At 42.1% G+C, this 72,089-nt stretch overlaps 2 protein-coding genes and 1 long non-coding RNA gene across 3 annotated transcripts; all 3 read left to right on the top strand.

Annotated features, from left to right (window-relative positions):
* Window positions 1-6,336: 6,336 nt before the first annotated feature.
* LOC311098620 (forkhead box protein F2-like) lies at window positions 6,337-8,665 on the top strand (the record flags this gene model as incomplete). Its single annotated transcript, XM_084139151.1, has 2 exons — window positions 6,337-7,333; window positions 8,490-8,665. 2 exons carry the CDS (start codon window positions 6,337-6,339, stop codon window positions 8,663-8,665), a joined length of 1,173 nt encoding a protein of 390 aa, XP_083995277.1.
* A 24,646-nt stretch (window positions 8,666-33,311) lies between these two features.
* Window positions 33,312-34,742, top strand: LOC311150612 (forkhead box C1-A; the record flags this gene model as incomplete). The annotated part of the gene is made up of 1 exon (XM_084188097.1): window positions 33,312-34,742. One exon carries the CDS (start codon window positions 33,312-33,314, stop codon window positions 34,740-34,742), a length of 1,431 nt encoding a protein of 476 aa, XP_084044223.1.
* Window positions 34,743-51,726: 16,984 nt separating this feature from the next.
* LOC311150858 lies at window positions 51,727-59,444 on the top strand. Its single transcript, XR_014615147.1, has 3 exons — window positions 51,727-51,871; window positions 52,046-52,101; window positions 58,211-59,444. It is a non-coding gene; the product is annotated as an uncharacterized lncRNA (long non-coding RNA).
* The last annotated feature ends 12,645 nt before the right edge of the window (window positions 59,445-72,089 follow it).

The raw sequence follows: 72,089 nt of genomic DNA, 5'->3' as shown, positions 1-72,089 counted from the left end.
ATGACAAAGCAAAAATAGGTTTTTAGAAATATTTGCTAATTTATAAAAAATAAAAAATAAACGGAAATGGTACATTTACATAAGTATTCAGACCCTTTACTCAGTACTTTGTTGAAGCACTTTTGGCAGCGATAACAGCATCAAGTCTTCTTGGGTATGACGCTACAAGCTTGGCACACCTGTGTTTGGGGAGTTTCTCCCATTCTTCTCTGCAGATCCTCTCAAGCTCTGTCAGGTTGGATGGGGAGCATTGCAGCACAGCTCTTTTCAGGTCTCTCCAGAGATGTTCGATCGGGTTCAAGTCCGGGCTCTGGCTAGGCCACTCAAGGACATTCCGAGACTTGTCCCGAATCCACTCCTGCGTTGTCTTGGCTGTGTGCTTAGGGTTGTTGTCTTGTTGGAAGGTGAAGCTTCGCCCCACTCTGAGGTCCTGAATGCTCTGGAGCAGGTTTTCATCAAGGATCTCTCTGAACTTTGCTCCGTTCATATTTCCCTCGATCCTGACTAGTCTTCCAGTCCCTGCCACTGAAAAAAATGCCCACAGCATGATGCTGCCACCACCATGCTTCACCATAGGGATGGTGCCAGGTTTCCTCCAGACGTGACGCTTGGCATTCAGGCCAAAGAGTTCAATCTTGGTTTCATCAGACCAGAGAATGTTATTTATCATGGTCTGAGAGTCTTTAGGTGCCTTTAGGCAAACGCAAAGGGGGCAGTCATCAAATCAAATCAAATATGATTTGCCACATGTGCCGAATACAACAGTGAAACGCTTAATTATAAGCCCTTAACCAACAATGTAGTTTTTAAGAAGAAAAAAAAAGTGTTAAGTAAAAAATAGATAAATAAAAAATAGCTAATAATTAAAGAGCAGCAGTAAAATAAAATAACATTAGGGAGACTATATACAGGGGTACCGGTACAGAGTCAATGTGAGGGGGAACTGGTTAGTCGGGGTAATTGAGGTAATATGTACATGTGGGTATAGTTAAAATGACTATGCATAAATAATAAACAGAGTAGCAGCAGCATGAAAGAGGGGGTTGGGATGGGGTGGGGGGGGCAATGCAAATAGTCCGGGTAACCATGATTAGCTGTTTAGGAGTCTTATGGCTTGGGGGTAGAAGCTGTTAAGAAGCCTTTTGGACCTAGACTTGGCGCTCCGGTACTGCTTGCCGTGCGGTAGCAGAGTGAACAGTCTATGACTAGGGTGGCTGAAGTCTTTGACAATTTTTAGGGCCTTCCTCTGACACTGCCTGGTATAGAGGTCCTGGATGGCAGGAAGCTTGGCCCCAGGAACACCTACGTGAGAATGCTATTCATTGACTACAGCTCAGCATTCAACACCATAGTGCCCTCGAAGCTCATCACTAAGCTAAGGATCCTGGGACTAAACACCTCCCTCTGCAACTGGATCCTGGACTTCCTGACGGGCCACCCCCAGGTGGTAAGGGTAGGTAACAACACATCTGCCACACTGATCCTCAACACGGGGGCCCCTCAGGGGTGCGTGCTCAGTCCTCTCCTGTACTCCCTGTTCACCCATGACTGCATGGCCAGGCACGACTCCAACACCATCATTAAGTTTGCCGACGACACAACAGTGGTAGGCCTGATCACCGACAACGATGAGACAGCCTATATGGAGGAGGTCAGAGACCTGGCCGTGTGGTGCCAGGATAACAACCTCTCCCTCAACGTGACCAAGACGAAGGAGATGATTGTGGACTACAGGAAAAAAAAGAGGACTGAGCACGCCCCCATTCTCATCGACGGGGCTGTAGTGGAACAGGTTGAGAGCTTCAAGTTCCTTGGTGTCCACATCACCAACAAACTATCATGGTCCAAACACACCAAGACAGTCGTGAAGAGGGCACGACAAAGCCTATTCCCCCTCAGGAGACTGAAAAGATTCGGCATGGGTCCTCAGATCCTCAAAAAATTATACAGCTGCACCATCGAGAGCATCCTGACTGGTTGCATCACCGCCTGGTATGGCAACTGCTTGGCCTCCGACCGCAAGGCACTACAGAGGGTAGTGCGTACGGCCCAGTACATCACTGGGGCCAAGCTTCCTGCCATCCAGGACCTCTATACCAGGCGGTGTCAGAGGAAGGCCCTCAAAATTGTCAAAGACTCCAGCCACCCTAGTCATAGACTTTTCTCTCTGCTACCGCACGGCAAGCGGTACCGGAGTGCCAAGTCTATGTCCAAAAGACTTCTCAACAGCTTCTACCCCCAAGCCATAAGACTCCTGAACAGCTAATCATGGCTACCCGGACTATTTGCACTGCCCCCCCACCCCATCTTTTTACGCTGCTGCTACTCTGTTAATTATTTATGCATAGTCACTTTAACTCTACCCACATGTACATATTACTTCAACTACCTCAACTAGCCGGTGCCCCCGCACATTGACTCTGCACCGGTACCCCCCCTGTATATATAGCCTCCCTACTGTTATTTTATTTTACTTCTGCTCTTTTTTTCTCAACACTTTTTTGTTGTTGTTTTATTTTACTTTTTTATTAAAAATAAATGCACTGTTGGTTAAGGGCTGTAAGTAAGCATTTCAATGTAATGTCTGCACCTGTTGTATTCGGCGCATGTGGCCAATAAAATTTGATTTGATTTGATTTGATCGCTAACCAAACAGCAGTGCATGCTTTAAAGGGGAATAAAAGGGTAACTACACTCAAAAATGTAAGTTTCTTAGATTTTTCCCAGACCTCAAAAGTGGTCCCCTGATGTGTTTTAAGCATTGTTGTGAACACAGAAAATCAAATTTTGTGGTTTCTCTATTAAAAAAGTGTGAAAGAACTGTGGGAAAATCCGAAAGAACTAGGGGAAAATCCGAAACCTCGTAAAACAAAACCAAGAAAATTGAATTTGTGAAAGAAAAAAAAAAGGCTTAGGCAAAATATAAAAACGGATTTTAAAATGCCGTACTAATGTTTTTTGCTATGCATTACTGCACTTTAGAGCATGTGTCATCCTGCAGCACAACATTTTGGGGAAAGTTAAGGTCAGGTCCAATATTGGCTATGCACCCAAGAGGGAAAGAGGTTGGGCCATCCTATAAATGTTTTAGAGTAATATATATGCCATTTAGCAGACACTTTTATCCAAATTGACTTACAGTAATGCCTGCATACATTTTTACATATTGGTGGTCCCTGGAATTGAACTCACTATCCTGGTGTTGCGATGCTCTACCAAGATGTGTGACAAGGTTATACATGATTTGTGAAGCCTCAATTTACTATGATTTATAGAGCATTTATTAAGCGGTGCTTATGCCACCCTTTATAAAGCACAGGTTTATGTCATATTTGAAATAGTGGGTTATGTCACATTTGACATTGGTGGTTATGTCACACAGTTATTCCACATTTATGAACCCTTTATAGAGCATGGCATAAGGTTATATATGATTTGTGACACATTTATGTAGTGTTTATGAAGTCTTTATGAAGGCTTTATGAAGCCTTTATAAGATGCAGGTCATTTAATGCAGGACCCATGATCCAATAGCATTAGTTATATGCATTCAAATGTTTCACATACATTATTCTAGATTTAACCTAACATTGTTATCAATATCACAGTAGGCCACTTCATATTTAGGCCTACTGCGATACAATAATCGTTAATAACTATCATTATTTTCAAAAAATAACTTGGTATACTACTACTACTACTATTACTACTAATACTAATAATAACAACAACAATAATAACACATTCAGCCATAATTTTTTTTATATAAATTATGGTTATCATTATTAGTGTGGCACATATGTAATTATGAATTGGTCCCTGTGTTGGGGCAGAAAAACGCCAAAGTTGTATTTATTTTTCTGTGTCCGAGAAGCTTGCTGTGAGCCGATACATACATTCAGTATTTATATTTTCTCTCTGAAACTACAAATAGCCGTCTCCTCAAATCGAGACACGTGAGCAGGGGAGAGAGAATCACGAAATAGACTTTATAAGTGGATTTCAGTCCACATTAGAAGCTAAACAACTCTGTTCGATTTTTACCAAGACGTTATGGTAGTATCTCTCATTCTGTGCGCAATATTTTCAAATCCTTCCAAGTATTCTTCTGTGGCTGAGACGAAAAGTTCCTTGAACCAGCTGTGCATCCTGAACGCAGCGGGGTTATTATTGCCGGAAATTCTGAGGAGATTATGTTCTCTACCTTTGTTTTTGTAATGAAAAATGATCTTATCTCCACATGTTTGGTTAGGAGTTTGAACTTGTCATTTATAACTGTTGCATCAAAGCTATTGGCTTAAAATACCTTACTGTTATTACACATTCAACGGAAAGGAAAAATTGGTAACACCGTGTCTCCAAATAGCTTCAATTTCGTCATTAAATCTTTGACTTCATCATTTTTGTTATTTTCCCTGTATTGCCTTATAGGAATAAATTAAATGCGGAGTTGGGTTAAATTCTATTGCAGTTAAACCCAAAAGTGTCGTCTATACATGTTTCCTCGATGATTTTTTATTTATTTGATTGCCTGAACTGACTTGAATTGAAATGGAACTTATCCTGATTACATTAAATGGGAGAGGCTACACTTGCTACCAGTTATCGTTTAACCTGCTTTTGTTTTCCCAAACATAATCTCCTTACAATCATTACGCATGCATTATGAATGCATTACGCATGACACAATGTTCCCCAGCATATGGGCATCATCGGCATGCATGATTTCTTATTTTACATTATAAGAAGTAGGCCTAGGCTCATTTGTTTAGCTTCTAAATAATAACAAACTCAAAACGACAGAACAATAACAATAAAATAACATCACAATCAGCATCATTAGGGCACTATAAATATGGAAAGATTTACATATATCGCTAAGACCTCATTTGGATCTGTGCAATTAATTCAGCTCTCGAGGGATATGATCCAGGCTAGAGCCGGTAAACTGACACTCGCGCGATGTGTGTGGTATACTGGCAGCGCCCGATGGAAAAAGCATGCTTCCACTCATGTGGACGCATTTGGGCTCCCGTGTGGCGCAGTGGTTTAAGGCACTGCATCTCAGTGCTTGAGGAGTCACTACATACCCCCTGGTTCGATTCCAGGCTGTATCACAACCAGCCGTGATTGGAAGTCCCATAGGGCGGCGCACAATTGGCCGTCGTCCGAGTTTGGCCGGTGTAGGCCGTCATTGTAATTAAGAATTCGTTCTTTACTGACTTGCCTAGTTAAATAAAGGTAAATGTCAAAGTCCTATCCCGAACAGCCCTCAACAAATTAACGTGACAACTAAGGACTATTATTTCTCCATTAGCTTTGCAAGACAAAACCACAAGCTCTAAGAAGCTCTGACTGTTCTGAAAAATGTAGTTATCTGCTCTTCATGGCTTTTTTTCCATCCTCAAGTACATCATAGGTCCAATGTGCCATCATTCAAGCACAACCTATTTTGAATAAGGACAACAGAGAGCATGATGGATGAACACAATAATTAAAGCATTTTAATGCTATTACAGTACATTACATTTTAATACTATTACATATATATATATATATATTGTATAACTATATATAAACTAAACTTGAATTCGACTAAATAGAATAGGCCTACATTGTGTTTATGTCTCACTGGTATATAAGCAAGCGGTGTCATGGTTAATTTGGAACCATTGCCTTCATCGCTTGGCTGTTGCACTGTTGACTGCAGTGTCTAAATAAGTTTGATAAATGGTGTAATTGCGTGTATTAGAGTTGTGAGGAGCTGCGAGGAGCGGGTGGGAGGAGGTCTCTGTTAGTACTCTACTCTGCGCTGTGTTATGTGTGGCTCTTGCTAGAATGATGTCTGGACCGGGGCCAGATCTGGCAGGGGTTGGGTCTCGAGTTCCTGGCGATTTCTTGGAGGGATTTAGCCGGGATCTATAGGGCAGAGAGAGAGATTGAAGAATTGATAGGTGGTCGAGTTTTGTTTGGCCGAGTGGATATAAGCAAGAAAGTCGAAGAGCTTTATGTTTCCCCTCTTAAAGAATTATTGCCAGCGATGGCCACAGTGATACGGAGGAGGAGCAGCGGCCACACCGATACACAGCTGCTGTTCCTGATTAGAACAGCAATAAAGGTGCAGTGAATCGCCACGGGACACTAACCTCTTCGATTATCGCATTTGGAAACCTATTTTTAGAATGTCTGAAGGAGTTCTGCTGAGTAATTGACTGAAGAGGATTTGGTGTAGCCTACTGCTCTCATTAGACATTTCAGGTCAGTGCAAGAAGAGTCGGGCAAGGAATTGGTCATAGTCTACACTTGTCCCTCTGTGTCTCTAAAGTGGGCGCAAACATGACGACTGAGAGCTCACAGCAACATCTGGAGCCGTCTCATCCTCTGAGATGCAGCCCAGCAGCCGGTGTGATGCACGGCACACTGATGAGCGCACAGCCAGTGGCGGAGAGCTCACCAAATGCATCAACCAAAGGGAAAAAGGGAAACTCTGGCTTGAGGCGACCTGAGAAGCCGCCCTATTCATACATCGCCCTTATTGTGATGGCTATCCAAAGCTCCCCGACAAAGACGCTTACTCTGGCAGAAATATATCAGTTCCTTCAGGCCCGTTTCCCGTTCTTTATGGGGTCTTACCAGGGCTGGAAAAACTCAGTGAGGCACAACCTGTCTCTAAACGAATGCTTCATCAAACTGCCCAAGGGCCTCGGCAGACCAGGGAAGGGCCACTACTGGACCATAGACCCGGGCAGCGAGTTTATGTTCGAGGAGGGATCCTTCCGTCGCAGACCTCGCGGATTCCGTAGGAAATGCCAAGCTCTGAAACCCATGTATCGAATGATGAATGGCATCGGTTTTGGTGCGTCAATAATGCCCCAAAACTTCGATTTCCAGAACCCCTCCGCGTCCTTGGCATGTCATGCCAACGGTTACAACCTGGACGTGATGGGGAACACGGTGCCAGGGAGCTACGACGGGCTGGGTGGAGGGCATCATGTCCCTCATATGTCGCCAAGCCCCGGGTCCACCTACATGGCGGCCTGTCAGGTGTCGTCTAATGGAGACTACTGCCCGGACAGCAGTAGTAGCCCTTTGCACTCTTCCCCGGCGACGATGGCAGCGGGCACTTTGGACTGTCATTCTCCCTACGCCAGTGCTTCTCCCTACGCCACTGCCCCCTCACACTGGGCATCACCTGGTATGTCTCCATATATCAAGCAGCAATCCCTGGCCTCAAACAGTCCCACATCCTCCGCATTGCACTCCAGCATGTCCCCTTACTCTCTGGAGCAAAGCTATCTCCATCACAACGGAAGAGACTCATCTGACATTTCAGGTAGGCTTTACTTTCCTAACAATATAGGCAAACACAATCTTTAATTAGGCACAATATAAGGCCAATTATAAAATATACAACCCATCAATAAATCGTCCACTCTGATGGATAGTTTGTATTAAATAGTGCGTATTTATATTAGCTATTTTATTTGTAAGTAGTCGAGATGGGCAACTGCAAATTACAAATCAGATGGAAGAGGGCATTGGGCCTAGTTAGGCAACACGGACATTGCTCTGCTTGTCCACTTGTGACCAAAAGACAAAACTATGAAAATATGACGAAAAAAAGAAACAATAATGTCATATTGATAACAATATTAAAGCAAATGCTATTGCCAAGATTAACAGAATCATTCCCAATGAAGTTGAACATGTAGCCTAGATTTTATTTTCAAGGCCTTATTGAAAATGATAATATGACAACACCCAATTATGTGTATAATAATATACAATAATATGTCAGTGATGTCAACACTGAATAATGTTTTACTTATCTATAACAAATTGTTTATTGTGACCATTGTGAAGATAGAACTGCCTGTGACCTTTGTACGCAATGGTCTCCAAAAGGTAATAGTTATTGAACAACACGTAAATGGTATAACAATAATATTACTGAATTAAATAAATAGGTTCAACAGAAATACCACTGCTGTTTCTGAAATAGTTATAGATTTTACAGTTATTAGGCTAAAGCAGCATTAGCCCAATATTTTCAGGCGCGGATTAAATAGAAGGCAAATTCAGGACTAAATAGAGAGCAAAGTATTTATGGCAAATATTTAAAATGTAATGAAAATAGAACGACACTTTTCTAGGAGAACATTCAAAACATTTTGAAATGCTAGCCTTATATTTACAAATAGGTCTAGTATTTTCACATTGTAAAAGTGATGTTACATAAATTCGTTTTTTTCGTGATCATGTAAACTCTAAATGATATGCATGCAGTTGTTTAAGGAAAAATGTAGCCTACCATTTTAGAAAAATAATTTGAGTATATTCCATTTGGATAAATACAACGTCCAAATAGTGGCATCTATAGTCCTACATACACGCGCCATAGAGTGCATTCATTGTGTGTATTATAATACGTTGGTATAGTATTTACAAGGTTTGTGTTTGACTGTCACGTCTCTTCCATCTGTTTGCAGTGGGATTATCTCGATACTCAAGCCATTCATCGCCAGTGTGTGACAGGAAAGATTTTGTTTTGAACTTTAACGGAATCTCTTCCTTTCACCCGGCGACTGCCAGTGGATCTTACTACCACCAGCTACATCACCATCACCAGAGCGTATATCAGGACGTCAAGCCATGCATCATGTGAAATAAACGTAATAAGACCATTGCCATCTTGGATGAAGATCACGTCAACTACACTATATACAAGCTATACGCTTATACCATTTGTCCGGTAAAAATATTTCTGATGAATTAGGGGAATGTAGGCTACATACAAAACGTCAGTCACTCTATTTGTCTGTGAGAAGGTCTGTGCCATGACACCTTTCCGGAGAAATGAAAAACGACTGAGTGCATGAAGTAAAAATTGAAAAAATGCATGTATTGCCATTGTCCAACACATTATAAAGGACTGCTCAGAGACAGCTCTTCCATGCCATGATGTATTCAGGAGTAATTGTATCGTTTAATATTGTAGGTTAGTGTTTGAGTACAAGTTATCGACACGGATAAAATGCAATATCCAACCATATTAAATGTGTTTACTGAAAAATACATGCACATTCACCCCGAGTTATCATCACCTATTTGCACTTAAATCTAGACCCCAGAGTTTTTAATTAAAGATTTCGCTGTAGGCTACAGCAACCAATAAATATATGTATATTTTAAAACTGTTTGGGTTAGTTCTTATTCAAGGTTAAATGTATACAGCGAGGGAGTTCTTTTGGGCCTACAATTTCCCAAGATCGAGTTTGAGACCATATGACCTCTTTATGACAAATTAGGTGTTTTGGTATGTTGTTTTTGTTACTGCAAACCTTAATATAAATGTTATTAACACAAATTATTATTGTTATAGCATACTATTTGAATTCAATAAATGCACTGCTGACAAATAAATTACAAATACATTAGTACATCTAATGTATTATTCAGCATTTACAAATGCAAAGCAATTACATGGTAATTACACGGTCCCGTGTAGCTCAGTTGGTAGAGCATGGCGCTTACAACGCCAGGGTTGTGTGTTCGATTCCCGCGGGGGGCCAGTATGAAAATGTATGCACTCACTAACTGTAAGTCGCTCTGGATAAGAGCGTCTGCTAAATGACTTAAATGTAACGAACAAGCATGAATGTTTGAATAAATTATCAATCAGTAGCCTTGCGAACCATGAAAACTAGATGGAAATTTAAATCAGAAATGTAAAGTTTCATTGAGAATGGGAAACCTGGTGAATTGGGTAAAACACGAGTAATGCCTCAAGAGCCAAGCAAACCCACATCCCTAAAATCTGTCCTCTTCTTTCAAAAAGTCGAGCTAAAATTATGATTATAGGCAGCACACCTCCTCCATACTACATACAACTGAAACCTATTTCTAGTTTAACATCGACACATTTAGAAACACTGCGTTTGAAAACGAACCTCTCCTCACACTAGAGATATTAAGATGAAATAGCTCATCTGGATGTTGTGCGCTTTCTTGCCGATCTTCCAACAAACATATAACTTGTACTCTACAGTGTTAATTGAACGATTTAGTGGTCCTCTGTAGCTCAGCTGGTAGAGCACGGCGCTTGTAACGTCAAGGTAGTGGGTTCGATCGCCGGGACCACCCATACACAAAAATGTATGCACGCATGACTGTAAGTCGCTTTGGATAAAAGCGTCTGCTAAATGGCATATTATTATTTAGTGACAATTAATTAATTAGAATATCTAACATGTTCATACTAATATTAACATGTTGTTACAGAATTGTTACAGGAAACATTTGACAAATAATCATAAGAGCATTAGCCTACATTTGAAATAACCCGTTGGTGAAATCTATACTTTCAAAATGCAGCATCCATAGGTCTACTATTCAAACATTTACATTACATTTTAGTCAATTAGCAGACGCTCTTATCCAGAGAGACTTACAGGAGCAATTAGGGTTAAGTGCCTTGCTCAAGGGCAAATCGACAGATTTTTCACCTAGTCGGCTCGGGGATTAGAACCAGCGACCTTTCGGTTACTGGCACAACGCTATTAACCACTAAGCTACCTGCCGCCCCAAAAAATATTGTTTCTTCTCTAAATCCTGATTTATAAATCAGATTCTGTGGGCAGATAAGTTTTAGATATCACTTGGCTTGATTTATTTTATACAGTAATAAACGTGTAGACTACACGTTTGGATGAAATTGAGGCATAGAGTAGAGAAAAGAGAGAAAGAAAAATAAATAAAAGGTGGAGAAGCATACATGGTTGGCCATTGTGAAATGAAAAATAGCTAAAAGGCATCAATTGTTTTGCCTGAAATCTGTATAAGTGAAAACAATAGTGAAACAGAAGGTTACTCAAGTTTGGATTTGAGGCTATTAGTTGTGCATACAAGTTGCTCACAAGTCCCTCTTTTGCAATGATGTAACGATGCCACCACCTAGTGGTACTGGCTTACCCTACACCTACCATTGACAGAGAAATGGTGAGGAGGATATACACTGCTCAAAAAAATAAAGGGAACACTTAAACAACACAATGTAACTCCAAGTCAATCACACTTCTGTGAAATCAAACTGTCCACTTCGGAAGCAACACTGATTGACAATACATTTCATATGCTGTTGTGCAAATGGAATAGACAACAGGTGGAAATTATAGGCAATAAGCAAGACACCCCCAATAAAGGACTGGTTTTGCAGGTGGTGACCACAGACCACTTCTCAGTTCCTATGCTTCCTGGCTGATGTTTTGGTCACTTTTGAATGCTGGCGGTGCTTTCACTCTAGTGGTAGCATGAGACGGAGTCTACAACCCACACAAGTGGCTCAGGTAGTGCAGCTCATCCAGGATGGCACATCAATGCGAGCTGTGGCCAGAAGGTTTGCTGTGTCTGTCAGCGTAGAGTCCAGAGCATGGAGGCACTACCAGGAGACAGGCCAGTACATCAAGGCAGCAGCTACTATTCCTGGGGTCCAACAACATTAAGGCAGTTATTTACACTTCAGTACACATCTTACAAAAATGAGTGGTGATGAAGTAAATCTCTCCTCCACTTTGATCCATGAGTGATTTACATGCTAGCTCTCCATGTACATTTAAGGGCCAGCCGTGCTGCCCTGTTCCGAGGTTCCTCTTTGTGGCACCTGACCACACGACTGAACAGTAGTCCAGGTGTGACAAAACTAGAGCCTGTAGGACCTGCCTTGTTGATAGTGTTGTTAAAAAGGCAGTGCAGCGCTTTATTATCGACAGACTTCTCCCCATCTTAGCTACTGTTGTATCAACATGTTTTGACCATGACAGTTTACAATCCAGCATTACTCCAAGCAGTTTAGTCACCTCAACTTGCTGGAGAAGCTTCCATTAAAGAACACTCTCTGTGCTCTGTTAGACAGGTAACTCTTTATCTACAATATAGCAGGGGGTGTAAAGCCATAACACATACAGTATGTTTTTCCATCAGTAGACTATGATCGATAATGTCAAAAGCTGCACTGAGGTCTAACAAAACACCTCCCACAATATTTTTATCATACATTTCTCTCAGCCAATAATCAGTCATTTGGGTGAGTGCCGAGCTTGTTTAATGTCCGTCCAAATAAGCGTGCTGAAAGTCTGTAAAAATAGCATTGTATCTGGTCAAACACCATTTTTTCCAAAAGTTTACTAAGGGTTGGTAACAGGGGGATATATGGGGGATTGGAAATGATGCAGAAAATTACATTGACTACAATCTCTCTGCAATATTAAAGCTGATCTACCCCCTAAAAAAATAAGTAGCGGAATTACTTTTGCTTCCGTCCAGGCCTGAGGGCACACACTTTCTAGTAAGCTTATATTGAAGATTTGGCAAAGAGGAGTGTCAATATGGTCCGCTATTATCCTCAGTAATTTTACATCCAAGTTGTCTGACCCCGGTGGCTTGTCATTGTTGATAGACAACAATAATGGTTTCACTTCTTCCACACTCACTTTGCGGAATTCAAAATTACAATGCTCGTCTTTCATAATTACTTGGATGTGTATTGTCAGCGTTTGTTGCTTGCATTTTATGCCTAAGTTTGCTAATCTTGCCAATGAAAAAGTCATTAAAGTAATTGGCAATATCAGTGGGTTTTGTGATGAATGAGCCATCTGATTCAATGAATGATGGAGCTGAGTTTGCCTTTTTGCCCAAAATTTCATTTAAGGTGCTCCAAAGTTTTTTACTATCATTCTTTATGTAATTTATATTTCTTTCATAGTGTAGTTTCTTCTTAATTTTAGTCACAAGATTTCTCAATTTGCAGTACGTTTGCCAATCGGTTGTGCAGCCAGACTTATTTCCCATTCCTTTTGCCTCATCCCTATCAACCATAACAATTATCAATTCCTCATCAATCCACAAGGATTTAATAGTTTTTACAGTCATTTTCTTAATGGGTGCATGCTTATTAGTAACTGGAATAAGCCATTTCATGTGTCAAGTGCAGTGTCTGGTTGCTCCTCCTTACACAACACAGACCAACAAATATTATTTACATCAACATCATAGGAATCATGACAAAACTTTTTATATGACCTCTTATACACTAAATTAGGCCCAGCCTTTGGAACTTTGGTTTTCCTAGATATGGCTACTATATTGTGATCACTACATGCGATGGATTTGGATACTGCTTTAAAGCAAATTTCTGCAGCATTAGTAAAGATATGATCAACACATGTTGATGATTTTATTCCTGCGCTGTTTGTAACTACCCTGGTAGATTGACTGATAACCTGAACCAGGTTGCAGGCAATAGTTACAGTTTTACGTTTTCTTGAGTGGTCAGCTTGATGAAAGCAAGTCAATATTTAAATCACCCAGAAAGTGTACCTCTCTGTTGATATCACATACATTATCAAGCATTTCACACATGTTATCCAGATACTGACTGTTTAGCACTTGGTGGTCTATAGCAGCGGCCACCAGAATGGGCTTTAGGTGAGGCAGATGAACCTTTAACCATATTATTTCAACAGTATTTAACATGATATCCAGGAATGTGGTTCTGAATATAAACGGCAACACCTCCACCTTTGGCATTTCTGTATTTTCTGTAGATTAAGTAACCATGTATTGCTACCACTTTATCATCAAAAGTGTTATCGAAGTAAGTTTCAGAGATTGTCAGAATATGAATGTCATCTGTTACTAGCAAATTATTGATTTCATGAACATTGTTTCTTAAGCTACATATGTTAATGTGGGCTATTTTTAGCACTTTTCTGGGATGCTTAGCAGAAGTCTATCACAAACTTTTCACAAATTGGACACGTGGTTCATACAAAACAGGTTGAATCTGCAGTTCAATGGAAATGTATCTACTGTATCATGAAGGTAAATGGTATAGGATTATTCTGTGTAGACGCAGTTGATCAGAATTTCATTTGAATCAAAACAACCAGAGGTTGGTTCATAATTTCGGAATAGTACTCTATATGGGGTTTATGGGGCCTCGGGCTGGGGTCTATTCATTGTGAAAGGAAGAAAACTAAATAAATCATTTTCAAAGTACAGTATGTGTAACCACACAAAGCTATGCAGCTAATGGCAGTTACTTATTAAAAACCCACAGAGCCCTATCATTCTAATCAGAGTTTAGATGATGTATTCATTATCATCAACATCATCATGAAAAATGCCCATTAAACCACAAGAAAAATTAAGAATGTAAAAGCGCTCTTTCATCATCTGTAGTCATTTTTCAAATCTAAACATCATACGTACTTTCCACTAACAGCTTCAGCAGATGTGCATGATGCATTGCGTGAGAGTATAACATTCAGAAAATACAGACATTTCAGAAATTCTCAAGCAGAAAACTTTTCTTTATATGTAAAAGCATTGACAAAAGTGCCCCATAACATTGTAGAGATCTTATCCCTATTGCATAGATCATCATTGCAATGCAGGTTATGTTACATTATTAATAATCTGGAATGGTCCCAAAAGGCAACCCACTTCTGCAGTTATGAAATGTTTAGAGAAGTTTTTCTTCCAACTGACTTGAGAGCTGGTGGTTGATTGATTTGTTTGCGCTCAAAAACAGGGCTTGATAGATACATACAGTGGGGAGAACAAGTATTTGTTACACTGCCGATTTTGCAGGTTTTCCTACTTACAAAGCATGTAGAGGTCTGCCATTTTTATCATAGGTACACTTACACTGTGAGAGACGGAATCTAAAACAAAAATCCAGAAAATCACATTGTATGATTTTTAAGTAATTAATTTGCATTTTATTGCATGACATAAGTATTTGATCACCTACCAACCAGTAAGAATTCCTGCTCTCACAGACCTGTTAGTTTTTCTTTAAGAAGCCCTTCTGTTCTCCACTCATTACCTGTATTAACTGCACCTGTTTGAACTCGTTACCTGTATAAAAGACACCTGTCCACACACTCAATCAAACAGACTCCAACCTCTCCACAATGGCCAAGACCAGAGAGCTGTGTAAGGACATCAGGGATAAAATTGTAGACCTGCACAAGGCTGGGATGGGCTACATGACAATAGGCAAGCAGCTTGGTGAGAAGGCAACAACTGTTGGCGCAATTATTAGAAAATGGAAGAAGTTCAAGATGACGGTCAATCTACCTCGGTCTGGGGCTCCATGCAAGATCTCACCTCGTGGGGCATCAATGATCATGAGGAAGGTGAGGGATCAGCCCAGAACTACACGGCAGGACCGGGTCAATGACCTGAAGAGAGCTGGGACCACAGTCTCAAAGAAAACCATTAGTAACACACTACGCCGTCATGGATTAAAATCCTGCAGCGCACGCAAGGTCCCCCTGCTCAAGCCAGGCCTGTCTGAAGTTTGCCAATGACCATCTGGATGATCCAGAGGAGGAATGGGAGAAGGTCATGTGGTCTGATGAGACAAAAATAGAGCTTTTTGGTCTAAACTCCATTCGCCGTGTTTGGAGGAAGAAGGATGAGTACAACCCCAAGAACACCATCCCAACCGTGAAGCATGGAGGTGGAAACATCATTCTTTGGGGATGCTTTTCTGCAAAGGGGACAGGACGACTGCACCGTATTGAGGGGAGGATGGATGGGGCCATGTATCGCGAGATCTTGGCCAACAACCTCCTTCCCTCAGTAAGAGCATTGAAGATGGGTCGTGGCTGGGTCTTCCAGCATGACAACGACCCGAAACACACAGCCAGGGCAACTAAGGAGTGGCTCCGTAAGAAGCATCTCAAGGTCCTGGAGTGGTCTAGCCAGTCTCCAGACCTGAACCCAATAGAACATCTTTGGAGGGAGCTGAAAGTCCGTATTGCCCAGCGACAGCCCCGAAACCTGAAGGATCTGGAGAAGGTCTGTATGGAGGAGTGGGCCAAAATCCCTGCTGCAGTGTGTGCAAACCTGGTCAAGACCTACAGGAAACGTATGATCTCTGTAATTGCAAACAAAGGTTTCTGTACCAAATATTAAGTTCTGCTTTTCTGATGTATCAAATACTTATGTCATGCAATAAAATGCAAATTAATTACATAAAAATGGATTTTTGTTTTAGATTCCGTCTCTCACAGTTGAAGTGTACCTATGATAAAAATTACAGACCTCTACATGCTTTGTAAGTAGGAAAACCTGCAAAATCTGCAGTGTATCAAATACTTGTTCTCCCCACTATATGTATCTCTCTCTTACAATCCGTAGGCTACTTCCAATTGGTAGGTCCCTTACACATGAAGCATTTACAGTCACACAGGCCTACCTCTATCCATAGGACTCCTGTGGAACTTCTCATCACCTGATGGCATGGCCTCCTAGTCCTCCCAGCTATAGATGAATGTTCCATTAGATGTCTGAAGCCCCACCATGCTCCTCCTTGCCACAGGCCTCCATCCTGTTCATCCAACTTATTGTGGGAAGCTTGTGGAAGGCTACCCGGAACGTTTGATCCAAGTGAAACAATTTAAAGGCAATGCTACCAAATACTAATTGAGTGTATGTAAACTTCTGACCCACTGGGAATGTGATGAAATAAATAAAAGCTGAAATAAATCATTCTCTCTACTATTATTCTGACATTTCACATTCTTAAAATAAAGTGGTGATCCTAACTGACCTAAGACAGGGAATTTTTACTAGGATTAAATGTCAGGAATTGTGAAAAACTGGGTTTAAATGTATTTGGCTAAGGTGTATGTAAACTTCCGACTTCAACTGTATCTTTATGATTCACAATCCATCAAAGTCTATTTCCCTAAACTGCTGAGGGTTTTTCTTAGGCAAAAAGCAGTCCTACTGCCTTAATCATGCCTCATTTGTGAAGCACCGTCTCATAAGAAGCCCTAACATGTTGAAAAGATCCATGTTATGTATGATTGATGACGGATAGATTCAGAATTCAGCCTGCCCATTCCCACTTGAGACAAGACAGGGCTCTTAAAAACTGGACTCTGGAGGGTGATTGCCTGGCTTTTCAGGATGGTTACTTTGCTTTAGAAAATAAATAAAACTCTGACTGAGATGTCTATTGTTGCAGCTGTGTCTGGGTAATTCCAATTATTATCCACTTTGCTCTGATGGTCAGCCATCACCTGGCAATGATCCCCTGACTCAATTTAAAAGACTTGAGTAAAAGTCTAAAAGTATCTGTTTTTAAATGTACTTAAGTACAGTGGTGGAAAAAGTACTCAAATATCATACTTGAGTAAAAGTAAAAAGTAAAAGTAAAGGTTATACATCAAATTCCTTATATTAAGAAGTGGTGGAAAAAGTACCCGAAAGCCATACTTGAGTAAAAGTAAAGATACCTTACTGGAAAATGACTCAAGTAAAAGTGAAAGTCACCCATTAGAATACTACTTGAGTAAAAGTCATAAAGTACCTGATATTAAATAGCCGTAAGGTAAATGTACTTAAGTATCAAAAGTAAAAGTATGAAACGTAAGAGCCGTAAATCCAAAAAGCAAAACAGCCAGACCTTTTATTTGGTTTGAGCTTTTCTGAAAGGTAACAGTCTTACGGATAAAAGTGCTTAGATTTTTTTTTTTTTATGTGGATTCTCAAATAGGCAACACTTCAAAATACATCTCTTACAGACAAAATAGAATTATGCCTGAATAATGAAGGAATATAGCCAGTAAACATAAGCACTTACAATCACAGTCACTTTGCTTTAGAAAAAACATCCTAAAATAGAACCGTATACATAAAAATAAAAAGATGTTGATAAGCTTATCAAAAGTACAGGTACAGAACTGCACACAACCTCACTGTAGGAATATGAGGACATCACCACTGATATAACTGTATTAGAATCAGTGTGTCAGGTCATGCCTTTGTAACAAGGACACCTATAACTTGTGAATTTTAAACATAAATTACAAAACGCATAAGGCATTTGTGTCCTTGGGCTTGCTAGCGTTAAGCTGTCATTACTTGAAGTTGAAGAATTTATGGTTCATCTTCAGTAAAAGCTGGTTTTCAAAGTTTCTGGAATCCAGCCTTGCTCTCCTGGGGCTGAAAACAAGTCCTGCAATGCTGAACAGCCTTTCACATGCAGCTGATGCAGGTAAGGGTGTGTTTAGCCTCAGAGACAGCTTACAGACTGCCGGGAAGGACTTGAGCAACTCCATATGATCAGCTGAACAGGCCAGGTATCCGTCCAGCTGTTTGGAGCTTTCTTGTGCTTGAGACATCTTCATGGCAGAGAAGAAGTCCTCCTCATCTGATGAACTGGTGCCATCACCTAGCTGCAGCAAGGGTTCTTCCAGGTGGTCCTTGATGTAGTCCATTCCTGAAATACAAGGAAGATGACAATAGAAATCATGCCGTTATGAGCCTACATTAATCCATCCCCATCCCCCATCTATATAAACCAAGCTACAGGGCTAAGTAGGCTACCCATTGGGCTGAACCACAAAGTCAGGATTGTAGTTTAAATGGGTTGTTCTCAAATCTATGACGTGTCAAAATGTACACTATACACAATTGTTTATGAATAATAAAATACTGTTAATTAACCACGTTGTCTTACCCATTATGATGGTGGCGTCATCCTTTGTCCACATTCTTTTGAATTTGGGGAGAAGGATTGCAGCTGCGATCAGCTCAGGGTCGTGAAACATGTGGCTGAAGCGCTTCTTCAGTCCCAGTTGTAGCGCATCCACCAGAGGCTTACAGTACTTCAGGGACAACTTGATTCAGTCAAGTTTTGTGATCAGCAGGTTGATAGTTGGAAGTAGCCACCCCATCTGGACATTGGTTTCAGCCTGCAGGATGTTGATGGCCTTTGCGACTGGGCTCATGGTGGCAGCATACTCTGTGAGGAAGGCGAGTTCAGCTGGATTGAACCTATGAAAAAATAAATAAGAATAATGTTTCCTAACCCTATACAAAGGGGACCACTAACCATTTCACCTGATTTAACTACAGTAATCAATGGCTGGATGAGTAGTTTACTAAGTGGATCAATGATAGTGTATGGCTACAACATGTGAAACAGTTATTAGTCCCCAAGCAAAGGGTCAGGAAACACTGCAACAGATTTAGACAACATTCAAGACCTTAAATTATGACAAAATAATACATAATCCTTACTTACATTGGAACCTCGAAGTCTGTGCAGAGAACTCTGACGGCCGCCTCTCCTTTGTCTTTGACAATCCTCAGGAGTCTTTCTATAGCCATGAACCAGGAGTTCCACCTTGTAGCATTCGGGCGCAGCAGCTGGAGGTCGCAAGCATCTTCAACCGTTTCGGCTGCAAGTGTGGATCTTCCGCATTTGTTCCAAAGTGCTTACTACTTGCCAAATGTTGAACGGGACACTTTTTTGTAAGCCTCACTGGATGTTGCTTTCAGGGTATTGACCATAGATACTAAGTTGAGTAGGTGGCAAGCACAGCACTGGTGCTTTGGCAGCTGGTACTCAAAACCATCATCTTGATTCAGGTTTGTTGCCACATCAACAAATTCCACTTCTTCACTCTCCTCTTGTTCCTCTTCACCATCTTCCTGTCCTGGCTGAGCTGCTTCACCACCCACTGCTTCCACTGCCTCGTTGTTTACATCTTCTCCAAAAACTTGTAAAGCTTTCAAGAAGTTAAAGTCGTTGTTGACAAACTCAGAATGGATGTCATTTAAGGCGCCTGCCAACACATCAAATGGGTGTGATTCTCTCAACCGTTTCCAGGCCAGGGCTGCAGAGCATATGTTGAGACTGTCAGGGTCTATCCAGTGGGCTGTAACACCAATGAAGCTCTGTCTTCTTGCAGACCAGCAGTCTGTGGTGGTGGCGATGTGGTCAACTCCTCTCATGGCCTCAGTCACCTTCTTCTTCATTTCCGTGGCTTCCCCAATCCTGGAGCGCAGTGTGGGCCTTGATAAGACCTTTGAGTTAGGCTGCAGATCCTGGACAAACTCTCTGAACGGTTCTTGTTCTACAACAGCGAATGGTTGGAGCCCTTGGACCACATACTTCACCACAGCTTTGTCGATGGATTTTTTAGACACTGTCTTCAGTAATGTGCGCTGCTTGATGGTGGAGGGAGTCTTAGGGGCATGTTTTCTCTTCAGTGTGTCTGCTGTCAGTTCTCCATACTTCTTAAGATGGCGTACATGCTTTCTCTGAAATAAGAAAAGGAAAAGAGAAAGACAGTTACTTAGCTACGTAACTACCAGCACCAAATACTTAAGGTATAGGATCCTAATTTTAAAGCTATAAACAACATTATTTAAGTGAGCGTTTGTGAACACCATTTAATATTACAATGAGAAAAAACGATGTTAATTGATCTAGCTAGTAGGTTACGTCAATAACTTAAGTCTACAGTAATTAGCTAGGTAAGAACAACTTTATCAACTAACACAAGGAATAAAATGGCTAGCTAACACCCGAAAGCTAACATTAGTTAGCTACCTAGCTTGACCAGGTGTTTAGAGAAAAGGTATTTGGCTAGACTAACGTTAGCTGACTAAAATGTGCCTAGAACGGAAACTACTAGTTAGCTAGCTTGTTAACAAGTTAGCTCGTGTCAGTTTAGTTAGATTGGGTTAGCTAACAAAGCTTCCGAATCTGGACACATTTTAGCTAGTGAACTATTTAGGTATATACAGTGGGGAAATAAAGTATTTAGTCAGCCACCAATTGTGCAAGTTCTCCCACTTAAAAAGATGAGAGAGGCCTGTAATTTTCATCATAGGTACACGTCAACTATGACAGACAAAATGAGAAAAAAAAATCCAGAAAATCACATTGTAGGATTTTTAATGAATTTATTTGCAAATTATGGTGGAAAATAAGTATTTGGTCAATAACAAAAGTTTCTCAATACTTTGTTGTATACCCTTTGTTGGCAATGACAAAGGTCAAACGTTTTCTGTAAGTCTTCACAAGGTTTTCACACACTGTTCCTGGTATTTTGGCCCATTCCTCCATGCAGATCTCCTCTAGAGCAGTGATGTTTTGGGGCTGTTGCTGGGCAACACAGACTTTCAACTCCCTCCAAAGATTTTCTATGGGGTTGAGATCTGGAGACTGGCTAGGCCACTCCAGGACCTTGAAATGCTTCTTACGAAGCCACTCCTTTGTTGCCCGGGCGGTGTGTTTGGGATCATTGTCATGCTGAAAGACCCAGCCACGTTTCATCTTCAATGCCCTTGCTGATGGAAGGAGGTTTTCACTCAAAATCTCACGATACATTCATTCTTTCCTTTACATGGATCAGTCGTCCTGGTCCCTTTGCAGAAAAACAGCCCCAAAGCATGATGTTTCCACCCCCATGCTTCACAGTAGGTATCAAATCAAATCAAATCAAATCAAATTTTATTGGTCACATGCGCCGAATACAACAGGTGCAGACATTGCAGTGAAATGCTTACTTACAGCCCTTAACCAACAGTGCATTTATTTTAAACAAAAAAAGTAAGAATAAAACAACAACAAAAAAAGTGTTGAGAAAAAAAGAGCAGAAGTAAAATAAAGTGACAGTAGGGAGGCTATATATACAGTAAAATAAAGTGACAGTAGGGAGGCTATATATACAGGGGGGTACCGTTGCAGAGTCAATGTGCGGGGGCACCGGCTAGTTGAGGTAGTTGAGGTAATATGTACATGTGGGTAGAGTTAAAGTGACTATGCATAAATACTTAACAGAGTAGCAGCAGCGTAAAAAGGATGGGGTGGGGGGGCAGTGCAAATAGTCCGGGTAGCCATGATTAGCTGTTCAGGAGTCTTATGGCTTGGGGGTAGAAGCTGTTGAGAAGTCTTTTGGACCTAGACTTGGCACTCCGGTACCGCTTGCCGTGCGGTAGCAGAGAGAACAGTCTATGACTAGGGTGGCTGGAGTCTTTGACAATTTTGAGGGCCTTCCTCTGACACCGCCTGGTATAGAGGTCCTGGATGGCAGGGAGCTTTGCCCCAGTGATGTACTGGGCCGTACGCACTACCCTCTGTAGTGCCTTGCGGTCAGAGGCCAAGCAGTTGCCATACCAGGCGGTGATGCAACCAGTCAGGATGCTCTCGATGGTGCAGCTGTAGAATTTTTTGAGGATCTGAGGACCCATGCCAAATCTTTTTAGTCTCCTGAGGGGGAATAGGCTTTGTCATGCCCTCTTCACGACTGTCTTGGTGTGTTTGGACCATGATAGTTCGTTGGTGATGTGGACACCAAGGAACTTGAAGCTCTCAACCTGTTCCACTACAGCCCCGTCGATGAGAATGGGGGCGTGCTCAGTCCTCTTTTTTTTCCTGTAGTCCACAATCATCTCCTTTGTCTTGGTCACGTTGAGGGAGAGGTTGTTGTCCTGGCACCACACGGCCAGATCTCTGACCTCCTCCCTATAGGCTGTCTCATCGTTGTCGGTGATCAGGCCTACCACTGTTGTGTCGTCGGCAAACTTAATGATGGTGTTGGAGTCGTGCCTGGCCATGCAGTCATGGGTGAACAGAGAGTACAGGAGGGGACTGAGCACGCACCCCTGAGAGGTATGGTGTTCTTTGGATGCAACTCAGCATTCTTTGTCCTCCAAACACGACGAGTTGAGTTTTTACCAAAAAGTTCTATTTTGGTTTCATCTGACCATATGACATTCTCCCAATCCTCTTCTGGATCATCCAAATGCACTCTAGCAAACTTCAGACGGGCCTGGACATGTACTGGCTTAAGCAGGGGGACACGTCTGGCACTGCAGGATTTGAGTCCCTGGCGGCGTAGTGTGTTACTGATGGTAGGCTTTGTTACTTTGGTCCCAGCTCTCTGCAGGTCATTCCCTAGGTCCCCCCGTGTGGTTCTGGGATTTTTGCTCACCGTTCTTGTGATCATTTTGACCCCACGGGGTGAGATCTTGCATGGAGCACCAGATCGAGGGAGATTGTCAGTGGTCTTGTATGTCTTCCATTTCCTAATAATTGCTCCCACAGTTGATTTCTTCAAACCAAGCTGCTTACCTATTGCAGATTCAGTCTTCCCAGCTTGGTGCAGGTCTACAATTTAGTTTCTGGTGTCCTTTGACAGCTCTTTGGTCTTGGCCATAGTGGAGTTTGGAGTGTGACTGTTTGAGGTTGTGGACAGGTGTCTTTTATACTGATAACAAGTTCAAACAGGTGCCATTAATACAGGTAATGAGTGGAGGACAGAGGAGCCTCTTAAAGAAGAAGTTACAGGTCTGTGAGAGCCAGAAATCTTGCTTGTTTGTAGGTGACCAAATACTTATTTTCCACCATAATATGCAAATAAATTCATTAAAAATCCTACAATGTGATTTTCTGGAGAAAATTTTTCTCAATTTGTCTGTCATAGTTGACATGTACCTATGATGAAAATGACAGGCCTCTCTCATCTTTTTAAGTGGGAGAACTTGCACAATTGGTGGCTGACTAAATACTTTTTTCCCCCACTGTAGGATTATTCTAGCTAGCAAGCTAACAGTAGGCTTACCTCAATTTGTTTTTTAGGTTCGAAGGAGAGTTCTTGAACTCTAGTATTTCCTGAATTTTTGGTAAACATAACAGACATTTCATCCGGTAGGATGAATCCTTCATTCCGAGAAAATAAAACATTTATTTTAGATACAGCCTAGGGTGTATCCTTCATTCCGAGAAAAGAAAGCACTTATTTTAGAAATAGCCAAGGGTGTTCATCCTCACCAGGGGGTGGTGGTAGAGCGATTTCCGGACACGCTTGGTTAAAGTGCTACTGAGTGGATTACTGTTTTGCAAGTGACAGGCTCCTGGTGGTTGGAGTTTGCACTTTAGGACCCTTGGATTTGCCCAAACTGATTGGATGAACTCTGCATGTCGTCGCCTGCTGCATTGCAAAACAAGTTCACCCATGAGTGTGCCGACTCGCCGATGTTGCTTGCATCTTTTATCCAACATGATTCGTTTTTTTCTTCCAGCTTCAGATTGATTTGATTTTGTAGCGAGTAAGGAAGGTGTTTTTTATGTAGTGAAGTAAAAGTAAAGATACAAAAAAATAACTACTTCAGTACAGTAACGAAGTATTTCTACTTCCTTACTTTACACAACTGGGTGCACATGTAGCCTATAGCCTGTTTTATAGAAATGTCATCATCGAATATTGTAAGAGCTTTCATTGTCTGCTTATATGCCCCCTTTATGTATCCTACGGTTCTGACTTGGTGTACAGGGAGAATACTGTAAGAATGGCCCATGTTCTGAATTCTGTCGCTGTACATTTCAAAAGTGCTGAACAAATAGTTATATTGACTACATCTGTCCTAGCTCGCTCATTAATGTCTTAATCGAAATGACGGATTGCCTCTTATCCGCTCATCCTCCCCTTAAGCCATAGTTTGTACATCTCAATTGTCAGTAGAAACGACATTTGTTTAAGCAAGTCAGCCATATCAGCTATGTTTTTTATAAAGGCAGTAAATGAGGCTGAATGAACTGTTTCGTTGCCAGACAAGGCTCCGCTGATAGCCAGGTGTAGCAGTGGTAAGGATTCACTCCATGGTGCTGAAAAGAAAGCTCTGCTCTTTGGACAGCTTTATGTAGGCCCTAACAGTTTGTGGGCTCTGTTTGTCACCGTTATAGTGCAATTAATGTATTGTTTAGTGTTTTGTATTGTGTAGTGGCTTTGCTGGCATTCACATTAATATATTTTTTTGAGTTTGCCGCACCAAGATTTACATGCTAAAATCGCCACTGTGTCCTCCATTGCTTTAATTATTTATTGCCAAAACGACAAAAGCAGCCAAGTTAAATGTAATATGGACATAGAACACATGGTGGCAGTAGCGTCAATTCTATGAAACAGCCCAATCACCAGCAAAGCCAAAATCCAGTGCCTAACTAAAAGTACTGTCAAAGACAGCCCGTGACATTTACCCCCACTGAAATAAACGTAATAAGAGCAGTGGTGGGAAAAGTACTAAATTGTCATACTTGAGTAAAAGTAAAGATACCTTAATAGAAAATTACTCAAGTAAAAGTAAAAGTCACCCAGTAAAATACAATTTGAGTAAAAGTCTAAAAGAATTTGGTTTTAAAAATCCTTAAGTATCAAAAGTAAATGGAATTGCTAAAATGTACTTAAGTATCAAAAGTAAAAATAAAATAATAAATCATTTCAAATTCCTTATATTATGCAAACCAGACGGCACAATTTTCTTGTTTTTTTATATGTAAGTCGCTCTGGATAAGAGCGTCTGCTAAATGACCAATTATTATTATTATTATTATTTATTATTATATTGACGGATAGTTCGGGGGCACACTCCAACACTCAGACATAATTTACAAACTAAGCATTTGTGTTTAGTGAGTCCTTCATATCAGAGGCAGTAGGGATGACCATGGATGTTCTCTTGATAAGTGTGTGAATTTGACCCTTTTCCTGTCAAACGAGTACTTTTGGGTGTCAGGGAAAATGTATGGAGTAAAAAGTACATTGTTTTCTTTAGGAATGTTGTGAAGTAAAAGTAAAAGTAGCCAAAAATATAAATAGTAAAGTAAAGTACAGATACCCAAAAAATCTACTTAAGTAGTACTTTAAAGTATTTTTACTGAAGTACTTTACACCACTGAATAAGAGTAGAGTAATAGGCTATGTCTGGTATATTTTATGAGGTTGTTGGTGTTGTTGTGGGATGGTTGTTAGCAAATTGAGGACAAAATCGAGTCATTAAAGAAGTGGGTTGGATAACTTTTGTGTAATTACCTGGGGAGTTGCTTCTTTCCTGGACCTCCAGTGGCTCAGTGCAGTCAAGCAACAACAACAAAAAAACACTGTTGCGATTTAAAGCTACTGCGACAATTTCAGAATGTAACAGGCTGTTACTACAATTTCAAGAATGTTGGCTCAACAAAAAATCTCTGTTTACACTGCCCTGCTTAGAGTTTCAAGTTTTATTGTCACATGCACAAGGACAGTGAAATGCATTTCTTACAAGCTCTAAACCAACAATGCAGTAATCAATATCAATGTAGTGCTAAAAATAACATAAGCTAGAATAAAAACAAGATAAATAAAAATAGGAAATAAAAAGAACAGGAGAAGTAAGTAAGATATATACAGGGTCAGTTCCAATACCATATTTACAATGTGCAGGGATACTGGAGTGATAGAGGTAGATCATATATGTATAGGGGTAAGGTGACTAGGCATCAGGATATATGTTAAACAGAGTAGCAGCAGCGTGTGTGTGTGTTTGGATGTGAGTCGAGTCAGTATAACTCTGTGTGCATGTTATGTGTGTGGGAGCAAATGAAGTGTGTGTGTGTGTGTGTGTGTGTGTGTGTGTGTGTGTGTGTGTGTGTGTGTGTGTGTGTGTGCGTGTGTGTGCGTGTGTGCGTTGGAGTGTCAGTGTGCATGAGTGTGTAGATTCCTGTGAGTGTGCATAGAGACAGTGCAATTATCATTTTTTTTATTCAAGGGTCACCTCAGATAGTCTATTTAGCCATTTAGCAGTCTTATGGCTTGGGGATAGATGCTGTTCAGGAGCCTGTTGGTGTCAGACTTGATGCACCGGTACCACTTGCCATGCGGAAGTAGAGAGAACAGTCTATGGCTTGGGTGGCTGGAATCTTTAACGATTTTCCTGGCCTTATTTTCACATTGCCTGATATAGAGGTCCTTGATGGCCAAACAGGTCACCTGTGATAAGCAATTGCCTCTGATTCCAAAGGTTGCAAGTTCAAGTCCAGCGATAGAAAGTTATTTTTTAAGATTTTTGTTTTAAGCCTATCCCAAACCTTAACCCTTACCTTAACAATTTGGAGTTCATGCCTAACCTTAAGATTTAGGAGTTAATGCCTAAACTTCTAAAGGTTGCAAGTTCAAATCCAGCGATAGAAAGTAGTTTTTTTGATTTGAGTTTTAAGCCTATCCCAAACATTATGTCTCGGTCACACCTACAGCGTCATTGCACAAAATGGTATGCAGCATCATATGGATGTGTGCAACAACATTCACCTTCTACTGCCATTTCTGTCAAGCCATCTACGTATACAATTTGATGCATACGTTCGATAAATCCAACGTATACACCACACAGAACGCACTGCAACTGCCTCTGCAACGCAATTCTGCAAGGCAAATGCAGTGTTCCATTGGAAATGAATGTACTTCTGATGTACCAAAACGCAATGACCATGTCCATTTGGAGTTAAGGTTAGGCATTAACTACAAATGGTTAAGGTAAGGGTTAAGGTTTGGGATAGGCTTAAAACAAAAATCTCAAAAACTACTTTCTATCGCTGGATTTGAACTTGCAACGTTTGGAAGTTTAGGCATTAACTCTGAAATCTTAAGGTTAGGCATTAAGATTTCGGAGTTAATGCTAAACTTAACCCTAACCTTAAAAATTCGGAATTAACTTAACCTCTATGGGATCAGTGTCCAGTATACGGGACGGTTGAGCTAACGTGCGCTAATGTGATTAGCATGACTGTTTTTATATTTTAACTAGGCAAGTCAGTTAAGAACAAATTCTTATTTACAATGACGGCCTACCCCGGCCAAACCCGGACGACACTGGGCCAATTGTGCAAACTTTCATTACAATACATTACTGCAGCGCCATCGATATAAATGGGGCGGTATGCAAATTGGAGTGGGTCTAGGGTGTCTGGGATGATGGAGTTTATGTGTGCCATAACCAGCCATTCAAAGTACTTCATGATTACAGATGTGAGTGCTACAGAGCGGTAGTCATTATGGCATGAAGACTTTGAGTTCTTGGGAAAAGGAATGATGGTGGTCAGTTTAAGACATGTCGGGATTACAGACTGGGACAAGGAGAGGTTGAAAATGACCATGAATATGCCTGCCAGCTGTTCTACGCATGCTCTGAGAACGTACCCTGAACTACCGTCTGGCCCCGCGACCTTGCTAGTGTTGACCTGATTAAAGACCTAACTCCTAAAGTGGTGATTTTTGCATGTAAATCTTGGTGGGGCAAACAACCCGAAACATTTTTTTATGCATACCACTACACAACACAACAGAACACTAAACAATACATTACATTAATTGCACTATAACGGTGACAAACGGTGCACACAAACTGTTAGAACCTACATAAAGCTGTCCCAACAGCAGAGCTTTCTTCTCAGCACCATGGAGTGAATCCTTACCACTGCTACACCTGGCTGTCAGCGGAGCCTTGTCTGGCAGTGAAACATAGCTAATATGGCTGACTTGCTTGAACAAATGTGGTTTCTACTGACAATTGAGATGTACAAACTATGGCATAAGGGGATGACGAGCGGATAAGAGGCAATCCGTAATTTCGATGAAGACATTAATGAGCGAGCTAGGATGGACGTAGTCAATATAACTATTTGTTCAGCACTTTTGAAATGTACTGCGACATAATTCAGAACAGTATTACTTTCTTAGCTACAGTATACATATCTGTCGGAGCTTGAAGCACAAGCATTTCGCTACACCCGCAATAACATCTGCTAAACATGTATATGTAACCAATAAAATTCGATTTGATTTGATTTCCCTGGCATATTACATAATTTATGCAGCAGCTTGCAAGACATTTTTGGACTCACCTTGTTGTGCTGTGCTCACTTGAACAGGAAGGTGGCATGGCGGTCCATCGTGGGCAAATTTTGTCATCAAACTTTGTCATCAAAGTCTGGCATTCTCTGGATTTATGGTGCTTTCAGGACAACTGGGAACAAGGTCGAATCATGACGTCAGTGATCTTCAGGTTGGAGCTCTAGAAAGGGGCCCGAGTTCCCGACTTGGAATTCAGAGTTGGATGACCGTTCAAAAGCTCATTTTTTTCCTGAGTTCCCAGTTGTCTTGAACTCACTTAAGTCTGAGATTTCCCAGTTCCGAGTTTCCAGTTGTTTTGAGCGCGGCAGAAGTCATGCTGGATTGACAGCATGGCCAATGTATTCAACCTTTTCTGGCCCATGGTGTTGAATATTTATCTTTTTAAGCATGGAAAAGAGACCCTTAAACCCAGACTTGGACCACACACCCACTCCACTGAATAGCAGGCTAGTGATTGGTTTGCAACACTTGCAGTTAGCTGCTGATTCCTTCCAAACCACTCATTGTTGAATTTGCGATTTCCAACTTGTTGTGCAATGTTTATGTCCAATGGCCGATGAGCACCAGTATGTTTTATCTATAATTTGTCTTCATATGACAAGAATTGAAAAGGATTTGCCAGTAGGTTGTCGACTTGATTCATGATGATGACTGCTTTTCTACCTTGCTAGCTAAGATTTTGATAGTATGATGTTGACATGATCAGTCCAATCAAAGCTATGGTAGATATAACATGATTTTACATCATTTTATTTACATTTACATTTACATTTACGTCATTTAGCAGACGCTCTTATCCAGAGCGACTTACAGTTAGTGAGTGCATAAATTTTTTTCATACTGGCCCCCTGTGGGAATCGATCCCACAACCCGAAAATGTTTGCTTCATATATGGCACCGCTTAAGGTTCTATATAGAACCCTATATGGAACCAATTTTCAAATAAAATAAAAGTTTATTGATCACGTACACAGATTTGCAGCTGTTATCGCAGGTGCAGCAAAATGCTTGTGTTTCTAGCTCCAACAGTGCAGTAGTACAATAAATATTAATAAAATAAAAATAATAATAAAATAATAATTTTCCAGCTCTCCTCGTAGATTTTGCGGTGACATAGTGTGCCCATGAGTGACATAGTGTCCCCATGAGTGACAGAACACTGAGCCAATCACGGCGCAACTAGAGAACATTACCAAACCCTATGCTCCGTATTTTCTGCTGGCAGCCCCACCACCACAGAAAGCACAGAGCTAGGCTGAAACACCTGCATTTTGGAGCTGCCTTACTCAAGAAAGCAAAAAATATGTTTGTATGCAGCTTTATTCATCAATTATTTATTTATTTTACATTGTTTGCACATATCAGTGAAACGTATTAATGCAAAAATTGGGGGCTCAAAACAGGTGGGGCTCTGCCCTGAATGACGGGTCGCCACTGCTCACGTTGGCCTCGGAGAACGAGAAAGAAGGTGCGAGTGTCATCTCCGGAGGTAGCTGTCAAGACGTGACAAGTTCGCAAGTTAACATTCCAGTATATGTGCAGCCGAGGATACTTTTGCCAAAATTATAGAAAGTGTGAAGACACTCTTATACAATAAACTAAAATGTGCAAATACCTAGGCCTATGTGACTGATAGGTCACGTACTGATCGCCAGGGGGCGCTAATTGCACACCATCAAAATGGTCTCGTGTCGCTGGAACTCACTTTATGAAGCAGAATTAGCTCCAATCAATAAACCCATACTGGAAAGCCAATGAGCCCTTCCTAAAAATAATTTAGCCTTGCCACACAATTTTGAGGTAGGGCTATTCATATTTTTTTCCCATGTTGGACTTTGTATATGGATATTTACATGGTGGACTTTTCCCCAATACTTTTCAGGTAGTCGATATAAGCCAAAAAAAGTATAACACAAAAGACCATGACACAACAAAACTAACCTATAGGTTATTGATGACACGCTAAGTAGGGCTATACAATCCCAGTAATGCTTCTAACATGTTGAGATTCGCTATAATATTTTTTATTTTGTTAAAACAAATGAATTTATATTTTGTCGATAATTGTTCCTCTACATGATTTCAGACTACTGTAGCCCATTCATAGCTTTAGTGATATCACAAATAAATAACATATAGCCTGGGCCTACTTTAGTAGGCCTACTTTTAGTAGATAACAGTCTCCGTTCACCATGCATGGTTCAGAGGAATGGGGGACTGGGTGGGCAGAGGCATGGGGTTAAGTAAGAGACACGTTGTGAATTGTGTAAACAGCCCGGGGCAGTGGAAAAAGTTCATGCCCGGGTCCCTGTAAGAAGAAACCAGAGGAGCACCAGGCCAGTGCACGGCCATTTAATCAAGACGACCTGTAAGGGATTAGGGCGATATTGCGGCCGTAATTTAGCCTCACAATGACTATAAAGAATTGAATGGTGTCTATTCTCTAGAAAGTTAACATGTGTGGCAAAAGAGCATCTGTAGGGGATCATGTTATTCATCCTAAATAATGATATAGCCTGTGTCCAAAGGCATTCACTATGAGTGGCGCACGGACACAAGTTTGTGTAGCTTGCATGAGTTTTTGTCAAATTTTAAGAACTATGGAATCACTTAATTGCATGAAATATATTCAGGATAAAAAAAATACATATTGTTGCTGAGGGTGGGCTAATACCTCAGGTAAATAGGCCTACTTTATACAAAATAGCTAGGTATGCATTAAGAAATATTACTCTCTTAGAAACCCCCCAAAAAGGGTTCTATGCTTGCTTCATATATGGCACCGCTTAAGGTTCTATATAGAACCCTATATGGAACCAATTTTCAAATCAAATAAAAATGTATTGATCACGTACACAGATTTGCAGCTGATATCGCAGGTGCAGCAAAATGCTTGTGTTTCAAGCTCCAACCGTGCAGTAATACCTAGCAATAAAACATTTAAAAAACAATACACACATTTTAGTTCTGTGAAGAAGAACCCCTGGGGTTCTGATCAAAGAACCTTACAAAAGGCTTCTATATAGAACCTTTAGGGGTGCCATATATGAAGCAAGCAATAGAACCCTTTTTGGTTCTATCCAGAAACGTTTTTTCTAAGAGTGTAGGCTTAATATCAAAACGATAATATCACTTATATCACTTCTATAAAATTTATATAATTGTTTATATATAGTGCAAACATTTCTGATAGGCCGACAATAGTGTGTCCCTGAGATAATTTTGAGTGAATATGTTTTATTTTAATAATAAAATTGGCACCCTAAAAAACGATTTAAAACTGAATATCGTGGTGCCCACGTTTAGCAACATATAAGTGATGGTGATAAATATAAAGGCTGTATAGGGAATATATAAATACGATAAAACGGGTCTTAAGCGTGCTAGATACATTCAACTTGATACAATCTGTTTGAATTTAGTCAGTTGTCTGAGCAAATAAATAAGAGGCTTTCCCATGCAACGAAAACTAACGGTAGGCCTATATAGTCTATCTTGACTAACCTACATTATAATGCCATTATTTCGTTAATAGTCACACCTTTTGTTAGCTGTTTGACAACCCCATTTGGTTCCTCTGTTTAATCTGCTTCTCACTTAGAGCAAACTTTCGCACCTTGACCCTTTCTCTGGCCAAACCCAGCTACAATTTTGCCGTAATGAGATCTCACATACCGCCCACTGCACGGAATGAGGAGCGCTCCGTGGAGCTTTGATCCGACCGCGCGTGTTGATTGAGACTTTTTACTAACAGACTGCGTTAATAAAGCTTGGCATTAAGACGCTAAACTGCAGGAAGCAAACACTGGGGGTTATTGCCTCCTAACGCGTATTTATTGCTTATTTGAAAACAGATGTGCGGCAGGATAAGCTTGTAATGGAGTGATTCACCCAAACTGAGGTGATAGAGGACTTCTTGTTCTCCAATTATTTCAGAATTAATAGCAACATTTAAGCACATTCTGAATGAAAACTATTTTAAAACTTTATTGTAATAGCATATTAATGAATGTGCCAAGTAAGGTCACACGATCATCACCAACTCATTTGTTATTTATTTACTAATTGGTCAGTTGACCAATCAGATCAGCTCTTTCCTATAAATGGGGAAAAGGACAGAATTGGACTGCCTGTGTAAATGCAGCCTATTAGGCCTACCATACAATAGTTTTATAATTTACAAAATACATTGGTATTCATTATTTATCATTCCACTTGTTGGTTTCCCTAATGTGTTTGCTCATGTTTGGAAATATTCTGCAATAACAAATTGAGTCCATCATCTGATTGTGTACGTGAGTAGGCAGCGCGCTCACGCCTGAAGTCCTGTGTCTTTGGCTGGAAGGGACTGGGAGTTAACAACACCTCCTCTCTTTTTCTAAAGTCGTGTGTGTGGCCAGGAGATCCATTGCTGCTCACTCTGTACTGCCTGACCTCCAATTGGGCGCCTCGGATTATTTTTGGGAGGAGCCTTACTCGCAGCAAAAAGGGGGAAAGAAGTTAACTGCGCAAAACTCTTCTGTAGTGACCGATGCCCAAAGTTCAGAAGTTTTTCAATGTGCGCCTCAGCACACAGAGATGGAAACCGCTTATACCTATTAAGACACGGTACAGCGCGGTTCTGATATTATTATTTTTCAAGTGACAGGACAGGAACTCCTGCTTTGAGCGCCTCAGCTTTTCAGAAGGAAAAAGTGGAGATCTCCGGCTGCATACATTGGGAAGTTCGTTTTACGCAGGAGCATAGTTGAGCTGTGGGGAGAAGAAGACATGCAGGCGCGCTACTCCGTCTCGAGCCCCAACTCTCTGGGCGTCGTGCCTTACATTAGTAGCGACCAAAGCTACTACCGGGCCGCCGCCAGTGGAGGATACACCGGGATGCCGGCCCCTATGAGTATGTACTCTCACGCGGCCCACGACCAGTACCCGGCCAGCATGGCGCGAGCCTATGGACCATATACCCCGCAGCCCCAGCCGAAGGATATGGTGAAACCGCCGTACAGTTACATTGCGCTTATTACTATGGCTATACAGAACTCGCCTGACAAGAAGGTGACCCTGAACGGGATTTATCAGTTTATCATGGAGAGGTTCCCGTTCTACCGAGACAACAAGCAGGGCTGGCAGAACAGCATCAGGCACAACCTCTCTCTCAACGAGTGTTTTGTCAAAGTTCCCCGTGATGACAAAAAGCCTGGCAAGGGGAGCTACTGGACTCTGGACCCGGACTCATACAACATGTTCGAGAACGGCAGCTTCTTGAGGAGGAGGCGACGGTTCAAGAAGAAAGACGCAATGAAAGACAAGGATGACCGGGGTGCTAAGGAGACGCCGTCCAGACAGGGCCGGGACACGGAGCAGCCCATGCAGGGCTCCCAGCCAGTCCGGATCCAGGATATTAAGACTGAGAACGGGAACACGACACCCCCACAGGCCTCCTCGCCCTCCCTGAGCACCGTGCCCAAAGTCGAGAGCCCCGGCAGCAGCAGCAGCAGCATGTCCAGTGGCGGCAGCCCCCACAGCATCCCGTCCAACAGGTCCATCGGCATGGAGAGCTCCGAGCAGCAGCAGCACCACCACCACAGCCAGGCCCAGGCACAGGGCTTCAGTGTGGACAACATCATGACTTCCCTCCGGGGGTCCCCACAGGGTGCCACAGAGCTCGCCCCATCCCTCGTCGCCTCGTCCAGGACAGGTATAACACCGTCTTTGTCCCTAAGCTATTCACCGAACCAGACGTCAGTCTATAGCTCGCCCTGTAACCAAAACTCTATCTCCACTACCTCGAATGCGTCCTACCATTGTAATATGCAAGCAATGAGTTTATACGCCGGGGATAGATCTAGCCACCTAGTTCCGACTACCACCGTGGATGAAACGTTGCCAGATTACTCCATCACGACCACCTCCTCCTCTTTGGCCCACGGCAATCTAAACTCTGCGCAGGAGGGCCACCATCCCCACCAAGGGCGTCTTCCCTCATGGTACCTCAACCAGGCTGGGGACCTGGGCCACCTCGGGGCGACCTACCCCGCCCAGCAGCAGAACTTCCACTCCGTGCGCGAGATGTTCGAATCTCAAAGAATTGGCTTGAATAATTCTCCAGTTAACGGGAATAACAGCTGTCAAATGTCCTTTCCCCCTAGCCAAGCCATCTACCGCACTCCGGGAGCTTTCGTATATGACTGCAGCAAATTCTGACCAAAGTTTATTGTATTGATATTTTTCGTAAAAATAACTTGAGTCGTTTCACCCACCACCTGCCACCGACAATGGACTAAAACGAACAGAAAAGGGCAGAAAAAAAGACATGATCTTGGTTTGTAAAGAACAGTGTTACTGCAAATAACACGTAAGTCTCTTCTCGCTTTTGTGACATGTTTAAAAGATATGCTAAGGATATGCCAGTCTTTCAAGGACATACTATTACGTGTAAATTGCATATAGTAATTTATTTCTAAACTGTAGCCGGATATTATGGACCAAACACCAAAAAGTGTTTCTAAATTGAATTGCCTTAATTGTCCGAATATGTTCCATTATAAAAAGCGGAACTTGTATACCGTTCTACTCTTTCAAAGTTTCTCCTTTTGTTGAAAAGTATTCTGAAGGAATTGCATTGTTTGTTTAATAAATTGACATTTTATTTGAGTTAAAGCTACGCCTGATTTCTTATAGACTATGACATTCTCAACACTGAAAATGGTGTAGGCTATGGTCTAAGGGCCTTGCTTATTTTTTCCATGTTGGATGCAAGCAGAAAATCATGGAAACACGTATTTAATCCTTAAATCGATTGTATGTTAGGGCTACTGTTTGGAAACCAATTATGGATCAAGGATTTAACTGGTTGCGAGTTTAGTTGACAGTTTGGGGGATTTTAACCAGACCTTATTTCTATGTCCTTCAGGCTTTAGGCTATATAGGCCATACTGCACCCTGATTCAAGTATCGACGTGGGATCAGTGGCAGTGATTGATAAATCTTAAATCAGTATTTTTTCAAAGACAGGTTAGGTTACCATTCTCACTGTAAATGTTCACAGAAAAAATATAATTCTAATCACGGAGTTGGGTCGGTTCGTTTAGGCTTATAGGCCAGACGAGTCCCAATCTCCTAAATAATTATAGTCTGAAAAGTAAGTTTCTCCTGTTAACAAAATCTACGTTGAGTTGAAGAATAAATAATTGCCTAAATGATCATGGAATGTTTCTAGAATAGGAATGCATGTATGTATTTTCAAAACGTTGAATTTTAATGCAACTCGCTCTAGTCAGTTTTGATTGAATATTACGTGCAGTTCTCCAAGAGGTCAGCAGCATATAGCCAACAAACAGATCGATCGTATGTGTTGATGATGACTTGAAGTAGCAATGCATCTAGATTATTGTTTTACTTCATATTTAAAGTGACACAGCTCTCCTTTTGTCAGACACGAATGGCCTGTCAACATCTTGACCTGGGCACTCTGGCCTCATGACAGTAGTCCGCACAGCAAAACTGACTTGTGTTGAATAGCCACGTGTGTTTACAGGCACATTCCAAAGCTTAGTTAATAATCATACCACGCATGCCAAAGATGTACCCAAAGATGTAGCCACACGAGGGTTGGGGACTGCTATCATTTTAAGATGACTCCAACTTGACAATGCATCTCTATTAGGGAGATGAGAGCCAAACTCATCATAAAGTGCGTGCGCCGAGTAGTAGCCTATATGCATTTTTTATTGCATTACAGTTCTTGTATTTATAATTGTAAAAAAAAATCACAAGGGTCTCTCCTAATTTGCATCTTCTTTAGAAATCGAGAAATCTGTAAATATTGTAATTGTTGATCGGCGTAAATTAGAATTTTAGACAGCTGTTTTGCCTCAACTGGTTAGTGAAGGGACATATTTTACCTGTTGTCACATTTTAATATTACAGAAACATGTTCCACTGCCTAAGTTTAAACCTTTGGGGACAGCACGATATGATGTATGGTTGAAGAAAATTCGATTAATTTGGTGAATTTGCCGTGAGTGGAAACATGGGCGCGTAAAGCCATGTTGTGCGTAAATCAGTGTATTTATCGTAGACTTCTATCCCTCCAGATGAATACTGTTATACATTAAATCTTCAGTTAATTACGGTTTTGTTAATGAAATATGTCAGATCAAAATGGACATACATAAGCCTACTGTATTGTTTCCAGGTGTGACTGTAGACCTGTGCGTAAAGTAGGCCTGTGCGTAAAGTAGGCCTATACCATGCGTAAAGTATATGCCATATTCTCAAGTTCCAGGAATAAAATAAAACAATCCACTAATAATAATAATAATAATAATATAATAATAATAATAATAATAATAATAATAAACAGTATTTGTATTTACTTATAATAAGGCGCACTATATCCATGTACCTACATGTACAGTAAGTACATAGCTACCTCAACTACCTCGTACCCCTGCACATAGACTCGGTACTGGTACTCCCTGTATATAGCCATGTTATTTTCTACTTCCTATTTTTAGCCATTTTATTTTTACTCGTTATTTTTATTCGTTATTCACTGTGTCACTATTTCTATTTTTTAATTGTATTTTGTATCTTATCTTTAACTTTCAATTGATGGAAAAGGACCCGTAAGTAAGCATTTCACAGCTAGTCTACACCGGTTGTCTACGAAACATGTGACAAATAAAATTTAATTTGATTTGAATTGCAAAACAACATATATTGTAAAAGTTTATCAGAGGCAAAGGGTGTTTTCACAGTGCGAACATATATAGGCTATAACATATTTTCAAAGAAGAGGCGGTTGGTAGCGATTACTGTGGTTAATTTAGCTGCTAATTGCCTGGATAGGGTCAACAAAGCACTTTACATTTACTTAGAACTTCCACTGCTATAGGTTCTGTTAAACGCTCCATTACTTGACTGTTAACTTTGCGCTATAGCCTAATCTCAATATAATGACATTGGCTGACTTGATGTTCTATTCAAGCGGATGAGGTGTATGAATCTTTTTTTTTTGTTGTGCATAAATAACTGTTATCAAGGAGGCCCTCGGGGCGACAGGGTCAAATGGGATATGATTCTATGAGCATGGCAGCGTGTCGTGCATCCTCTGGGCACAAACATAGGCCTGGAGGTTCCCATAAATAAAACAATTGACTTTGTAGTTTGTATACGGCCTTCGAGTCTAGCTGGTCGTGTGGGCCGATAACAACATTACCAAAATGAGTTATAATAGCTATAGATAGGCTATTTCCTTTTACAAGATGAACAACTTAAACAAAAGCAACAAAACAAAAGTACTCATAATAATAGCTAGGCCTATAGTAGTAGTCTATTCTAGTTGCAGGCAAATATAATAATAAATATACCTAAAGATAGTAGGAACAAGCTGAATAATAGCCACAATCAAAAATAATAACTATACCCATAATTACAGGTTGTGAATCACAATAACGTTGACAACAGAATCATAGTGGAGAACAAAAATCAACTGTTAGGAAAATAATTGTGTTTAATTGAGCAACACTTTGGCATATTGAAAAACGATGGAATGCAGTTCTGTAGGCCCCATTCTCCCCCACCTTCGAATAGCTGTAATCAGCCTCATAAAAATAATTAGATCATTTCCCAAGTAACAAACAAACGTCGTGTTAGTCCCAAGATTGATGGCACCCTCACAGAACGGGCCAGGTCAGGAAGGAATAAAATTCAATCAGAGCGCTGGAATCATTTTTCATGGGACAAAAGGCAGAGAAGGAGACGGGGGTCAATGGGGAGGATGTCGGCCGCCGGAGCACCATCAACAATACCCCAAGGGAAAGCAAAGCAAGGCAGGAGAAAGAGAGTGTGCTGTTTGGGTACACAGCAACACTCTTGACTCTACAAAACATGATTTCTAGCTTTCCACTCTTGGACCCTACTGCGCAGTTGGAACGTGAACTGTGAGGAATACATCCACAATGCTATAGATCTGGCGAAAGTCAAGATCAAAATGTGCCATAATATTATTTCTACCCAGTTCCTAAAAGTAGCTACAGATTACAGAATAGCATGCAAATCGGTTGCACTCAAATCTTGATTCAAAACATGCCCTGAAATTGGTGCCCAGTTGGGCACACTTTATTTTATTAATTTGTCTAGGACAACTAATAGTAGGCATAAGTCTTTAAAATGCATAATGATAATAACATTATTATTATTCAATAGCTATTGTACAAAGATTATTGATCTATTGTTGTTTGCTTTTTTCTTCTTCTTCTTAGGCCTGCTACTAAGCCTAACACTATACATACCACTACAAGATCAACTACTATACTAGCCTACTACTACTAGGGCTACTACAAAACAACTGCTACTACTACTACTAGCCTACTACTACCACCAATACTACAACAACTACTACTACTACTACTACTACTACTACTACTACTACTACTACTACTACTACTACTACTATTATGCCTACTTCTACTATTAGGCTATTACAACGAGATAGGACTATTTACATCGATGTTATTACATAAATGTGTGTGCGTGACTAATTTTGAGTTGTATATTGAGTATAGGCCTACTTTAATTTCTTTACAGATAACAATTACCTGTTTTCTTCATTATAGGGCCTCTATGAAAAGGTATTGATTTTGGCATAAAGCTAGGTCTATTAATTTGAAAGTCTGCACGAGTAATGCTATATACCTGCTTTCACATTGTACACTTGGTAAAACGTTGTTTTTCTATACACTTTCTCCCCTCTGACTTCACTGTCCCCTCAATATTCTCCCTTTTTCCTGAAAGGTTCCGCTACATTCCTGAAAATAGACAGCTTTGCACGCGCTTCAGCACGCATCCTTCCCTTGTCACACTCTCTCCCACATTGCCTTGGCTCAAAAACCAAAAACAAAAGCGACTGTGTTCTACATTCCTGTGATATTTAGCTCGTCAAAAAACACGATTTCAATATCTGTTTTTTAAGTAAACAGAAGTTGACTACAAATAGAGAATATATATTTCTGATGCCTGGTTGGACATTATTTAAAATTAATGGAGATACATATATTCAAATACAATAGTCCTGGACTTCACCTACTTCATGGTTGATTTACTGATGATTGAGTGATAAATTACCATGCGAGCTTAGTAGGCTATAGGCTATAGCCTATTTATAAGTATTAGATTTCCCGGGTCCTCACACACAAGCATCACTCAATGGAAAATACATTAAATCGTCTTGTCATGTCGCCATTTTAACAATGCCGTATGTGCCATAATGTTGCCTAGGCTAGAGAAAGGTAAAATCACATCCAGTAACGTGTTAGACAATTTATTTCGAATTTAAACTATGATACTTGGTTGAGATTCGCATAACTTCGATGCCATTTTCAGTTAAATGTATCAGAAAAAGACCCATTGACACCAGGAGGTTTTAAAGATGATTTAAAGAGTTGGAGGTCAAAGTTCAATGCCAAATAATTTGTCAATCACCAACTGATAAACATGATTTAAGATGTCCATGTGTGCAGCAGAACAGCTAAATAACAAGAATGTGTAAGGCAATTTGAAATTACTGACAAACGATCAAGGACTAACTTCGTTAACAAAGCAAGTTCCTTCAGAAGTCAATCGTAAAAAATACATAAAAAATGTAAACTTATAGAAGGTTAAGGAACTGGGAAAGTATAGGAACAACTGCAGTGAGATCACCGCGCGTGCTATATGCTCTGTGTTCTGCTGTCTCGTGCCAAAACGTGGGGCCCAGAAGATCCAAACTCAACTGACCCGCGCCAAGGAGATTGGTAAAATCAGCTGGCTCAGTCTTAACCATTGTTCATTCTCTAATAGGAATTTTAAAAAATGTAATAGCTTATTCTACACAGTATCCTAAAAACCAACATTTATTTAACCAACAATAAAATAAAAAATGTACGAGAATTTAACTAACTATAGCCTATCGTGAATTGAAGTAGTCTACTAACTAAAGCATTCTGTCAGACTTGTAGGCAACACAGTGAAATAGTATATATGCCTATATATATATATATATATATTTTACAAATCTTAATCAACATTATATTAGCGGATAACAATGATAGCCTGCCTTTATAAAAATGTATAAAACTACAACATATCCTATGCTGCAATAACAACAACAGAACGCATAATAGGCAAATGATAGTCTAAATATTGTGCTAATCAGATTTTTGAACATTGATAAATTCGAATCAAAAAGAAATGACTGGGATTTAAACATATCAAAAGTATTGGATTTAACTAATAATTGAGAAGGTGCCAACCAAGCCTATTACGAATTTGCCTATTAGTTTTTGTTCGATGGGGTTTGTCAATAGGCCTGCTTTTAATAGCTTGTTCGCGTTAGTTAAGTAGCCTTGCATGATTGAATCAAACCGATAGCATTTCCAAACAGCGTTGTGGTTCCACTATAAATGGAACAAATGTGTCAGAGGAGACTCGTTTAACCCCATTCCTCACTTTTACCATGCCCCTGAAACAGTGGTGTCACACGCCACCCTGGACTGTGCGCACTTTTTCAGAATAATTCAACCCATGTATGGGCGGCTGGTAGCTTAGTGGTTAAGAGACCGAAAGGTTGCTGTTTTGAATCCCTGAGCTAAGTGAAAAATCTGTCGATGTGCCGTTGAGCAAGGCAGTTAACCCTAATTGCTCTGGATAAGAGCTTCTGCTAAAATGTAAAAGAATGTAAGAAGAGAAATTGTAGAAAATGGGCGGGTGTTTAGCCATAATTATGACTTTGTGGCTCTGGTAACTAGGGATGGCAGGGGTGAGGGAAGAGGGGGGAACACCGTGGCGGCCCACTGCGGCCCTGAGGACTGTGCACCTGTGTGGCTGGGTGATCGACTCAATCAGCTCAAAAACTGCTGTGTTTCAGCTCACAGTTGGTTACAATGCCCGATCTCAAAGCGCCATCTGTTTCTAATTAAGAGTCCACATAGAAGCAAGCTCGATCTGACAGTCAAACTAGTGAAAGGCTCGAGGTCGTTTAGAAGAAAAAATATTACCCCACCCACGCCATTGCGTCTTCTCTGAAACCCACAATGTCTCATTAAAGCTCAATGTCAAACGTCAGTCCCTAAATAGGCGTCCAGCTTTTTGTAGGTAGATTATTTATGTAAAAACATATAATGCCCTATTACACCACAATGTTTTCTATAGGTAAAATACTTTCAAGTTAACCCAGTGCCCACAGCTTATCTTGGTACCGCATGTAGCCTATTCAAGGCCCAAATCAAGAACATTTTTATATTCAAGATTTTACTCTGCTACACGGTTATGGCAAAGGTCTTGAACTCGTGTGGTTAGGCTATATTAAAACAGACATCTTCACAGAAAACGTTTAATATTAAACACATCCAAGCGCGCGATCCAGCAGTTTTGGAACTCAGTGCACATGGTGAAATAAAAGGAGTAGTGTGATTTCAGACGGAGGGGAAACGGCCGTGCCCGATGACCTACGGATAACCCGAGAAGCCTGGCACGAAACTCAGAAACTACACACTGCCTTGCCTTGAAGTTGTACCTTAAACCTACCTCTGCTCTGCTCTACTCTGCTTGGTTCTGTGTGGAGACAGGAGACTGAGGATAATTATACCCGCTTTTTTACGCACGGTGCTGGGCCCTGAAGTCTCGATTCTGCCAGTGTGACGTACATGATTTTATTGTCTCCACTCCAGTTTAAATTTACATTTATATTTTTTAATGTCTCATACCAGACATGTTGAGTATAGGTAATTTTTTCTGTTTTAATAATGCATCAAGGAGGAAAACATGGTCAATCGCTACAGCTGTAAGTGAGAAAATATCGATGCATTTTCTTCTATAGCATTTTCTTTCGATTACTCGTTTCCCCTCGTTATAACAAAGGTTGCCTATATCAAATTGTCATCCACTCATTCGATTCACGGCCATATATATCAAACGGAGAAATAGGAAATTATTATTTGTGTATGAAATGTCAAGTTGTGTTGAATTATAATTTCTGGATCTGAGATTCAACATGTAGGCTAACATTTGTTTATTTCACAGGCCCTAATACATGTTAAACTTAGAGGGTCTTGGTGCATACCATGAGCGAGTATATAGATGCAAAACAACATTTACCTCATATATGTATACTTCTAGACCTATATTTCTGACAATGGGCTTGTAATTCAAATTGTGTAATTACACACGATGAGACACAAATTCTTACGATATTGTAATAATGACAAATTATTACATATATGCCTACTTCATATAAAAGTTTAAATAATGGAAACTAAATGTACATTAATTTATATAAATAGGCCTACATATGAAAATATAAATAGCGCATAGCCTGTAGCCTGATGTCAAACAAAAAAAATTACATAAAAAAAACAAAAACAAATGGCTTTATTCTAGTGTAGGAAATGAACAAAATAATTCAATAAAATTCAATACATTTGAACAATGTTTCCTTCCTCGATTATCATCTATACTCCATCTGTGGCCTACGACCATAATTGCTAGGATAGCAATGTAGCGCAAATTGAACGAACTTGAATTCGTGAGCATGTGACATGATACATCAAAGCGGGTCGCCTGGGCCATGCTATTTCAAATAAAATAAAATACAACTTTATTTGTCACATGTGCCGAATTCAACAGGTGTAGACCTTTCCGTGAAATGCTTGCTTACAAGCCCTTAACCATGCTTGCTTGCTTACAAGCCCTGTGGTCCTCTGTAGCTCAGCTGGTAGAGCAAGGCGCTTGTAACGCCAAGGTAGTGGGTTCGACCCATACACAAAAAAATGTTTTATGCACGCATGACTGTAAGTCGCTTTGGATAAAAGCGTCTGCTAAATGGCATATTATTATATTATTATTAACCAACAATGCAGTTCAAGAAAGAGTTAAGAAAATATTTACCAAATAAACTAAAGTAAAAAATAATAAAAAGTAACACAATAAAATAACAATAATGAGGCTATATACATGGGGTACTGGTACCGAGTCAATGTGCCATGGTACAGGTTAGTCGAGGTCATTTGTACATGTAGGTGGGGGTAAAATGACTATGCATAGATAATAGACAGGGGGTAGCAGTGTAAAAACAAATGGAGGGGGGGAGGGATGGGGATGGGGTCAATGTAAATAGTCTGGTTGGCCAATTTATTAATTGTTCAGCAGCTTGGCCCCAGTGAGGTACTGGGCCGTACGCACTACCCTCTGTAGCGCCTTACAGTCAGATGCCGAGCAGTTGCCATACCAGGCGGTGATGCAACCGGTCAGGATGCTCTCGATGGTGCAGCTGTATAACTTTTTGAGGATCTGGGGACCCATGCCAAATCATTTCAGTCTCCTGAGGGGGAAAAGGTGTTGTCATGCCCTCTTCACAACTGTCTTGGTGTGTTTGGACCATGATAGTTTGTTGGTGATGTGGACACCAAGGAAGTTGAAACTCTCGACCCGCTCCACTACAGCCCCATTGATGTTAATGGGGGCCTGTTCGGCCCGCCTTTTCCTGTAGTCCATGATCAGCTCCTTTGTCTTGCTCACATTGAGGGAGAGGTTGTTGTCCTGGCACCACACTGCCAGGTCTCTGACCTCCTCCTTATAGGCTGTCTCATCGTTGTCGGTTATCAGGCCTACCACTGTTGTGTCGTCAGCAAACTTAATGATGGTGTTGGAATCGTGTTTGGCCACGCAGTTGTGGGTGAACAAGGAGTACAGGAGGAGACTAAGCATGCACCCCTGAAGGGGCCCCGGTGTTGAGAATCAGCATGGCAGATGTGTTGTTGCCTACCCTTACCACCTGGGGGCGGCCCGTATTTGAGCCACAGTTGCAGTTGTCTGTGTCTTTCGCAAGTCTCGTCCCATTTTATGGTGCTTGGCAGCCACTAACGTTAGAACCACGTCAACATTAGACTACACTGGTGATTAAATGGTCGACCTTGACTGTCTGGCTCTTTTTTCAGGGAATTGTTCGAATTTTGCGTCCTTATTTGACCTATTTTGAAGAGTCCTCTAACATGAGAGAGAACATATAGGGACAACGAATAATGATGCATAAATGGTACAATGGTTTTAATAATCTTAAAACTGTTCATCAGAAAAGTCAAAAGGTGTGCTCTTATAGTTTTCTCTTTTTCCCTACAGATATAGGCCCAACAGGAACAGTGGATGGTATTTTAGTCAATTGTGATCGATCTTTTACCTTAAGCTATTTTAGAATGTTTACCAAATAGATTTCAGTCAGTTTTATTCACCATTTCAAAAATGCACATTCCCATGTTCATGAGCTCCCAGCACTTGCAATGGTGCTATCCCTGTCAGTCAGTATACACGTACACGCACACACACACACACACACACACACACACACACACACACACACACACACACACACACACGCACGCACGCACGCACGCACGCACGCACGCACGCACGCACGCATGTGCACACACACACACACACACACACACACACACACACACACACACACACACACACACACACACACACACACACACACACACACACACACACACACACACACACACACACACACACACACACTGTCTTGACTTCTTATCTCCATATTGTGCACAGTGTTCTCCCCGTTCCTCACACCTTATAACTCCAGAGTGGTGTCATGTCATCAGATAGAGACAGATGGAGAGAGAGAAAGGGATAGACAGTAAACACAAATGATCATAACAGTGATCTACATGAAGTGAAAGAGGAATGAGGAGAGGGAGAAGATATGCAATTTATATATTCTCTTTCTTTCTCATAAATACCTGTGTGTATTTATGCACACTCTTTCGCAAGGAACAGTGTATTTTTATGTTTATGAGTATGTATGCTTGCGCTTGCATGTGCATGTGTGTGCGTGTGTATGTGTATGTGAATGCATATGTGTGTGTTCTGGGGTAGCAGAGCAGTAAGTAAAAGTCAGAGAGTCCCGTTGGCCACAAATCCCAGGCTGAAGCATCACCCCAGCCCGGATGGCTCTGCCAGCACCAGAAGATTATAAAATGAGGGCGCTTGTGTACATTCTGTTCCTGTTGTGATTTGGGCTGTTCAGGAAGAGCCACTGAGAATGAGTCTTAGACCACCAAAACAGTCTGTAAGCCGTCTGCAACCTGAACAGGCCTCTTCCTCTGCGTCTCTCTCTCTCCAGTCACCACTCTCTCTCCCCTTCTCTTTCCTCTCTTGCCGGTTTCCCACTAGCTACAAAGAGGTATGGCTGCCAATATCACATGCATCTCAAGGTTCAGAAATTGGTCAAGTAATCATCATTTGTTGTTGCATATGTCCACAACAGTGAGCAAATCGTTTATTCTACAAATAACCATGAAGCCAGGATACATTTTTTGTGGATTAATTTCTTACAATTATATGAAAACATACGTTTCCCTCACCTCTACTGCTGAAGACAAAGTGTGAATTATTTCAGAGGTGGTGATGATAGCCATTCAGAGGAAGCTATATGACTGTGTGATGGCTGATGGGTAATGGAACTGAACTGGGGAAAGCAGAGCAGCAGGAGAGTGGATCCAGATGATGTCACCAAATAGATAACCACTGGACTGCAGACAGAAGCCAGGGTTCCCTCCCTCCCTCCAAGTGATCCTGACAACCATTGTAGTCTGTGACCATTAGTGTGTGTGTGTTTGTGTGCGTGTGTCCATTAGTGTGTGTCCCCTTTAGTGTGTGTGTGTCCCCTTTAGTGTGTGTGTGTCCCCTTTAGTGTGTGTGTGTGTCCCCTTTAGTGTGTGTGCGTGTCCATTAGTTTGTGTGTTCATTATTGTGTGTGTGTGGTGTCCCCTTTAGTGTGAGTGTGTGTGTCCCCTTTAGTGTGTGTGTGTGTTTGTCCCCTTTAGTGTGTGTGTGTGTGTGTGTGCCAGAGAGAGAAAAGGAGAGAGCTTTGTTGGAGTGACAGCCTTGCGCTCAAGCATGCTCCATGTTTCCACTTAGATTATGATCAGTCCATGAAGCAGCGATTTACCTCCTGAAGCACTGTACTTTATGGGCACTTAGACACTGGAACACACACACAAACATGCATGCTCGCAAACACAACCACACACACACTTGCGCACACACACACACACATACAGTGGGGGAAAAAAGTATTTAGTCAGCCACCAATTGTGCAAGTTCTCCCACTTAAAAAGATGAGAGAGGCCTGTAATTTTCATCATAGGTACACGTCAACTATGACAGACAAAATTAGCATTTTCTTCCCAGAAAATCACATTGTAGGATTTTTAATGAATTTATTTGCAAATTATGGTGGAAAATAAGTATTTGGTCAATAACAAAAGTTTCTCAATACTTTGTTATCTACCCTTTGTTGGCAATGACACAGGTCAAACGTTTTCTGTAAGTCTTCACAAGGTTTTCACACACTGTTGCTGGTATTTTGGCCCATTCTTCCATGCAGATCTCCTCTAGAGCAGTGATGTTTTGGGGCTGTCGCTGGGCAACACAGACTTTCAACTCCCTCCAAAGATTTTCTAGGGGGTTGAGATCTGGAGACTGGCTAGGCCACTCCAGGACCTTGAAATGCTTCTTACGAAGCCACTCCTTCGTTGCCCGGGCGGTGTGTTTGGGATCATTGTCATGCTGAAAGACCCAGCCACGTTTCATCTTCAATGCCCTTGCTGATGGAAGGAGGTTTTCACTCAAAATCTCACGATACATGGCCCCATTCATTCTTTCCTTTACACGGATCAGTCGTCCTGGTCCCTTTGCAGAAAAACAGCCCCAAAGCATGATGTTTCCACCCCCATGCTTCACAGTAGGTATGGCGTTCTTTGGATGCAACTCAGCATTCTTTGTCCTCCAAACACGACGAGTTGAGTTTTTACCAAAAAGTTCTATTTTGGTTTCATCTGACCATATGACATTCTCCCAATCCTCTTCTGGATCATCCAAATGCACTCTAGCAAACTTCAGACGGGTCTGGACATGTACTGGCTTAAGCAGGGGGACACGTCTGGCACTGCAGGATTTGAGTCCCTGGCGGCGTAGTGTGTTACCGATGGTAGGCTTTGTTACTTTGGTCCCAGCTCTCTGCAGGTCATTCACTAGGTCCCCCCGTGTGGTTCTGGGATTTTTGCTCACCGTTCTTGTGATCATTTTGACCCCACGGGGTGAGATCTTGCGTGGAGCCCCAGATCGAGGGAGATTATCAGTGGTCTTGTATGTCTTCCATTTCCTAATAATTGCTCCCACAGTTGATTTCTTCAAACCAAGCTGCTTACCTATTGCAGATTCAGTCTTCCCAGCCTGGTGCAGGTCTACAATTTAGTTTCTGGTGTCCTTTGACAGCTCTTTGGTCTTGGCCATAGTGGAGTTTGGAGTGTGACTGTTTGAGGTTGTGGACAGGTGTCTTTTATACTGATAACAAGTTCAAACAGGTGCCATTAATACAGGTAACGAGTGGAGGACAGAGGAGCCTAGTAAAGAAGAAGTTACAGGTCTGTGAGAGCCAGAAATCTTGCTTGTTTGTAGGTGACCAAATACTTATTTTCCACCATAATTTGCAAATGAATTCATAAAAAATCCTACAATGTGATTTTCTGCATTTTTTTCCTCAATTTGTCTGTCATAGTTGACGTGTACCTATGATGAAAATTACAGGCCTCTCTCATCTTTTTAAGTGGGAGAACCTGCACAATTGGTGGCTGACTAAATACTTTTTTCCCCCACTGTACATACACACACCGCAATGTCATGGAGGATTACTATGCCGGGGGGTGCGAGGTGAAACACTGACATAGAAACCCAAGCCGGTGAAAATAATAACATTCACTAAACCCACAACTATTAGAATATTGCACTCAGTAAGAACACTGAAGCAGATGCATGTTTGAAATAACTCAACAGGAGTTATGACCAGATGGAACAGCACACATGTATCCTATTTAGTCCATAGCGCTAACCTCAACTAGCCACATATCCTGTTTTATCAATGTAATCTGCATGTATGAAAATGTAGTAATCATATGCCATTGAAAGAAATTGCAGAAGAAAATGAGAAATGTAAGAAATGCGTAAAAATAGAACCATTTCGCGATGCTTAGGCCTAAACCATACTTAACTTTTTAATATGTCTGGAATTCATACTTCAAAAAATATTAGAATAGGGTTACAACCAACATTGAATGGTCCCAATTCTATATACTATTCATTTTAATAATGCAAGAAGTATTCTAAATGGCAGTGGTCAGTCACTACGACTGGACAATCTGCCCTTTGACCTCTCTGTTCAATAGAAAGCAGAGCGCCTTCCTTATTGGGCGTTTCAACACCTTGTTGTTTACACTCAAGTCAACTAATTTTCTCTAAGTCCTCCTTATCTCGCTTGACCGCTTGACTGGAGAGAGCTTCTGACAGGAACTGAAAAAAACAGAAAGAAGGTGAGAAAGATGGAGGATGAAAGAATGCGTATATGTTTGTATGTGTGTGTATGTTTAAGTGATGGACAGATCAGCCAGGTCACTCGTACAAGTCAGTATTCGATGTCCAGTCATGTCTGAGGAAGTCGGGAGATGACATGGAAACCAGCCACTAGGTGAAACTGTGAGAAGGGGATGGTGGATTGGCATAAGCACCTTCCTCTGATTCCAAAAGTTGCAAGTTCAAATCCAGCAATAGAAAGTTGATTTTGATATTTTTGTTTTAAGCCTATCCCAAACCTTAACCCTTACCTTAACCATTCAAAGTTAATGGCTAACCTTAAGAATTTGGAGTTAATGCCTTAACTTAACCCTAACCTTAAAAATTCAGAGTTAATACCTCAACTTAACCTTAAACACTTTGAAATGTGACGTTTGGAACAACTTCGAAATTGGACATTTGAGAAACATGGATTAATGTCTAATTCTGAAGTGAGACAGTGAGAGCTGGTAGGGACAGATAGAGAAGGAGAAAGAGATGAGGGAGGGGTGGACTGGCGTCGTACTCACTCTCACAGGTAATTGATAATGTGCAGTCGAGTCCTCCTCACTATTTGATTTAACGTCAAATTGTTACGATTAGGAGGTAAGCTCTTTCAACTTCTCCTCCCCAGCACTGGCCTTGACAAAGAGAGTTCAACTTAAAACAGCAGAGTTATAAATTAGCTGGCTGTGTGCCAGATGCGACAGGTATAGTCGGAGGTAAGAGCACACCTACATACACTATATATACAAAAGTATGTGGACACCCATTCAAGTTAGTGGATTCGGCTATTTCAGCCACACCTGTTGCTGACAGGTGTATAAAATCAAGCACACAGCCATGCAATCTCCACAGACAAACATTGGAATGGCCTTACTGAAGAGCTCAGTAACTTTCAATATGGCACCGTCATAGGATGCCACCTTTCCAACAAGTCAGTTCATCACATTTCTGCCCTGCTAGAGCTGCCCCGGTCAACTGTAAGTGCTGTTAATTTGAAGTGGAAAGGTTTAGAAGCAATAACGGCTCAGCCGCAAACTGGTAGGCCACACAAGCTCACAGAACGGGACCGCCGAGTGCTGAAGCGCGCAGCGCGTAAAAATCGTCTGGACTCTGGAGAAGTGGAAACACGTTCTTTGGAGTGATGAATCACATGTCACCCTCTGGAGAATCTGGGTTTGGCGGATGCCAAGAGAACGCTACCTGCCCCAATGCATAGTGCCAACTGTAAAGTTTGGTGGAGGAGGAATAATGGTCTGGCGCTGTTTTCATAGTTCAGGCTAGGCCTTAGCTCCATTGAAGGGAAATCTTAACGCTACAGCATACAATGACATTCTAGATGATTCTGTCCTTCCAACTTTGTGGCAACAGTTTGGGGAAGGCCCTTTCCTGTTTCAGCATGACAATGCCCCAGTGCACAAAGCGAGGTCCATACAGAAATGGTTTGTCGAGATCGGTGTGGAAGAACTTGACTGGCCTGCACAGAGCCCTGACCTCAACCCCATCGAACACCTTTGGGATGAACTGGAACGCCAACTGCGAGCCAGGCCTAATCGCCCAACATCAGTGCCTGACCTCACTAATGGTCTTGTGGCTGAATGGAAGCAAGTCCCCGCAGCAATGTTCCAACATCTAGTGGAAAGCCTTCCCTACCATCTTGTGGAAAGCCTTCCCTGAAACTGCCTCTTCAACGCAAAGCTGCAAGGCAAACACAGCGTTCCATTGGAAATTAATGTACTTCAGGTGTACCAAAACGCAATAACGCTGTCGTTGTGATCGAGGCGTAACTCATGTCACGTCCAGGAGGTATGCAGGTGTGAAGTTCTCTCTCTCTCTCTCTCTCTCTCTCTCTCTCTCTCTCTCTCTCTCTCGCTCTCTCTCTCTCTCTCTCTCTCTCTCTCTCTCTCACTCTCTCTCTTTCAGCTGTATGTGTGCTGGGAAGACATATGTTGTTTGTTTGTGATGGCCAGCATCAGTGATTCCTCTCCTAGATAGCCCCAGATCAGTGGTTCATATCTCTGCTCCATCTCCAGGCTCTCTGTTCATATAAACATACCCAGTCCATGACCGCTTTAATGTTTTCACCATTGTGTTTACACTGACAAGTCATGCACATATGTGAACTTAAGGACAAAAAGGACCAACAATGAACAACTCACAGAGTGGATAGAACAGATGCAAGCACATTTACATAGACAGTCTTATCCAGAGCAATTTAGAGGATAAATTAGGGTTAAGTGCCTTGCTCAAGGAAATATCAACAGATTTTACACAAAGTCAGCTCAGGGATTCATACAGGCAACCTTTTGGTTACTGGCACAACGCTCTTAACAGCTAGGCTAACTGCCGCCACAAAATTATAATTACAATAATGGCCTGCATCTAAAACAATGAAGTGCATTTCAGAGTGTAAAATGTACTGTATGAAATACAGCTTTGACAGTGCTGTAGGCTACACGAATAAGGTGGTTCCAGTAAATCATACTCAACAAAGTTTTCAAAAGAAGAAACTTTAGATATCTGCCTGGATAGCAACACAAAGACATTGACTCTTACACCACATCATTCACACACATCATCATGCGTTTGTTTAATGTGCAGACTGAACCCGAACCACGCACACACACAAGCACAAACACACACTGACCCCTCTGGACCTCGTGCTATAGTCCGCACTCAGCGGGAAACAGATTCAATTACACTGATTCAGCATTTACACGCGAGGAACCAGAAGTCACATTTTAACACTGGGGCCACCGTTGACCGACAAGAAGAGAGATCAAACCAAGTGAAAGACTCCACCTCCCACCCTCTCTGGGTAGACTACTGGCATGGAATGGAACCCGGGAAGCAATGCAGCCAATGAGTTACAGCATACAGTTAAGTAAACCAAGCTATGACCATTGGCAAAAAATTTGACAAGAAAAATAATCATATTGAAATGCACATATTATTCAATCATACAAAGCCTCCATTACACTCCCTGTAATAAGTTCCAAGATCAAAGCGTTATACACTGAAAATGTTTTTCCTTTTTCACCGTCTGTTTTCAGCTGCCATGCTGAAAAGAGGGAAAAGTCCCCTGGACTTCAAAGCAGAGACAGAGAAAGTAATTTGCCCTTATCTTAATTGACCTGCAATCTTCATAATGATCTTACACATTGGGAATGGGGGGTTGGGGGGAGGTGGGGGGGGGGGGGGGGGGGGGACGAACAAGGACTCGGCCTGGCAAACACACACACACACTTACAGACTTCTGGAGTGTCTGCTGGAGTTTGACATAATGAATAGTCTCTGGTTCTCTGGCTTTCTAATCTCCCGCAGACCCAGACACGTCATTTGCCAGTGATTAATGATGACCTAATGTTTTGTTTACTTCATGCTCATAACGGGGATGGAGCATAGAGCGTGCCTTATGGGGAAACATAAAAGGGTTCCTTCGGCTTGGACTGCAGGACCACGCATGAAGGCACAAACGCACACACACACACACACACACACACACACACACACACACACACACACACACAGAGAGAAGTAAACAGCTCTGCACTGAACCACCTGGCACAGCACCCACTGTGTGATGAGGGCCGTCTGCTGCTCTGCTCTGCTCCGGGGTTTCCAGAAAACCCAGGGAACATGTCTGATTGGATGTCGTGGGGCAGACATTATTTCAAACAACAATGCAGAGATCACAAACTTGATTTGAGCTTGGTAAATATGACCAATGACCAACCTCTGTACACGCAGACTTTTGCTTCTCAACAACTGGCCTCCGTAAGAGGGGACATTTATTGAATTATTCTGAAATCTGGGTGACAGGTGTCAATAATTGTCAATTATTGTAGGGTCAAGAGTCCAGTATGTCAGTCCACTTTAAACGTCACAAACCTTACTTCTGGCTGTGGTTCTGTGGTATTTTGCAAAGCAAATGAGATGGACTCAAGCCAGGCAGTCCTGATGTTTGCATACAGGAAATGCTGCCCCTGCTAAGGAAAATAAACATGGCTACACATACCGTGAAACTTCCTGGAAGGTTGTGAGCGAGAGTGTGATTGTGCGCCTGTGTGAGTCAGTGAGTGTGAATATGAGTGTGTGTGTGTGTGTGTGTGTGTGAGTCAGTGAGTGTGAATGTGTGTGTGTGTGTGTGTGTGTTTGTGTGAGTCAGTGAGTGTGAATGTGTGTGTGTGTGTGTGTGTGTGTTCGGCAGTGACGTGCGGTGAGGACGGTGGCTGGGTAGGCACTAGCTATTATCAAAACTAGATTTACTCACAAATAAACCTTGATACATCAGATAGCTCCAACAACCAGAGTGACATAGACTCATAACTGAAATTGAAAAACAATTTTCACCAAATTTAAATAACAATGTAGTCAAGATACACAAGCGATAGCCTCCGTTTGCGGCACATTTCATATCATCCAACAAAATGACTCACTGCTCAACTCAGCATCCGCAGTTACAACCAATAGGTGTCACTAAAAGACCAATATATGGACACATTTAATCCGAATAGTTTGCAACGCAAACTCCATGGCCTTTCACAATGGATTTACAGTTCTTCCAATGCACTGTGTGCGACGTGTACAAACAAACAAACAAACAAACAAACAAGCAAACACACACACACACGTAATATTATTATGTGAAATATTATTATACACACATATACAGTATAATAAATAAGGTTCTAATGAAATGTCCATATCAACAATCAAAATGACTGAAAAATGCAGTTCAAAATGTAAAAGAAGTGTCATCAAAACGAAACTCTAGCTTGATAAACGTAATGGGATGTTGTCTATTCTCATGTTCATTCAACAGTAGCTTAACCCGCATTTAGGCCTACCTTTACTTGTCAATGAAGTCCATTCGTCTGTCCTTCAGGGTCAACCTCTTGGTGACAGTGTTGTAGGGCCAAGAATGAAAACATGATCAAACTTGGCGTTCATTTGAACACTGATATTGTCCAAAACCACTCTCATCTGATCGGCTGTCTGCTCCGGGTTGCCTTGTCTGTCAGGCCGAGTATGGTTAATTTGATCGGAAGATTTTATGTCCCTTCCCCTGAAGAAGGTCAGGAAGTGCAGGTGTTGGTCTCCATCTCTGAATTATATCAAGTTTTCCTTGGAAATCCAACTTGGAAAATTCTTAAGGTGCGGTATAGTGTCCATTTGTCAAGTGGTTTTTGCTAGCTACAGTTGAAGTCGGAAGTTTACATACACTTAGGTTGGAGTCATTAAAACTTGTTTTTCAACCACTCCACAAATGTCTTGTTAACAAACTATAGTTTTAGCAAGTCAGTTAGGACATCGACTTTGTGCACGACACAAGTAATTTTTCCAACAATTGTTTACAAACAGATTATTTCACTTATAATTCACTGTATCACAATTCCAGTGGGTCAGAAGTTTACATACACTAAGTTGACTGTGCCTTTTAAACAGCTTGGAAAATTCCAGAAAATTATGTAATGGCTTTAGAAGCTTCTGATAGGCTAATTGACATCATTTGAGTCAATTGGAGGTGTACCTGTGGATGTATTTCAAGGCCTACCTTCAAACTCAGTGCCTCTTTGCTTGACATCATGGGAAAATCAGAAGAAATCAGCCAAGACCTCAGAAAAAAAAATTGTAGACCTCCACAAGTCTGGTTCATCCTTGGGAGCAATTTTCAAATGCCTGAAGGTAACACGTTCATCTGTACAAAAAATATAAACACCATGGGACCACGCAGCCATCATACCGCTCAGGAAGGAGACGTGTTCTGTCTCCTAGAGATGAACGTACTTTGGTGCGAAAAGTGCAAATCAATCCCAGAACAACAGCAAAGGACCTTACATTTTTGCAGATGCTCTTATCCAGAGCAATTAGGGTTAAGTGCCTTGCTCAAGGGCACATCAACAGATTGTTCACCTAGTCGGCTCGGGGATTAGAACCAGCGACCTTTCGGTTACTGGCACTACGCTCTTAACCACTAAGCTACCTGCCGCCCTTGTGAAGACACTGGAGGAAACAGGTACAAAATAATCTATATCCACAGTAAAACAAGTACTGTATCGACATAACCTGAAAGGCCGCTCAGCAAGGAATAAGCCACTGCTCCAAAACCGCGATAAAAAAGCCAGACTACGGTTTGCAACTGCACATGGGGACAAAGATCGTACTTTTTGGAGAAATGTCCTCTGGTCTGATGAAACAAAAATAGAACTGTTTGGCCATAATGACCATTGTTATGTTTGGAGAAAAAAGGGGGTGGCTTGCAAGCCAAAGAACACAATCCCAACCGTGAAGCACGGGGGTGGCAGCATCATGCTGTGGGGGTGCTTTGCTGCAGGAGGGACTGGTGCACTTCACAAAATAGATGGCATCATGAGGAAGGAAAATTATGTGGATATATTGAAGCAACATCTCAAGACATCAGTCAGGAAGTTAAAGCTTGGTCGCAAATGGGTCTTCCAAATGGACAATGACCCCAAGCATACTTCCAAAGTTGTGGCAAAATGGCTTAAGGACAACAACGTCAAGGTATTGGAGTGGCCATCACAAAGCCCTGACCTCAATCCTATAGAAAATGTGTGGGCAGAACTGAAAAAGCATGTGTGAGCAAGGAGGCCTACAAACCTGACTCAGTTACACCAGCTCTGTCTGGAGGAATGGGCCAAAATTCACCCAACACATTCCCAGTGGGTCAGAAGTTAAACAATTTAAAGGCAATGCTACCAAATACTAATTGAGTGTATGTAAACTTCTGACCCACTGGGAATGTGATGAAAGAAATAAAAGCTTAAATAAATAATTCTCTCTACTATTATTCTGACATTTCACATTCTTAAAATAAAGTGGTGATCCTAACTGACCTAAATCAGGGGATTTTTACTAGGATTAAATGTCAGGAATTGTGATAAACTGAGTTTAAATGTATTTGGCTAAGGTGTATGTAAACATCCGACTTCAACTGTAGCTAACTTCGTTCAGTTCAAGGGATGCGAGTGTCAAATTATGTAGACATGCCCAAATGCGCAGGGCCTCCTTTCCCATTCCTCACTGGTATAATCACAGGAATGCCAGATGAAGTTCACTAAGTCGAGACGTCCAAAAAGCTGTCGATTTGTCAGTTGATTTTTGCTAGCTAGCTAGCTTCATTCAGTTCAAGGGATGCATGCACCAAATTATGTAGACATGCCCAAATGTGCAGGGCCTCGTTTCCCAGAGCCTTTGTAGCATTAAGATCATTGTTAGAACCATCTTACGATGTATCTTTAGCAGACGATCTGTTTCCCATAGCCTTCATTAATAATGTTGCTCTTAAAATCCTTTGCACATCAACGTGTGATCCAGACCACTTGTAGAGCAGCCAAAGCGCATCGTTACATGTTTTTTGCCCTTCCGAGTCACTTTATTCACAGAAGACCTCTGCTAAACATAGAATCAAGATGTTTAGGCTAGGTATTTGTCTGACTGTGACCACCGATAACTTCAAAATTATGTTGACTACAAATACTAAGTTGCCAAAGTATTTGCAATTGTTACAAACAAGTGAAAGATAAAATGATACTTCAAATGAAAACCGAGATGACTGCATTAAATGATAAATAGGCCACATGTGCCTATATATTTCAATCAAATTTCAATCATATTGAGTTTTATTTTGCTATCAGGCTACTGTCTGATGGCAAATATTTGGACTCAATATGTTTGATTATGTGTGACAAGATGTGTGCAACGATGTGCCCAATCTGTGATTTTAGTGCATTATTATTGGGTAAGCATAATAAGCCACCTCAATATTTGCAGCCATATGTGGTAATATCTCCTCTCTAGGAGCTGATCCGTCGTCAGTATTGTGGAATAATTCTAATGTTAAGGTAAGATTTGAATGGAGAAGGCTGATACGAGAGCAGCGTGGCTTTTGTTTTGATCCTATCAGTATTGACACATGGTCTAACAACACACTTAGCGAACTTTCTCTCTGTTTGGGAAACACTCTTAAAAAGTTGCCCCTAAATAACTATGCAACTGGTATGATCATTGTAATGCATTGCAACTGGAAAACGGGGCCCAGAGCTTACCCCAGGCTTACCCACACAACATGTTTTGGCAATACGTATGTGCAAAATATGAAATTGGCTCAATGCAACAGATGAAGCTGGGCAAAGCAGCGAGGTCTACGCTGACCCTATCCATCAACAGTGACTGGAGTTGGGACCGGCCTCCCGCGTCAGCGATTTGAATGGATTTGAATGGATGGGAAGGAAGGTTTTGATGCAATTTTAGCAGGTGTTTTAGATTTTGAGCATAATCATTGAGAAAAAACATTATATATAAAACGTGTTTTTGTTTTATTTATTTGGCTTTTCAGAACAGCTTTTTGTATTAGATTATCTCAGGGTAAGCACTGCCTACCCTGCCTGCCCTGACTGCATGTCACGGGTGTTCGGTGTATGTGTTTGTGTGTGTGTGTGTGTGTTAAAAGTGTGTGTTTGTGTTTATTATTTTTTTGGAAGGTGCTGGATTTAATCTCACCAGGAGATTTAATCTCACCAGGCACTCTTCTATGCATCATACACAGTCTAGTCTGGACCCCATCTCTCTCCTTTCTACACTTTTGCCATTCCTCCCCTGAGCCGGATGGGGATACAAAGCAACTATCTAAATTCTTAAATTTTTCTTGGGAAAGGACAAATATCTTTGCAGCGCCTTCTGTGATTGCTGGAGGAGGGTGAGGGTGTTGAGAAGAAGAAGGGAAGAAGGGAGGAAGGAAAGAAGAAGGGAGGAAGGAAAGAAGAAGTAGGGAGGAACGATCCAGCAGAACCCTCATCTCTGCCAGCTGTGTGGTGGTGTACCCAGGTTGCACTTCACATCCAGGGTTCTGATGCGGGCCTGTAAAAGGGGTGGCAGAGCCTGTTCTCTCAGGGTCCCAATGCAGCAGGGAGTGTTTCTCAAAAGTCTTGGTCATAGGACTGGTCATATAGTGATGGTTTTATTGTGCTCGTTTCACATTGCTGCATTTTTATTTTATTTTATTTGTTTTAAATGAAAATTCTGAGATCATGTAGAGAGCAATATTTATGCATATTTAAACAGATGAAGACCAATCCACAAAACAATAACACATTTCAGTGAAGCCATTCCTCACTGGTATAATCACAGGAATGCCAGATGAGGAAGTTCACTAAGTCAAGAGATGTCCTAAAAGCTTTTCCTCTCACCAACAGATCCTGTCACTCTTCTCTCCGGGGCGGCACTCCCACCCACACTTAGCCATGTTCCCTGTTCCCTGGAGCTGGCTGATATGGCTGCTACCACTGTGGGAATACATTGGAGGAAGACCTGAGGTCAACATTCACACAAATCAAATAACAATTAAAGGGGCAATCTGATTGATGTATCAATCCCAGATTTACCATTTAAATATCAGGAAAAGACAAACACAAAGGGTTAAACTAGAGAGGCAGAGAGATGCTGCTCTATTGTCAATGTCAACTCTGCTGAGGGCTACAACAATGCCTCAAAAGATTTCTCATACACCTGCAAGGAGGAGTTATTCTACACACTGGGTGAAGCAGTGCTTGGGAATATAGGGAGGATAGGGTTAAGTATCAGTGAAAAAGGGGGTGGAGACAGAGAACAGGCAGGGAGAGAGAAAGCATTCGCTACATAACAAGTAAAGGAAAAAGGCATTGACTGGCAGATACTGAAGCACATTCCCTTTACTGAAACCTGTCACGTCCCTCCTCTGCTCTTAGAAAAAAATATAGTCTAACCATTTTAGGTGCCCGGTCTGGGCATCGAAGAAATACCTATCACTTTTCATACACACACTCTCAGGTGTCCTTTGGAATAGCATGAGCGGGCATGCCCCCGATACACCTACACAACCTACCCACTCAGGTTATTCAATGCAATCCAATTCAACATAACTTTATAGTCAGTAAGTCACTTTTAGGTGTGTCGTTGTCATCTACCAAGGCCCTCCCCACAAGCCCCCACCCAGGAGAAGACAGATGTGTAAATATCTTTCTCTCTCCCTCAGCCACTTTCCATTCAAAATCCAAAGAAGTGAAATCCCATCAGATAAACATTTTCTCTTTCTGCACCAGCGATCTGAACAAGCGACTGGCTGCTACATTCTTATCTTATCGCCACAACAATCTCTCTGGAGTCTCGTCATGCCCAAACAGGGAGAGAGAGACTCAATGAAAGTAGTGCAATTTTGGCCCCCACTTATGTATGTACATACCCACACACACTATGACTCGCATACACCCATACACACACACACACACACACACACACACACTCACACACACACATACATACACCGTTGCACACTAAACTGCTCTCCCACATATACTTGCCACTACTGCTTCTGGCTGTGTATCTGGCCAAATAACATTGGAAAGAAGCCCTCTCTCTTTTTCCCTCCCTCTCCTCTCTCTCTCTCTCTCTCTCTCTCTCTCTCTCTCTCTCTCTCTCTCTCTCTCTCTCTCTCTCTCTCTCTCTCTCTCTCTCTCTCTCTCTCTTCTCTTGTTGGCTCTCTCTCGGTGATAGGCATGATAAGTGAGGAGAGGAAAACAGTGAGCTCTGTCTGAGTCTGCACAGGAAGCGCAGGAAAATCAGTGGTGTTGTCCGTCAACGTCAGCAAGAGGCCTGTCAAATGCCGTCAGCCTCCAGAACAATGGTCACAGGCTCCCCCGGCCTCATCAGCCTCCAGAACAATGGCCACAGGCTCCCCCGGCCTCGGGGAAACTTAGTCAGCCAGCAATCCCACTGGCACTGACACAGGAGATAAAGCATGGAGGAAAACGATGAGAGAGGATAAAGTCGAAACTATGCACACACACACACACACACACACACACACACACACACACACACACACACACACACACCTACAGACACACAGACAGACACAGACACACAGACACACACACAGAGACAGACAGACGGACACACAGCCTGCTGGAGTTCAAAATAATGAATAGCTCAATCAAGATTACAAGCCTAGTAGAAATGGACAAACAGATGAGGGGAAAATCCACTCAGTGGGTCAGGTTGCAATTAACACTGTAACTCTGCTCTTTTCCAAAACAGCCAAGCCCCCGTCAAGCCATAGCTGCATGCAAAATATAACTATAACTAAGGAAATTCTAATTTGGCCAGCTGTTACAGTATTTTTATTTGACACCATCTTCGTATACACTATACAGCACATCACAATCATAGCTGACTCCTGCACCCATTACTACCACTGCTATTACAAACCACTATTCCCATGTAATCTTATGGGGGACTCTCTTATTACTATGTAATTACTATACTCTACAGTTTCTGTCAATTACAGCTTCACACAGACTCTGTTTTACTCCTCATACAACTGTATATTTATTTCAGATGATGATTTTCAAATATAAAAAAAGCAAAATGATTGCTTAATTGACTGCAATTCCTGATGACTTTTCGTGTGTTTTTCAAAATGTCTAGTGTAACATGGGTATGCTAGAGCAGTTGGGTTACTGTACCACCAACTGAATAGGACTCTGCCTGGAGTACCCCTGAAGTACCCCCCTCCCACCCCATGTGCATTTTACCAGTTGGCCTATGGTCTCATGAGTCTTCTCAAGTACCCCCTGTGGATAACCCAAGTACCCACAGGGCTCATAGTAACCCTGGTTGGAAACCCACTGTGCTAGAGTAACCTTTAACATGGTATTGATATTGCTCCCGCCGTATTCCTTGCGTCCTACATCAGTACTCACACACTCCTGCCATGGCTTATTTTACACTGCAGGAAATCTAATCCAAAGCAACCAATTGCAGAGTGAGGGCTGGATACAATGTGAAAAGAAATCGCAGCTTGCTGACTTTATTTTTTGAACCTTTACTTAACTAGGCAAGTCAGTTAAGAAGAAATTCTTATTTACAATGACGGCCTACCCCGGCCAATTATGCGCCACCCTATGTGACTCCCAATCACAGCCAAATTGTGATACAGCCTGGAATTGAACCAGGGTCTGTAGTGATGCCTCTAGCACTGAGAGACAGTGTCTTAGACCACTGCGCCACTCGGGAGCCCAATGCCGTCAAATACGTTATTGCCGGAGGAAACATCTCTCCCTGCTAACCAAAATACATTCCACATGTTACGTGTGGATATTGGTGACTAGTGACTAAATACAATTACAGAATTACAGTAAATAAATAATGGTGTTTATTCCTGGGTAGGCATTTTAAAGTGTTAATTTATGTTTTAACACTGTCAATATGAAGCTTATATTCTCTGCTCGCCACTAAATGATGAAGCAATAGAGAACAAAAAGCATTAACATTATCAAAAGCTTTCTTACTAATTCACACAACTACGTTATCTTGATTCTATAGTTTCCATACCCTAAGCCCACTACCACCCTTGCCCAATTGTAACTGTATGCCGTGTGCAGCATAGAACACCACTAATTCTAACATAACCTATCCCTGTGTTGACGCATGACAGCGATAAACACAAAAAAAGAGAGGAGGGCATGTGGGTCACTGCTTCAATCAAGAGTGTCCAACCCCAAGGCCCCAACAGTCACTTAGGAAGAGGGCTCAATGCTGGAGAGTGTGCCCCACACATTTAACACCCACGCAAACACATACACGCATGGGAGCACGCACATGCACACACAAACACACACACACACACACAAATGAGTGTATCCCTCATCTCACAGTTACTGGAGGGGAAGTCAGACCTTCAGCCTGTCGTATGACATCATGTATGAAAAAAGAGAGACACCATTTATCAGCGGCCACCGAACATTGAGACAATCATAACATCCTGACAGGAAAATCTGCTGGAAAGTAATCAGATGGGCTTTGATGAGAAACTTGGCTCCTCTTTCAGACAGGTCCAGTGGTCTGCTGCTATTCTATCTCTTCACTGTACCTCTCCTATTTATTTTGCTCTTTATCATTACTCATCAGAATCATTTCCCCCATTATTTCACATTCAACTAGGACCTGACCTCGGATGAATCTGTTTTTCATGTCTGTCAAACAAAAAACATGTATGGGGCGATTCCACGCCAGTGGGAGCGGGAAATATTTTCGGTATCTCGGATTGTTCTGGCATTTCTCACATAGATTTTTTGTTTTGTTTTGTTTTGAAAATCATGATGAAAGTGGCCATTTTAGGCCCTTTTCTTTTTTACCTATACATGCCTCCTATAAGACCCTTTGATCCGTGAACCGTACATGATACAGACAACATCTTGGTTTCATTATACTCCGTATAGTGTGCTCTAAAATATGGAGTATCACATTTATTTATTCAACATTAAAAATATTAATATTAATATCTCTAAACGACCCTTGTTGATTTTGTTAATTTTAAGAGATATTGTTTGGAACAATATACTCTACAAGTACACAACCGTTCAAAAGTTTGGGGTCACTTCGAAATGTCCTTGTTTTCGAAATAAAAGCAAATTTTTTGTCCATTAAAACAACATCAAATTGATCAGAAATACAGTGTAGACATTATTAATGTTGTAAATGGCTATTGTAGCTGGAAACGGCTGATCTTTAATGGAATATCTACATAGGCGTACAGAGGCCCATTATCAGCAACCATCAGTCCTGTGTTCCAATGGCACGTTGTGTTTGCTAATCCAAGTTTATCATTTAAAAAGGCTAATTGATCATTAGAAAACCCTTTTGTGATTATGTTAGCACAGCTGAAAACTGTTGTGCTGATTAAAAAAGCAATAAAACCTTCTTGAGACTAGTTTAGTTCCAAGATGGCGTAGCAGTGCGTTCGCTTTTATTCATTGTCCCTGTGTAAATATCCAGTTTCTTGTTTTTTTTGTCTATTTTGTATATATTTCTCAATTTTTACTTTTCATTCTTTAACTAAATATACTTTCCTGCAACCCGCCTCACCCAACGTGGAAAGGATTCTACTATTTCTTTATAACTTTCATCAAGAACCCTAAGCTGAAAATAGTGTAGCTGCAACTGAATGGCTACTTGTTATTAGTCACCGTTAGCGTCTTCACCACTGTCCGTAGCCTACACTATCCACCAGCCAGCTCTAGCTCTAGCCTGGACAATTCGTCGGCCAGTCTGCACAGCGTGCTATCGACCCAGAACTTATTGGACTTTCTGCCGGAATCACTGGACCCTAGCGCCGGATCATCGCAACCAGCTAGCTAGCTGCAACCTGTTGTTGGCTGATTACCATTGCCCTATAGCAAGCACCAGTTAGCCTTGAGCTAGCCTCAGGCCCATCTCCCGGCTATCTACCTCTCTGTCAACCGGACGGGACCTCCTAGTGTTGACACTGAGCCCCGCCGATCCAACACGACTGGTCTGCCGACGAAATATTCTGATGTGGTTTCAACAGGCTTCCCGTTGCGACGACCACGAAGATCCATCTGCCAGCCCCGGCCCGCTAGCACACGCAAACTACAACTGTGCTCCCTGCTAGCTGTGCTGAAGCACCAATTTGAACTGCTCTCGGACTCACATATTGCTGTTCACTGGACCTTATGATCACTCAGCTGCACAGCTGATGCCTGCTGGACTGTTCCTTTACACGGTACCCTGTCCTGTTTATTCTGTTTAGCCTAGCCCAAATGTTATCGCTATTTCCAGTTGTTGTCTTAGCTCTCTCTAATAACACCTGTGACTGCTTTATGCCTCTCTCCCATGTCAATTATGCCTTGCCTATTGCTGTTTGGGTTAGTTCTTATTATACAATTTCACTGTAGAACCCCTAGTCCCTCTCAAACTGCCTCAAATAGTTCCTTTGTTCCACCCCCCATACACGCCGAGACCGGCTCAATCGGTGCCTCCAGTGACGCTATCTCTTTCATTGTTACCCAACGCTTAGGGTTACCTGAACTGTACTCATATCCTTCCATATCCTTTTCTGTACATAATGCCCTGAATCTTTTCTACAACGCCCGGAGAACTGCCCCCTTTATTCTATGTACACAACGCACTAGAAGACCAGTTCTTAAAGCCTTTAGTCGTATCCTTATTCTAGTCCTCCTCTGTTCCTCTGGTGATGTAGAGGCTAACCCAGGCCCTGCAGCCCCCAGTATCACTCCTACTTCCCAGGAGCTATCATTTGTTGACTTCTGTAACCGTAAAAGTCTTGGTTTTCTGCACGTAAATATCAGAAGCCTCCTTCCTAAGTTTGAGTTATTCACTGCGTTAGCACACTCCGCCAACCCTGATGTTCTAGCAGTGTCTGAATCCTGGCTTAGGAAGGCCACCAAACATTCTGAAATTTCCATCCCCAACTATAACATTTTCCGTCTAGATAGAACTGTCAAAGGGGGTGGAGTTGCAATCTACTGTAGAGATAGCCTGCAGAGCTCTATCATACTATCCAGGTCTGTGCGGCAAACAGTTTGAGCTTCTACTTCTAAAAATCCACCTTTCCAGAAATAAATCTCTCACTGTTGCCGCTTGCTACAGACCCCCCTCAGCCCCCAGCTGTGCCCTGGACACCATATGTGAATTGATTGCCCCCCATCTATCCTCAGAGTTCGTACTGCTTGGAGACCTAAATAGGGATATGCTTAACACCCCGGCCATCCTACAATCTAAACTAGATGCCCTCAATCTCACACAAATTATCAACGAACCTACCAGGTACAACCCTAAATCCGTAAACATGGGTACCCTCATAGATATCATCCTGACTAACTTACCCTCTAAATACACCTCCGCTGTCTTCAACCAGGATCTCAGCGATCACTGCCTTATTGCCTGCGTCCGTAACGGGTCCGCGGTCAAACGACCACCCCTCATCACTGTCAAACGCTCCCAAAAACACTTCAGCGAGCAGGCCTTCCTAATTGACCTGGCCCAGGTATCCTGGATGGATATAGATCTCATTCCGTCAGTAGAGGATGCCTGGTTGTTCTTTAAAAGTAATTTCCTCTCAATCTTAAATAAACATGCCCCATTCAAAAAATACAGAACTAAGAACAGATATAGCCCCTGGTTCTCCTCAGACTTGACTGCCCTTGACCAGCACAAAAACATCCTGTGGCGTACTGCATTAGCATCAAATAGCCCCCGCAATATGCAACTTTTCAGGGAAGTTAGGAACCAATATACACAAGCAGTTAGGAAAGCAAAGGCTAACTTTTTCAAACAGAAATTTGCATCCTGTAGCACTAACTCCAAAAAGTTTTGGGACACTGTAAAGTCCATGGAAAATAAGAGCACTTCCTCCCAGCTGCCCACTGCACTGAGGCTAGGAAACACTATCACCACCGATAAATCTACAATAATCGAGAATTTCAACAGGCATTTTGCTACGGCTGGCCATGCTTTCCACCAGGCTACCACTACCCTGGCCACCAGCTCTGCACCCTCCGCTGCAACTTGCCCATGCCCCCCCCCGCTTCTCCTTCACACAAATCCAGACAGCTGATGTTCTGAAAGAGCTGCAAAATCTGGACCCCTACAAATCATCTGGGCTAGACAATCTGGACCCTTTCTTTCTAAAACTAGCCGCCGAAATTGTCGCAACCCCTATTACTAGCCTGTTCAACCTCTCTTTCGTAACGTCTGAGATTCCCAGAGATTGGAAAGCTGCCGCGGTCATCCCCCTCTTCAAAGGGAGTGACACTCTAGATCCAAACTGTTACAGACCCATATCCATCCTGCCCTGCCTTTCAAAAGTTTTTGAAAGCCAAGTCAACAAACAGATCACCGACCATTTCGAATCCCACCGTACCTTCTCCGCTATGCAATCCGGTTTCCGAGCTGGTCATGGGTGCACTTCAGCCACGCTCAAGGTCCTAAACGATATTATAACCGCGATCGATAATAGACAGTACTGTGCAGCCGTTTTCATTGACCTGGCCAAGGCTTTCGACTCTGTCAACCACCGCATTCTTATTGGCAGACTAAATAGCCTTGGTTTCTCAAATGACTGCCTCGCCTGGTTCACCAACTACTTCTCAGATAGAGTTCAATGTGTCAAATCAGAGGGCCTGTTGTCTGGACCTATGGCAGTCTCTATGGGGGTGCCACAGGGTTCAATTCTTGGGCCGACTCTTTTCTCTGTGTATATCAATGACGTCGCTCTTGCTGCTGGTGACTCTCAGATCCACCTCTACGCAGACGACACCATTTTGTATACATCTAGCCCTTCATTGGACACTGTGTTAACAAACCTCCAAACGAGCTTCAATGCCATACAACACTCCTTCAGTAGCCTCCAACTGCTCTTAAACACTAGTAAAACTAAACGCATGCTCTTCAACCGAACGCTGCTTGCATCCGCCCACCCGACTAGAATCACTACTCTCGACGGGTCTGACCTAGAGTATGTGGACAAGTACAAATATCTAGGTGTCTGGTTAGACTGTAAACTCTCCTTCCAGACTCACATTAAGAATCTCCAATCCAAAGTTAAATCTAGAATCGGTTTCCTATTTCGCAACAAAGCCTCCTTCACTCATGCTGCCAAACATGCCCTCGTAAAACTGACTATCCTACCGATCCTTGACTTCAGCGATGTCATTTACAAAATAGCCTCCAACACTCTACTCAGCAAATTGGATGTAGTCTATCACAATGCCATCCGATTTATCTCCAAAGCCCCATATAATACCCACCACTGTGACCTGTACGCTCTTGTTGGCTGGTCCTCACTACATATTCGTCGCCAAACCCACTGGCTCCAGGCCATCTATAAATCACTGCTAGGCAAATCCCCGCCTTATCTTAGCTCATTGGTCACCATAGCAACACCCACCCGTAGTCTGCGCTCCAGCAGGTATATCTCACTGGTCATCCCCAAAGCCAACACCTCCTTTGGCCGCAATTCCTTCCAGTTCTCTGCTGCCAATGACTGGAACAAATTGCAAAAATCTCTGAAGCTGGAGACACTTATCTCCCTCACTAACTTTAAGCATCAGTTGTCAGAGCACCTTACCGATCACTGCACCTGTACACAGCCCATCTGAAATTAGCCCGCCCAACTACCTCATCCCTATATTGTTATTTATTTTGCTCATTTGTACCCCAGTATCTCTATTTGCACATCATCTCTTGCACATCTATCATTCCAGTGTTAATACTAATTGTAATTATTTTGCACTATAGCCTATTTATTGCCTTACCTCCATAACTTGCTACATTTGCACACACTGTATATATATGTATTTCTGTTGTATTTTTGACTTTGTTTTGTTTTACCCCATATGTAACTCTGTGTTGTTGTTTTTATCGCACTGCTTTGCTTTATCTTGGCCAGGTTGCAGTTGTAAATGAGAACTTGTTCTCAACTGGTTTACCTGGTTAAATAAAGGTTAAATAAAAAAAATAAAAAAAATATCTCAGACTCCCGATCTTAATCTTTTATTTTTATTGGCCAGTCTGAGATATGGCTTTTTCTTTGCAACTCTGCCTACAAGGTCAGCATCCCGGAGTCGCCTCTTCACTGTTGAGACGTTGAGACTGGTGTTTTGCGGGTACTATTGAATGAAGCTGCCAGTTGAGGACCTGTAAGGTGCCTGTTTCTCAAACTAGACACTCTAATGTATTTGTCCTCTTGCTCACTTGTGCACCGGGGCCTCCCACTCCTCTTTCTATTCTGGTTAGAGCCAGTTTGCGCTGTTCTGTGAAGGGAGTAGTACACAGCGTTGTACGAGATCTTCAGTTTCTTGGCAATTTCTCGCATGGAATAGCCTTAATTTCTCAGAACAAGAATAGACTGACGAGTTTCAGAAGAAAGTTATTTGTTTCTGGCCATTTTAGCCTGTAATCGAACCCACAATTGCTGATGCTCCAGATACTCAACTAGTCTCAAGAAGGCCAGTTTTATTGTGTCACGATCGTCAGGGAGAGACCAATGCGCAGCGTTGAAGGTGAACATATTTATATTTATTAGGGTATGATCACACGATCAAAATAACAGACGAAAACGTGATGTCTCTGGTTACATAAACAAACCAAATAAGAACAAGAAACCACAAACACAAAGTGAAAGACAGACAGTTAAATATGGCTCCCAATCAGAGACAACCAGCTGACACTCGTTGCCTCTGATTGGGAGTCACTCAGGCCAACATAGAAATACAAACATAGAATTACACACCCTGGCTCAACATAACAGTGTCCCCAGAGCCAGGGCGTGACAGTACCCCCCCCTAAAGGCGCGGACTCCGACCGCGCCAACTAAATACCACAGGGGAGGGACTGGGTGGGCACTCCGCCTTGGCGGCGGATCCGGCTCCGGGCCTGATCCCCACTCCCTCTCCAACCCCCCAAAGTACCCCTGGTCCGGTCTGGCCCCGCTGGCCGGAGCTGGACTGCACACTGATGGAGCGGATTGCTCTAGCTCCGGCGTAACGCATCTGACCGGTGCCGGACCAGGCACCAGTGGAACAGGCACGGGCCGTGCCGGACCGACGACGCACACCACTGGCTTGGTGTGGGGAACAGGCACGGGCCGTGCTGGACTGACGACGCACACCACTGGCTTGGTGTGGGGAGCAGGAGCGGGCCGGACAGGGCTGACGAAACGCACCACTGACTTGGTGCGGGGAGCAGGCCGGGCCGAGCTGGCGACACGCACCATAGACTTGGTGCGGGGAGCAGGAACGGGCCGAGCCGGGCTGACGAAACGCACTACAGACTTGGTGCGGGGAGCAGGAATGGGCCGGACTGGGCTGGCGACGCGCACCACAGACTTGGTGCGGAGAGCAGGAACGGGCCGGACAGGGCTGACGAAACGCACCACAGACTTGGTGCGGGGAGCAGGAATGGGCCGAGCCGGGCTGACGAAGCGCACCACTGACTTGGTGCGGGGAGCAGAGACAGACCGGACCGTACTGGGGACACACACCACTGGCCCTACATCGGGATCTGGAACGGGCCGGACCGGACTGGTAACACACCCCAGTACCTCTTGCCGTGCCTCTCCACCTTCCATCCCCTCTTCGACCAGTGGCCCCCGTAACCTGGCGGCCTCCTCTGCCAACCCGCTGGACCGCTCTATCGCGGCCTCCTGCTGCCCCGACGTCGTGAGCCCCCCCCTAAAAAATTTCTGGGGGTCTCTCCTCCCCGTGGGCTAGGCCTCTATCGTTCTCGCCCAACTCTCGCTCTTCTATCTCCAACTCCCGCTATTCAGCTCCTCAATGGGCTTGACCCAGTCGAAGCTCTTCCTCAACTGTTCCCAAGTCCACCCTCTCTGCTCCTCACTAGGCTTGACCCAGTCGAGGTTGCCACGGAGATCTGCTAGCGATGGCTCCTGGACACGCTGCTTGGTCCGGTTTTGGTGGTTTCTTCTGTCACGATCGTCAGGGAGAGACCAATGCGCAGCGTTGAAGGTGAACATATTTATATTTATTAGGGTATGATCACACGATCAAAATAACAGACGAAAACGTGATGTCTCTGGTTACATAAACAAACCAAATAAGAACAAGAAACCACAAACACAAAGTGAAAGACAGACAGTTAAATATGGCTCCCAATCAGAGACAACCAGCTGACACTCGTTGCCTCTGATTGGGAGTCACTCAGGCCAACATAGAAATACAAACATAGAATTACACACCCTGGCTCAACATAACAGTGTCCCCAGAGCCAGGGCGTGACATATTGCTTCTTTAATCAGCACAACAGTTTTCAGCTGTGCTAACATAATTGCAAAAGGGTTTTCTAATGATCAATTAGCCTTTTAAAATGATAAACTTGGATTAGCAAACACAACGTGCCATTGGAACACAGGACTGATGGTTGCTGATAATGGGCCTCTGTACGCCTATGTAGATATTCCATTAAAGATCAGACGTTTCCAGCTATAATAGCCATTTACAACATTAACAATGTCTACACTGTATTTCTGATCAATTTTATGTTATTTTAATGGTAAATTTTTTTTGCTTTTCTTTCGAAAACAATGACATTTCTAAGTGACCCCAAACTTTTGAACGGTAGTGTGCATCAGATTTCCAGAGTGGACTCTGCTTTTTTGAGTACCAACAACAATATTGTATGAGCACCACCAACACAATGAATGGGAAAATGGATTCAAAGGGAACTCACTCTGCTGTTGACTTGCTGAACGTGCAAGCCTAAAGGAGGACTGTGATTGGTTAATGACCTATAATGTCAATGTCTATGTATAAAATGGGTCATACTATTAAAAGTACCAGAGAGCCCACTCTGGAAATTTGTCGTGTTTGAAGAGTATATTGTTACAATTAATAGGTCTAAAAATACGTTTAGAGATATAAATATATGTTTTTTTAAATGTTTTATAAATTAATGTGAAAATGTGTATTTCAGAATGTAGACATACTCCATATTTGAGAGAACCCTATAAGGAGTATAATGACACCAAGATATTGGCTGTATCATGTACGGTTCACAGATCATAGAGTCTTACAGGAGGCATGTACACTGTATAGATCTAAAAAGGGCCTAAAATTGTCAATTTCATCATGATTTTCTCAAAAATGGTTTGTGATACAAACGTAAAAAGCATGTTAAACATCCTTCCTCCCAATGAAGTTCCTATGTGAGAATTGCCTGAACAATCTGAGATACCAAAAATATGTTCCTCTCCCGCTAGCATTGATATACAGTATATGGTCACTCACACTGATATCTACATGAAGCTCACTACACAGATAGCAATTTATCTGTTTCTAATCTATACATTTTAAAAGAAGTCTTGCTGACCAAAGTTAGTGAAGAATGTAATTGCCCTTGAGGGTCAATAACATGTTGAGCATAATATAAAAATAACTCATAGTGGACATCGATCTATCATCCTCATATCAATGATAGATGAAAGACCATAACAAGCGTGTTATCGCCACTACGTAAAACACTACTGATGAAACATGATAAAGGGGAAGACCAACTCTTTCCAGAACACATTCATCTGGGTTCAAAGGTTGGTGCTTCCTGTTTGAGCAAGACTCTCCGGAGTCTCCTCTCTGGCGGCCAGGCAGCAGCTTTTTCTTAAAGACATATTAATCTCCCTTTTGTGCCAGAAGAGGTGAGAGTTGGGCTTTTTGTCTTATCTCAGAAGGGCATGGACCTCAGCCAAGCCTGTCCTAGGGTGAGGGAGGGCTTCCTATTTTCACACCCCAAAGCACCTGCTCTCGCTGGGCCGTGACGGGGACAGGGAGCGCCACTGGAGAGAACAATGGAGACAGGGCCTCTTTCCATACAGACACTGCTCATTGCTACCAGCGTGAAGTAACTGGCCGTCTGTCACTCAAACACATGACAGGTCAACCTAACTCACCCCCCGCACCCACACCCCCAACACCCACACCCCCAACTCCAATGCTTCTCGAGACACACCCATAGTAAGAGCTGTGCCCTGTGCCAGTCTGACATTCACATGTACACTCTTTCCTTTCTTTTCAGGAAATGCCTGAGCATCGAAGAGTGGTGATTCAGAGTGTTATGCAACGTGAGAGCTGATATGGAGCTGTCAAATTAGAGTACAACCTTCCGTCCATTCTTGCAATCTCTGTCTTTCTCCTATTTCTTTTGTATAGTTTATGAATAATACTTTATTCTCAGACAGCTGATCAACTACAGTGTGACTTTTTGTCAGGCAGATGAGATTTTCCCAGACATCTTGAACAGAGACGACAATGCATTTCATATCTATGGAAAGCCCTGGCGGCCAGTCAAGAATTTTATAGGAGTAGTTACACAGGTTGTTAACAGGGAGTCCACAAGATGAGATTGTAAATCATGAAAACCCCAAAATGTCACATACACATATCCCACCCTTCCCTGTTCACCCCAAAAAAGGAAATAAGCTGTCCATCACATCATTATGGCACAGGAACTTAACAAAGACACGTATAGACTTAAGCAGTACAAGTCAGCAATACCTACTAAAACTGCACTTTCTGTACGGAAAAAGAGAAAGAATGCTGTCCTAGATTGTTGAAGCAGAAAGTTCCGATATTCTACTGATGGAATGCCTCTCTGCTCTCTAGGGCCCCCACAAGGCAGGGCAGGGCACAGCAGGCCAATAGAGTTAAACAGGCCGAAAACAGTCTCAACCATGTCCTGAGTTGCTATGCAATTAACATGCTGCAA

The sequence above is a fragment of the Coregonus lavaretus genome, assembly GCF_964263955.1.
Source record: "Coregonus lavaretus genome assembly, chromosome: 23".
In the NCBI taxonomy this organism is placed as follows: domain Eukaryota; kingdom Metazoa; phylum Chordata; class Actinopteri; order Salmoniformes; family Salmonidae; genus Coregonus; species Coregonus lavaretus.
This window is presented reverse-complemented; position numbering and strand designations above follow the sequence as displayed.